Source organism: Lucilia sericata, unplaced genomic scaffold, assembly GCF_015586225.1.
Source record: "Lucilia sericata isolate MDLA Ls3-8-SP2 unplaced genomic scaffold, ASM1558622v1 Contig000288F_arrow, whole genome shotgun sequence".
NCBI classification, from domain to species: domain Eukaryota; kingdom Metazoa; phylum Arthropoda; class Insecta; order Diptera; family Calliphoridae; genus Lucilia; species Lucilia sericata.
In genome coordinates, this window is record NW_023994313.1 from 309,591 (window position 1) to 381,679 (window position 72,089).

A 72,089-nucleotide genomic window follows, 5' to 3' on the forward strand; every position below is an offset into this window, starting at 1 on the left:
CTAACTAACTAACTAACTAACTAACTACTAACTAACTAACTAACTAACTACTAACTAACTAACTAACTAACTAACTAACTAACTAACTAACTAAACTAACTACTAACTAACTACTAACTAACTAACTAACTAACTAACTAACTAACTAACTAACTAACTAACTAACTAACTAACTAACTAACTAATAACTAACTAACTAACTAACTAACTAACTAACTAACTAACTAACTAACTAACTAACTAACTAACTAACTAACTAACTAACTAACTAACTAACTAACTAACTAACTAACTAACACTAACTAACTAACTAACTAATACTACAACTAACTACTAACTAACTAACTAACTAACTAAAACTAACTAACTAACTAACTAATTAACTATTAAGAGATCAATTTGCTTCAAGGCCAAAAAATTCTTAGCTTCAATAATTAATTTCAGATCTATAAGAGCATTATGTTTGTGACTTTTATTCGTCTATTAGTACCACTGTGCCATATTAAGCGGTTACGCCAATCATTTGTAAAAGCGGTTTAAATGATGACATGGTTTAAAACAATACAAACGCAAAATTCTTTACACCATACTGAATGTAAACACACATACAAAAACCCGGATGAGAAAGTCAAGGTGAATATGCGTATGTTTGTATTAATAGCAATAGAATAATATAAACAAAACAACCGTTAGGTCGTGTAAGCCCCTAAAATGTTTATAAACAGAGAATAATGTGTAAATCCTGCGAGAGAGTACAGCTAACTGTAAATATGTATACGTGAGTAAAAGTAGGCAAAAACACTTCCAGTGTAAAATAATGGGTGAGAGAGTTAGACAGAGAAAGCTAGAAAGAGAGTAAATGCCGTTATTTACAGTTTGTTTTCATTTTAGTTGTTGTTTTTTTTCTATAAAAATGTAGGTGGTTGATGTGGTGAAATTTAGTCACTTCCATGGTGAACATGGACAAAATTAACGAAACATTAAATCATACAGATTCCTCAGACACAAGTGCTTTTAGTCGCTTTAGAGACGTTAAAACATGAAAACGTATTTTAGAATAAAAATCATTTTAAAATAAACAAAAAAGAAAAAAAAAAAACGGTAGTGTGAACAAAAATATAAAGCAAAAAGCAACAAATAAAAAAACAACAAAAATTTTAAAAATACATAAATAATATAAAAAACAAAAACAAGAAAATGTTTTAAATATTTTTTTTATAAAAAATTTCTACAAGTGCTAAAAAATTTTTAAAAATTTTTGTAAAATATACCAAATAAAAAAATGGGTCTCACGGACAAATTTCGTAAAATCAAACGCAACAGTCCCTCCAAAGGCATTGAATTAGAAAGGCGTCGTTCTAGTCAAAATTTAGTTGTTCCACCTGATCAAGTTACCGAACAATCGTTACAAGTATGGCGTGCTTTACCCCCCTCAAATAAGACATGATCCTAGTATGGTTTCATTTCAAATGGAAAATGAACGTTTGCATGGTGAGTTTTTTTTTTCTTTTTAAATGACAGCAGCAACAACAACTATTATGACAAAACACATAAAGACTTGACAATAATAATAAAAACAGAATGATAAAAGAAATAAAAGAAAAACACACCAATTTAAGAAGAGATAATGTTTATAAAATGAAATCCTCTTAATGATAACAACAACAATAATAATGTTGATAATGATAATTATGATGATTTTAATGGTTTAGTTATTAAATCGAGCAGGTTTTATTTGCTCCTCGTGTTGTTGTTGTTATTGTTACCTGAAGGTCAAGTATTAAAGTTATTTCTGGGTCAACAGTTGATGTGTTGTGACCCGAATCCATAAAACTAATAAATGTTTCCAGGGAAAATAAAACAAAATAAACAAACAACAAACACACGAAAACACCTAACTAGAGTTTTTGTCTAAATACTTACTTGTTGTGTACAATTTTTAATAATAAAAACAAAAAATAATAATTTAAATATTTTTTGGTTTATTTTTATTTAAATTTTATTTATTAATTTTGGTTGTTTGCCAAAAAAAAAAAAAGAAACCAAAATAAAATACAAGATTTTCGAAAAACATTTGATGGAAATTGTATAAAATAAAAGTAGGTATTTAAAAAAAAATACTAAAAACATGTCTGGCGCAATTTCGTAAAACCATTTAAATTTATCAACATATTAAGAAGTATTGTTTATATAAAAGTGATATTGTTTTGAGTTAGTTAAAGTGTTTTTGGATAAAAGTTTAGATGAATTTGATACCCTACACCAATATGCGTTCATAGGGTATAGAAATATAGATCTTATCTATAATTTAATGTATGTTAAAGGCCCTTCAGACGATCACACTTTACGTACGACAAGTCTAATGAAAAAGTAAGATGAAATTCCATCCGTACGACAAAAAAGAGAATAAAAGTCGTATGATTTATATTTTTCGTGTTTACACGATTGGTATAAAACAATAACAAAGTAAGATGGAAACAGCTGTTTCACTTTTTTTGTATGTATTTACATAAAAATACATCCCTGATCTAATGCGACTTGCTTGTTTTTTGAATCATTTCAAAACTTCATCCGTCCGTATTTTCTCTCAATGTGTGATGGTTTCATTACATATTGCGTTTAGACGATCCCATCCGTTCTCTTCAACACAAAATTTTGACAGATCATATTACTTGTGTGCTCGTATGAAGAGAGCTTTAATAAACACTAGGTAAAACCAGACAACTTTACGAAGTGATCTTATGTTGGGTAAAGGTTCATTAATTTACATACCCCCTATGAGTAGCTGTCGAGTGTATATGATACAGGATGAAAGTTAATTATTAGTTAGTTTAGTTAGTTAGTTAGTTAGTTGTTAGTTAGTTTTTAGTTTTGTTAGTTAGTTATTAGTTAGTTAGTTTTAGTTAGTTAGTTAGTTAGTTCTTGTTGTTAGTTAGTTTTCGTTAGTTCGTTAGTTGTTAGTTTGTTCGTTCGTTCGTTAGTTCGTTCGTTCGTTCGTTCGTTTTCGTTCTCGTTCGTTTCGTTCGTTGTTCGTTCGTTCGTTCGTTCGTTAGTTCGTTCGTTCGTTCGTTCGTTCGTTCGTTCGTTAGTTTCGTTCTTTCGTTCGTTATTCGTTCGTTCGTTCGTTCGTTCGTTAGTTCGTTCGTTCGTTTCGTTCGTTCGTTCGTTCGTTCGTTCGTTCGTTCGTTCGTTCGTTCGTTTCGTTCGTTCGTTCGTTCGTTCGTTCGTTCGTTCGTTCGTTCGTTCGTTTCGTTCGTTCGTTCGTCGTTCGTTCTTGTCGTTCGTTCGTTCGTTCGTTCGTTCGTTCGTTCGTTCGTTCGTTCGTTTCGTTTCGTTCGTTCGTTCGTTCTTTCGTTCGTTCGTTCGTTCGTTTCTTTCGTTCGTTCGTTTCGTTCGTTTCGTTCTTCGTTCGTTCGTTCGTTCGTTCGTTCGTTCGTTCGTTCGTTCGTTCGTTCGTTCGTTTCGTTCGTTCGTTCGTTCGTTCGTTCGTTTTCGTTTCGTTCGTTCGTTCGTTTTTTCGTTCTTCGTTCGTTCGTTCGTTCGTTCGTTCGTTCGTTCGTTCGTTTCGTTAGTTCGTTCGTTCGTTAGTTCGTTCGTTCGTTCGTTCGTTCGTTCGTTCGTTCGTTTCGTTCGTTCGTTCGTTCGTTCGTTCGTTCGTTCGTTTCGTTCGTTCGTTCGTTCGTTCGTTAGTTCGTTCGTTCGTTCGTTCGTTCGTTCAGTTCGTTCGTTCGTTCGTTCGTTCGTTCGTTCGTTCGTTCGTTCGTTCGTTCGTTCGTTCGTTCGTTCGTTCGTTCTTCGTTCGTTCGTTCGTTAGTTCGTTTCGTTCGTTCGTTCGTTCGTTCGCGTTCGTTCGTTTCGTTCGTTCGTTCGTTCGTTCGTTTCGTTCGTTCGTTCGTTCTTCGTTCGTTCGTTCGTTCGTTCGTTCGTTCGTTCGTATCGTTCGTTCGTTCGTTCGTTCGATTCGTTCGTTCGTTCGTTCGTTCGTTCGTTCGTTCGTTCGTTCGTTCGTTCGTTCTTCGTTCGTTCTTCGTTCGTTCGTTCGTTCGTTCGTTCGTTCGTTCGTTCGTTCGTTCGTTCGTTCGTTCGTTCGTTCGTTCGTTCGTTCGTTCGTTGTTCTTTCGTTCGTTCGTTCGTTCGTTCGTTCGTTCTTCGTTCGTTCGTTCGTTCGTTCGTTCGTTGTTCGTTCGTTTCGTCGTTCTTTCGTTTCGTTCGTTCGTTCTTGTTCGTTTCGTTCGTTCGTTGTTCGTTCGTTCGTTCGTTCGTTCGTTCGTTCGTTCTTCGTTCGTTCGTTCGTTCGTTCGTTCGTTCGTTCGTTCGTTCGTTCGTTCGTTCGTTGTTTCGTTCGTTCGTTAGTTCGTTCGTCGTTCGTTCGTTCGTTCGTTCGTTCGTTCGTTCGTTCGTTCGTTCGTTCGTTCGTTCGTTCTTCGTTCGTTCGTTCGTTCGTTCGTTCGTTCGTTCGTTCGTTTCGTTCGTTCGTTCTTCTTCGTTCGTTCTTTCGTTCGTTCGTCGTTCGTTCGTTCGTTCGTTCGTTCGTTCGTTCGTTCGTTCGTTCGTTCGTTCGTTCGTTCGTTCGTTCGTTCGTTCGTTCGTTCGTTCGTTCGTTCGTTTCGTCGTTCGTTCGTTCGTTCGTTCGTTCGTCGTTCGTTCCCTTGTGGCTTGTGTTTCCCTCCCCTTCTCCGCCCTTTCCTCTTTCTTTCCTCTGCCCCCCCCCTGCTCCTCTTTCTCCCTTTTGTCCGAAGTATTCACATTGCTACTACAGTTGCAAAATTTGGGAAATATTCAATATTTTGTTATTTAATTTATACGGGAGATGGCACGCCCTTTATTGACAGTACATCCATTACTGATCCAAATGTTCAGGCATCAATAATTATAGCCGTAGGTTATACATATGAACCGACTATTAATGCTCTAAATTATGTTTTAATTTAATTAAAATATGGCCGAAATATTCATGTTTACATGTGCTAAATAATTAGCCGGTTCTTTTTTGTTCATTTTCGTTTACAACAGCCATAAAATCCTTAAAAAAAATTAAATCGTTTTGGGCAATTTTCGTCGTCTGTCCTATAATAAGTGGTTTGTAATTTCACTTAGAAAATAATTTTGTTAATTTCTTGTAAGAAGAAATTCTTAACAAAAGGTTAGCTTTTGCAACTTATGGAAATGAATGCGTGTTTTACTTTTATGCCGCTTAGTTCAAATGTAAAAATAAAGGAATCGATAAAGAATGACTATGTGATACCCTGCAAAGATGGAAAAAGGCAATAATTTCAACGTCTAACCACCTTGTTGGATGTAATTTCTCTTTCACGAATGTACTTTTTGTAAACAAGAGTAAAGACAGAGTCATGACCAGGGCAACCAAAAATATGCAATATCATATTTTTTGCTGCGCGTCGTGTGGAGACGTGAGTTAGCTATTTATCCTTTTCAGAAAATTTAATGAATTTTGGCATCGGTTTGTTAGAGCATTTTTTTGCATATTTTGTTCTTTACAGCATTTTTTTGCTTATTTTGCATTTTACAGCATATTCCCTCCCGCATATTTTACTCATAATCGCATATTTTTATTGCATATTTCGTTGTTTTCATCTAATTTTTTCATATTTTTTATAATTTTTAAATAAAAATAGATTCAAATTTTTTTTTTGGGAAATTAATAAATAGAAAATGTTTTTAATTTTTTTATTAGATTTTTTTTAGAAAATTTTATTTAGAAAATAAAAGTTTAAATGAAATGTTTTTAATTCCACCAATCATAAATTTTTAAACCCATACGTTTTAATTAAATTCCTTCTAATTGACAAAATTTTGTTTGTCAAATTTTTTTGACCCATTCACTTTGAAAAAGATTGAAATAAAGCTTTATTTTATAATTCAATAACATTTTTATACCCTACACCACTATACTGGGGATGATATTATGCGTTTGTGCTGATGCTTGTAACACCCGAAAATCGGCTCAGAATCACTTTCCCCCAAATAGGGCCCTCGAGCTCATAATTATGTTAAATGTTTCAGGATCTCTACAAAAATCGGCACAACTTAGTTTCGTATTTTAACTTATACGAAACTGCCAATTTTCGTAATGATCGGACCTCATTTCACCCTTGCCCCCATACAAAGTCCCCTTCAGAAAAGGACATCAAAGTCAATAATTCACTTATAAACACTAATATCACGAGAAATTTTGCATTAATATCTTTAATGTAAATCCCTCCACCAACATCTGTAAGGATAGGCCGATATTACCTTTGCCACCGTTGCACAGTGGTATAGGAAAAAAGGAGGGAAATAATTCGGTAACTTCTAAACGGTTTTAATGAAATTTGGTATGCACAAAGAGGAGGTGTTGTCGAGTTTAGGTTTTGAATTTGGACCTTATAGGCCAACCAGGGGCCCGGCGGGGGGTCCTCAAATTATGACACCTCGGCTATGTTAAATTTTTAAAACGATCCTATTTCTTCATTTGAGTTCCGATTTAAAAAAAATTCGTATATAGAATCTCCTCATCGAGCACTATAAAAAATGTCGTAGCAGTAAATTATCTCTTATAGATACTTGGATCTAACTTCGACGAATGCCTGACAGTGGCAAAGAAAGTGCACCAGAGTTTTACTGTCCTCTAGTTAGTTTTAGACTTATTCCGAAACTTTATCGGCTTTGGTGGTGGCCTTAGTATTTTGAATCTTATGTACCGATGATCAGAAAAGGAGTGCTCGTCTGAAACTCTCCAATCCTGAATTTCGTTTATAAGCTCTTCTGAGCACTATAAAAAATGTCGTAGCAGTAAATTATCTCTTATAGTTTAGGAGATATTCGCATTTGAAAATTAAAATTTTAAAATTTTTACCGTCCTTACTTTAGTTTTCTGATAATAGCGGGTCCAAATATTCCCGATTTTCGCATTTTTTTTTATTCGCTTAACAACAAGTTTATATATCAAGCAGTGAAAGAATTATGTAAAAATCATGACTGAGTCCAAAGTTATAGGCATTTTAATTTAAAAAATTAAAAAAAAGGCGATTTTTTGTCATTTTTTTGGGGAAAAAGTATCTTTTTCTTTTTAAGTTATCTAAAAAGTTTCTAAGAAGATGTATATAGAATTTATACTTTTGACTTTACATAAAATACGATAAATGAATCAAAACCTAAAAATTTTTGATACCGAGGGGACCAGGTCCATCCAAAAAAAACCCTATTTTTTATGAAAATTCAATTTTGAGACAAAAATTCTCAAATCGCATAGTCGATATCAAATTATAGTGACCTGTTTTATATGACCCAATATGTTCTTAATCATTTTGTAACGGGTTTCGATAACCCCGCCCCTGGTATGGATATAATAGGCAAAAAACCAAAAAAATCCCATTTTTGGGATTTTTTAAAACTTTTTGGGAATTCCGGGATTTCTAATAAGAAAATTCGTAATTTTTATTTAATTTTGGATTTTGAGTAAAAAAATCTACCTAACTGTAAAATTTCATCATCAAAAAATATTCATAAATAAAATTTTTATTGCAATTTGAAAAATTTGTATCTTCGCAAAAACTGAATAAAAAACATTTTAATTTTTTTTTTAAAAAGTATTCCGCGAATTTTTTAATTTTCAAAAATTATATACAGATTTGAAAAAATAGACAAAATTACTTTTCCATTGATATATAACATGCCTACCTAATGTTTTTTAAGTGACAAATTAATTAGGGAAAACTCAACATCTTTTAGAAAATTTACCTAGCACTATTATTTTCATCCATAAGGTTAACTCTTAAATTTGTTACATATATGGATGAAAATAATAGTGCTAGGTAAATTTTCTAAAAGATGTTGAGTTTTCCGACGACATTTTTTATAGTGCTCGATGAGGAGATTCTAAATACGAAATTTTTTTTAAATCGGAACTCAAATGAAGAAATAGGATCGTTTTAAAAATTTAACATAGCCGAGGTGTCCTAATTTGAGGACCCCCCGCCGGGCCCCTGGTTGGCCTATAAGGTCCAAATTCAAAACCTAAACTCGACAACACCTCCTCTTTGTGCATACCAAATCAAAATCGGATTAACCGTTTAGAAGTTACCGAATTATTTCCCTCTTTTTTTTTTTCCTATACCACTGTGCGTTGTTTTGTCTTTGTTTAAATATTTCGGAATTAAGGCCCCCTACTCACTGGTCGGCCATGCCCGACTATACATTCTTACTTGTTTGTTTTTCAAATATAAAAAAATAAATCAATTTAATGTAAAGCAAAAAAATTAAGCTTATATATCATTTCCTAGAAAATTACATAGGCCAACAAAATTTTAAAAAAAAGTCGAAACCCAGAGACCTAAGTTTACTTTTCTGAATTATTGAGCATCGCTTAATCCGAATCCAATTCTCCATGTTTTGGCCATATTTAAGACCTTATAAATGCGAGAAGACACCTTCATTTATAAAATCCGTTGTGTGGTCCGAAAGTCCAATCTGTCGACTTTAAAATAAAGGTTGAACAAATTGAGGCAAATACGTATGGCATAGAATAAAGGCAAAATTGAGTTTTTGTAATTTTATGGTTGTCCCAAGCTTTAAGTTAAGATATCTCGAAGAAATATAGAGATATGACAAGAGTTAAACCTTTATTTTTAAATCGACAGATTGGACTTTTTTATGTGCTCTCAAATATGGTAAAAAACGAGGATTTCATTTGAAAATGAGAAGTTTTAAGTGCATATTCTGCATATTTTTAGAGCATATTTTTAGTTTTTAAGTGCATTTTTTATGCGCATAAAACACTTTTTTTAGAGCATATTTTTGGTTGCCCTGGTCATGACTCTTTAGTGTCTCCTTTGTAAGCGAGAGTGGAGACAGACGTCACTTTACAGTTCCCAAGTATACTAGAGAGTGGATACTTACAAACTAATGCTGAAAATGCAATGTATTGACTCCTTTGTACCAACTTTCTGAATGTCTCTTTGGAAACTATGGTGATTGACTCATTGTAGGACAAGCACATGATAAAATAGGTAGTCATATAGGTGTAACCCTAAGTGGTAGGTTAAATTGGTAGTTCGAGACTCTCCCGCTGAACTACTGGCATATATATCATATACATATGTATGTGTTACTTCCGAAATTTCTTTAATTCTTTTATGTAGTACCGGGTAGGGTATCATATCATCTTGTTTGCCTGACTATACACACTTTCTTCTTAAAAAACTGATGAATTATTTCAGAAACTAATTTTTAAATAAAATAGCCAATCTTCATAGTGAGAATATTTATTTATTTGTGGATTTTTGTTTGTTATTTAAGAAAAACTAATTAATTTTCATATACTACTTATGCAATATAAAAAAATACATAATTATACTCATTTATTCCTAAAAGATTAATTGATCGTTTTGATCGCCACCTTACAAACTAATTAATGCTGAGTTTTTCATTCAACCATCTGAAAGAATGTGCAGCCATTTGGATTAATTTATTTAAAGATTTTTTTTCTTTAAAATAAATTTAATTGCTGTATTTTGGGGGGTTACGTAAGTAATTTGCAAAATTTTTTATAAATTATATATGGTGGCCAATTAATAAAGAAAATATACATATGTGGAGAAATACGAGCAAAAAACTTTGCTAATTTGGTTTAAACTGCGACTTTCTTCTATATAAAGTTAAAATTTCTCTTATTATAGTTTTCTTCTACTTTTTTGATTTAGGTATCATATATAAATATTTCTATTTTGCTATTAAGTTTCATCCTCTTCAATAATATAGAATTCTTTCACATATTTATGTTAAACATGTGTTACAATTATAAATACTAGCAATACCCTGGGTGCCTTCGCTACCCTAACATAAATTAAATTCATACAAAATTTTGTTTAAGTTTATATAAATTAAAATTGATTAAAATTGTTTTAATGTTTCAGTTTTTTTACGTTCAATATCACGTGAATAAATTCGCACTCAATAATAAAGTACTATAAAATACCTCATTTAATCAAAAAAAAAAATTATGTTTCTGTGTTCAATATTATATATAATTCAAAAAATATAATTTGATGAATGAAAAGTACCAAAAGTCCCTTTCAGTAGATTCTCATTCACTAAGGTCCCAACATTTTAAATTTTATTTTCAATATCTATGTTCAATATCGTAAAATATCAAAAAGTACCATCGGAAAAACGAAAAAGTACAAAATTCTCTCTCAATAAATTCTCATTTTAAGGAGCGTGTGTCATGAGTTCCGTTTAACTATTTGAAGAATGGAAAGTACCAAAGAGTTCCCACTTACAGGATATTATTCAGTCAAGACCATGTATGTTAAAATTTATGTTCCTAGGTTGAATATTTTAGAAAATTCTAAAAGTACCATTAATGAGATAAAAAGTACTAAAAACTTCTCTCTTAAAGAACCTTATTCAATGAGGACCGTGTATGTTTAATAATCAATTGTTTTGAATTAATATTATAGAACATACAAAGAGTATTATTTGAAGAAAGAAAATACCAAAAGTGGAATAAATTCTACCTTAGTGGAAAGTACTAATAAAAAAGTAAAATTTTTCCTCTTTTCGCTTAGAAATATATTTTTTCTAGAATTAAGTTTACAAAATGTTCCTATTTAAATCTATATATCACAGATAAAACTCAGGCGATTCAAATCTGCATTCATTTGTTCCAGAAAAATTGCTTTCAAAAAGTACCAAACAATTTACTCGAATTTGGTCTATATAGGACTTAGTACTCGAATTCCAAAATAATACCAACAGCTTATTTTGTGTGAGTAAATAAACTACTTTTTAAATTTTATAAAAACTGGCTCAATGAGTTTGAATAAAATTAAATTTCCCATTTTTTCCCTTTTTGGTACTTTTTTCCCCTGTGAAATAGCAAAAATTTTATTACATTAAATATTATAGAGTTAGTCCGTAATTTAATAGGAATAATCAATAAACCGAAAAAGTTTTCAATTTGCTAAAAAAAAGTACCATAAATACAGTTTTCTCCCTTTTGACCCGAAAAGGACGGAATTTTAAAAAAGTACGAAACAGATGTCTCCTAATTTTGGGAGATTATTCAAATATTTAAAAATTTATTTTGTTACTAGTTAAAAAGTTATAAAGGGCCAAAAAAGGTACCAAAATCACTTTTGTTACACATTTTTACCCCTTAAAAGTACGAATTTCAAAAAAAGTACCAGAAACCCATCTGCTCATTTTAAGAGTAGATACAGGTGCATTTAGAATTTTTCTTGTATCACTAATATTGTGATAATTAAGAAAACCTGTTTTACCCGTTTTTTCCCCTTTTTACCCATAAATGTACAAATTTCCAAAAATTTATGATTCTAGGTTCAGCCGTTTGGGCTGTGCGATGATGAACCAGTCAGTCAGTAACGCTACTGTTTTATATATAGATTGTGTAAATAATGAATCCTAAGTACTTCTAAAAACAGTAAAAATGTGTAAACAATTGTAATTTTTTGTCAAACTGAACAAAATTTGTCCTTTGTCTGATAAAAAAACAGTTTATTAACCTATTGCATAAATTTCAAACTTAATTTTATTATATCAAATATTTTTTCCCTCAAAGATATAAATTTTGTAAACAAATGTTTCAGATTTCATAGTCATCATCCACTTTCTAACCCAGTGGCAAAAAAGAAAAAAAAAGTAAAAACAGCTTCGCACGCGAGACGAATTTCTTAGAGACTCTCACGTCGATACCACCAATTAGATAATCAAAGCTCATCGGATTTCAAATGTTGTTTACAATCCCGTATACTAGAAGATACAATATGAATAATTTTGAATATATTAAATTAAAAAACGATTAATTTCGTTTGCAAAAATATAAGTTTTGCATAAATTTTTTTTTATTTTAAAAATATATTTAAAATTCTTTAAATAACATAAAATTTTTATTTGTTTTTTAATATTGTGTTTTTTCTCTTTTTGTGACTAATTTGTAATATAGTGTTTATGTATTGTAGATAAATCTAGATTTTTACTATAACTTAATAAAAGAAATTAAACGAACATAAGTTAAGTTAATTAGCATTAGCAGAAAGTGGAGTTAATGGGCCTAAAGCAGTAGTTAGGGTATTTATATACATTAAAAGGAAGAACTAAGCAGAATAGAAAATATAGTCAATAATGACCGTTAATATTATAATTCTGGACAGGTGCCGTTGTCTATATCGTTGATATCAACCCAAAACGGTCCTTTAGACTCCCTGACGAATGAAGTGCTTCTAGCAAACTGGAAAGCGAAAAAACTGATACGGAATCATATCGATCCGGAGTCTATTATGACAATTTATATAGATAGTCAAACTGCTCTCAGAGCATTGGTACTATCGTTGTAGATTGTAGAAATGCATTATGACACTGTTTGACATTCGAATGTGTTGGGTTCCGAGGCACTGTAATGTGTATGGTAATGAGGTTGCGGACAAACTGGCTCGATTATGTTCGAACCGAACGAAAACCTCCCATTTGTCACTACAATAGGCTAATATTCCAAAGAATCCCTGACATCATAAACCAGTCCTGGAATAGTAGATTGGATTGCGAAGTATCAAAGGCCCTATGGCCAACACTTGATATGGAGGCTATCAATACTTAAACGCAGTCTAAGGATTCTGATAGGGATGCTAACCGGGCATTGCTAAGTTAGGGTCTTTGTCAGTAATATACATAGCTGACTATTTCTAACTAAGTTTTGTCAAGGGAATTGGGGGACATAGATTTTCTCACTCATCTCTTTATTCTTTAGGGTACCAACTTGGTATATCTTCTGGGGTGTAATCCCATGGAATAGAACTGTTACCATTCACATATCCTTTTTGCCTATCTTCTTCTTTCTTTCTTGTTTTCTTGTAGTGTTTTTGTTTCTTTGTCTTTGAATTTAACTCTTTGAGGGGAATCATAATGGACATTATAATTTCCGAGTGGATATCCACATCTTTATGGTGCATAACCCTTCTAAACCTAAACTTATTGGCCAAGAAGTTTTATGCATTTTGAGGTTAAAAAATTGAAACAATAAGGAATTGCTATATCATAAAAGTCCTCAATTGGTCGATATCAACTCCGATAATACCCAAGGTCTGAGAATGTGGTTGGGTTGTCCTCTTGCTGAAACTAGGAAAACGAGAGGAATTATACCGACTATCCTGTAACCCATTCCAAAACACTTGAGGTACAACTATTTCCTTAATTACAATAATATCTTTATTTAACAGATCATCAACATGAATTCCGTTTAAAACAGAACACAACAACTGCTTTAATCGCCATTACCACACATAATTTTTAAGGCCTAATCAAGCCTGACCATTAACGTAAGTCCTTCGAACCGATTTATGGAAAGTTTTTAATACGGTCAATAATATCACTCTCTTTAGGTTAATGTATATGTATCATCATCCAATCTCTTCGACAACACTAAGAGATGACATTATATGTGTGGACAATAGTCATTTGTGGATTCAGAGTATAGCTCTTTCGTCAAACTTGTTTAACTTCTACATGTTTAAACACTTAATAAACCCGAACGGCGTCCAAATAATAACTTACGTTACGTTCGATAATGGTATTGATGACCTTTTGATAAACAATTACTTAGGTGATCTTTCGGCAGATTCCATACGAAAAATTTACAATTTACACCCACATACTTCTAGATTTAGCGACAGTTGAAGAAACTCAAAAGCTGTCAAAAAGAAGCCCTTTGATTCGTAACGGGTTGTATACAAAAGACGTAAGAGAAATATCTACATGACACGACGAAGATGCTTTCAGTTAAGAAACATAAAATCATGATTACAAAACTGTTTCTCCTGGGATATTATCGGAGATGTCAACCAAGATCTATGGGAGCTAGAAATAAAAACTAAATTTCATTACAATCAGTCTTTATACCGTTAGTAACGTATCGAAATATTGTTATCATGGACCCACAAAAGTATTATATTGGTCCTTATTACATGCATCTAGCATGAAAATAGGCCCTAAACGGGAGGAGCTCAAATTTTCCTCAAATATTCTCTATCAATGCACTTTATTGGTGTTGTTAATCGGTCTTCATTTTACGCTAACCTCTATATAAGGACTTATTCAGAAAACTTCCTAAAATTTTTTTCCTGAATCCGCGCTAGCTATAAACGATTCAAAGACCACATTAGTAAATAATGGACCGATATTAACCATCTTCAATATGCTTCGTCTCTGGTATAATAGAAGATCATGTGCCAAACTTCGTTGAATTATCTTAAAAATTACGACCAGTAGTTTGATTACAAGGTTTACAAGCCCTATTCGGGTGTTCAGTTGTATGGGGGCTAGGTGAAATAATGAACCGATGTTAAACATTTTCAATAGGCTTCGTGTTTGGTGCAATAGAAGATCATGTACTAAATTTCGACCTGTAGTTTGATTACAAGGACATACAGACGGGCGGACATAGCTAAATCGAGACCGAAAATGATTCTAAGCCGATTGGTAAACTTTAAGTTGGATACAGGACCAATATTATTGTACGTTACAAACATTACAACAAACCCAATACCCTCCCCACTAAAGTGGTGTCGGGTATAATAAAAGATAAATGATCACTAGACTTATTTCCAAGTTACCTACCATTCATTTATCGTGCCCTTGAGGATTTGGTAGATTGATAAATAACTTTGAACAAATCGTTCATTAAGGACTTCATCGGAGAACCTCCATACAATAATTTGATTATTATTATAAATTGATCCTCATAGACAGTATTCCGGCAACACACACATATGTATGTAGGGGCCGGGTGAAGGCATGAATCGCTTTTGAAAGATCAATATATGAATGTATCTCTCATATTTTTTTATCGTAAGTCCAGTAAAATATATGTAGGGCACTATGGTATCATAAGATCAATATATGAAGGTATATATCTCAATATTTTATGATTGCAAGTCTGAGAACCGCTGGGGGCATGTTACCTTGATGAAAGACCCCATCTTCGTGTACCTCTAGTCTGCCAGGACTGTTGATGATCAAATGTATCCACGGCCTTTCCTTGAAATGATTTGACATGGGGTCGAACCACATAATCTGGTACCACGGTTATTGGATGTAGTTTAAACATTATTAATTTGACAAATTTAAGAAAATACTAAATATCATTCAAAAGTCTATCTTTTAATTTAACACACACAACAATGTTAACTAAATTATAGATAATTTTTGAAAATTTAAATAAACATTATTGTATCGTATTGTATTGTTCGAGAAATCAAATTTATTTTGAATCCACTGAAGAAAAGAAAAACATAAATTCATTAAAAACGTCCTATTGTCATATTGTCAAATTTGGATTGTGTTTATCATTCAGAGGGTGTGAGTAGTGTATGGTTTGGTTGTTTACCTTTAACATCAAAACAATTTGAAACACATGATTCCTTTGTTAAGTCATCATCAAATGAAAATCAATAATGGATGATGGTGGAACATCACCACCATTTTGCCTTTTGTCATTAACTGACTAACTAACTACACAAGTTGTAAATTTCTTCAGAAAGCTAATGGAACTATTTACCGCCCCCTAAAGCACACAATTTGACTATTTTCAAAACAACAGTTTTCTATAAATATCATATCTGTTTTTCGAACAAGCACCTATTTACTACTTTACAAGCAACTATCTTGTTCAACGTATGGCTGACTATATATTTACAATAAATGTTTTTGTATTTCTTTTGCGTTCGATTTGTTATTTCTTTATTGTGACACTAATGTTCGAATATTATTTAATTAAGATTAGTATTCAAGATTATAATCTGATCAAATATTGAGTGACGTCTTCTTAGTGAAATAAACACAAGCAACAACTGCATCAAACTTCAAGGTTTTGCATTAAAATTTTGTTTACAGATAAAATGATGTATGGAACCATAAATTATCGGTTGCAGTTTAGTTCAATGTGACATTGACATTTTTATGGTTTATTTAGTTAAAACGAATTTTGTTTTTAGTTTACAACGGCGGGAAAATAAAATATACAATTTTATAGTTTTCTTTTAATGAAAAAAATACCTATAATCTTAACAATTGTATTTTAATTAATTTTTTTTTAAAACCATATTGTAAAATTTACTGTTAAAATACAGGGAAATAAAAACAATTATTTTTCAGTTATAAAACGTTTTTCTCAGGGAATTATGTTAATTTTGTTTTGCAATTTGCCAGTTGAAGAAAGAAAATGTGATATTATCGGTTTGTAATTTATGAGTAGATTTTTATTTTGAAATTAATTTGCATTTCAAATTTTCGTTACTTGGGAACAAACAATTGAAATAGTCTAAGATCAATTTATATATGATGCACTGAGAAAAATATTCTATAAAAACTTTAGATGTTTGTTTTTGATTACCTAGCCGATTACCGGACCCAAAAAAGTCTTGATACCGGAATTACAAATAACACAAATACAAATTTTATCCAAATTGACTCCATGAGTTTGAATAAAATCAAATTACCCAGTTTTACCCCTTTTAGTACTTTTTAATTCACCATTCACGAAATAAAAATAAAAATGTATGAAAAAGGTACCAATAATAGTTAAAATTTTCACATATCTACAGTCGGAATATCCAATTTTTATCACTTTATGAAAAAAAAATTAAGAATTTTATTTCTGTGTTCAGTGGTTAAAAAGATACATGGGACAGATTTCCAAAAGTGGATCTGTCCAATTTCAACTTTCTATCTTCATCTAGCTTATGCTGTGCTATGATGAATCAGTTAGTCAGTCATTGAGTCAGTAACACACAGTGGTTTATAAACTTTTATTTTTGGAAATAATTCTGAATCCCGGGAAAGAAATTTCACAAGGATCTGAGGTGTTTTCCAGATGATAAATATTTGTATGTGGTGGTAGGCAGAATGGAGGCCAGTGGGTAGCCAATCAAAGTCGGTCACCAAGGGGTTTAACATTTTTTTAATCGCCAATTTTGGAAAGGGCACTTTTTTCTGACGTGTTAGTGGTAACGTGGCCTCCGGTAGGTTAGTGTTCTAGTCTGGTAGACCGGAGGTGGTGGGTTCGATTCCCACCTGAGGCACTGGTTAAGGAGCGCACAACAGGCCCGATAGAGGCCTAGGTGTATTTCTTCGGATTTGATGTATATACATCCTCCTTTCAAACTAACTCACTAACTAACTAACTAGTGGTAACGTCCTCGCTTTTAGGATTTGACTCCTCAACGTTACCAGTAGTGGCTACTGATGCTGTAAGCACAGTCTTAGGTATTTTAGTGATTGACTTTAATTTTAGTAATAGAATTTTCAATATACGTTCTTTAGTCAGTTTACTGTTCCATCCTTTTACGTAGTCAGTGCACTTTAAGATCACTGGAAGCTCCCTCATGTTTACCATTCATAGCTTAGCGCCATCCGAGGGAGTAGGGATACTTTCCACCAAGTTCCTTAGGGTACTAACACATTTGTAAGATGCCAACCTCATCAACACCATACCCATGCTGAACTCGCAGCTCTCTATTGGTTGTTTGCCTTTTGAAGCAATTGCGTGGTCTACTATCTGCTGTTGTTGGTCCTCACTCTGCTGTTTTTTTGGAATTTTGCCCGTCGGATTACCGACATCGGAAACTGCTATCTTCTCCTTCCTTGTTTTTAGGGTTTTTTTTGAGATAACCTTATCTTCAAGATTAATTTCGCTGACGTGTTCGTCTTCGGGATATCTGGTTTGGTGTTGTCATCTTTACTCGCAGGATTCTGACTTGAGATTCCTTTGAGTGAGGTATGGCTTGGCTTCGACTGTATGTTAGAAGGTTTATTCTCAGTTGGCAACTCCTCGGGAGACCAAATCCTCTTTCCCTCGGATATTGTGAGAGAATCCAATTTTTCATTTCCGGAGTGTCGTAGGAGTAACGAACTATGATTTCCTGAAGCATATTTTTCAACTTACTCCTCTGTGCTCCAGAAAGCCATGCTATCACCATTTGCTCTACTTCATCCTTTTTGGAATTTGCTCTAATGGTGTTGTTATTATCATCTGAGGATTCAGAGTCGGAACTCTTACCTATATTAAAAGCTCTCTTCGAGTACATGCTTCTCTTTCACCCCAGTATTTGTGGTAATGGAATGCTGTACACTTGACGCATTGTCCGCCACAGAGTCCAAGGTACTCTGCTTACAATTGCAGGATGATGACTATACATGATTCGCAAGTTGATCGACATTTACCGCCGGCACTGGGTTATTTAGGCCCTGTACCGTAACTTTTATCTCAGGTGGGTTCGATTCTCACCTGAGGCACTGGAAAAGGAGCGCATAACAGGCCCGATAGAGACCTAGGTGTATTTCTTAGGATTTGATGTATATCCTTTTTTAAAACTAAGTAACTAACTAACTATTCTGAATAAAGCAGCAGAAATGTTCTTCTGGACTATATATCTACACTTGATCAATTTTGAAAAAATATTTTTATTTTTTGAATTTTATGACCCATATTTAATCCTAGTAAAGTAAAGGTTACAGTCACCAACTAATCTAGATCGTGGACACTTAAAAACAAACTTTAGCAAAAATGTTCATTGTCATACATTGCCTCCTACTATCTTTCTGACTGTCGCTTCGTAATCTTTTGAGTGAGGATTGACTTCCTCTTTCGACAAGCATTGCTAGTCACCTGTGCAGTCGGTGGCAGGTTAAAAATGTAGTTCGCGACTGTCCGGCCGACATGCTGGGAGTCATAGTCAATTTAATAAAGGGTAAATTGGGAATAATGAATGGTTGCGGTTCAATCGAGTAATAACTGATATCGATCAAATAGATGTGAATATTTAAAGTTTTGTTTTATATACATTTAAGTAATCACGTTCTTTGTTTTTCTTCAGGATCTGCTGTACCCACCGATGATGAATCAATCCTTCCCAACGAATTTGAATCCAGCCATGAAGATGAAAAAAGTTTTGCTGGTTCAGAGTTTATAAATATTAAAAATTTACCACGTTCAAATCCAAATGAAAACGATCGAAAAAGGTAAATTGTTAAACTTAAGCATTTAATATTAACACAATTAAAACTCCTTTTCCCCTATAGTACCGACGATGAAGGCACTCATTCGGATCATGAAATGCCCCACTGTAATAGCGTGCAAAAACACATTGATAAAGAAGAAGCCAAAGCGAAAAATAAACAAAAACGTAACCGCATTAAACTGGCAAAACGTTATGGTTTATTGGCATTTTGGATATTTTCGGCTGTAGTATTTATGGTATTCGAGGAAAAACATTTGTTGGAAAAAACTTTGGAAGTGCCACAGGAAAGAGGGAAAAGTGAGAAGAAAGATTAAAAACTAAATTAAAGTTGTTAATTTTATGGTGAACTTTTATTTTCCAGATTTCATTTTACATACAAAACCCACGGGAGATTTTAATTTAAAGATATATGGTACATTTAATGAATCTTTCTATGATGCCAATGAAACGGAAAGTTTTCTAACCATACAGCCACAAATATCTTATACGAATGGTTTTGAAAATCAAACTAGTTTTAAGGTAAATTACTTTAAAAATTACAATATTTTGAATATTATTAAACAATTTTTATTTAAAAGGACATTTTACAACCCTGGATGATACCTTTAGTGAATGAGGAACTTTTCGATTATGCTCCTGTGGTATTGCGTAATTTTACTTACACTATGACCGATGAAGTCCTGCAAGATCTGGACAGTAAGGATACAATAATGCGTTTGAGAATTTTCTCAAATGTTAGGAAAGACATGGCAGTTAAAATTATTTATAATCCCTTGATTATAAATGTGACAACTGGCACTTTATTGGCGGCTTTTATTTTGCTGACATTCTATGCTTTATTGGTGTGGGAGGTGGGTTTCCTAAAGAAATCAACTAAAACTTTCTTATTAATCATATCAAATCACTAGGTCTTTGAAAGAACTTTTGTGGCAATTGTTTGTTCTATTTTGTCGATAGCTGTTTTGGCCTGTTTTGATGATCGTCCCAATATGGAGGAAATTGTACAATGGATGGATATGGAATTATTAACTCTGCTCTTCTGTATGATGATTTTAGTTGGTATTTTAACAGAAACCGGTGTCTTCGATTACTTAGCTGTTGTGGCTTATGAAATCTCCCAGGGCAAAACATGGCCCATGATCTATAGTTTATGTGTTATAACCTGTTTTGTCTCGAGCTTTTTGGATAACATGACCACCGTTATATTAATGACCCCAGTGGCTATACGTTTGTGTGAGGTTATGGGTCTAGATCCTGTGCCAGTTATAATGGGCATTATTGTGCACTCGAACATTGGTGGTTCTCTAACACCTATCGGAGATCCCATTAGTATAATTATTTGTTCAAATCATTTTATAGCGACCAATGTAAGTTTAACATTTATCTGTTTAAATTTTATACAAATACTTATATTTAAAATCCCTTCTCTAGGGCGTTAGTTTTATGAAATTTGTTGAACACACCATACCCGGTGTAATTTTAACTGTCCTACAGAGTTGTCTCTATTTACGTTTGATTTTTAGAGACATTCAGTCTTTGCGTCTTAATGAACCCAAAGAGATTAAAGATTTAAGACGTGAAATTCGCGTTTGGCAAAAGGCTGCCAATTCGATTTCGTCATTTTCAAAAGATGCCGATTTAGTGCGTGAAACTTTGCTGAAGAAGGTTCGTATTTTGAAACATGCCCTGAAACGGAAATTACGAGGTTTGGATAAGACAGATGCTTACGTTCATACACTTGAAGATTTGAAGGCTAAGGTAAGTTTAAAGGATTTTAATTTGATGCAATGTTTTATTTTTAAATATTTAAAACATCATGGGCAATCATGGTCATGGTCCTAGAAGATGAAATATTAAAAAAATATTTTCTTCTTAAGTTTATAAAAGGTCCATTAATCAAATTTTTCTTAAGCTGATAAAAAGTTGCAGATTTAAATATAAAAAAATTGGAGCTTTGAACAAAGTATCTGTTCTAAAAGCAGAAGTTCAATATTTAGAACCGTTAAGGGCCCATTTTATAAGAACGTGCAAGTACTTTCGCCAAGAGAATAAACTACATTCCTGGCATAAATTTCATCATTTGATTAATGAAATTTTTCATTGTTTACAGCCTAACGAATCACTTCATTGCATTAATGGAGAACATTTCATTGGTTGGTTGGTCATCGTGTAAGGTCACAGCTTGCGAACAGTTAAGTATAGTCGAAGGCACTCTATTTTGACAGAACCACTCCACTCTATACTAACTGCCAAGGAAAATGTTTCTCTTAGCGGTTAAAGCAGGGAATTCTCAAATAATATAGAAGATTTTCCTTTTCATTGAATCTGACTTGCATGTCAGCCTAACACTCAGTGTCCTGTTAATTTTGCTTTCAAATATTTCAGCCTGAAAAATACCGCAGTTGAGAGATACTAATCCCAGTTTCTTCGGAGAAGATATTAGAACCAAAACCGCAGTTTATTTTTGAACCATCTGTAAGAGTTCTGGTCGCATATTCGCTGGGTAGGTTACCCCTACACCTTTCGTTCCTGAAAGGAACTCTAACTTTGAAAACTCTATCAAGTCCGTATGGGGAGTAATATAGTTGAATGATCGGTTTAAGATTGGTTTCAATAGGCTTTGAATCTTAGAATCTACATATTTTATTAACCTCCAACTTTTCGATTACTTAAACCTCGCTGGGTTGCAGGTAGATATTGCCATCATCTGAAAGTATTATGTGCAATATAGTGTTCAGAGTTTCTAAAGGACTAGTTCTTAGAGTACATGATTTTCCAATGCATGCTGATCTGTGAACTTTGTAGAGTTGTTCTACAAAAAATTTCTTCTTAGTTGTTGTCCAGGAGTACTACAACTGTAAATATCCATTCAACTAATGTTAGGACTAAGTCCCCATTTCACCCCAAACCTATTACGACAGGAGTAGTAGGCGACCATTGCCTTCTTGACATTATATTGGATATTAAGTTTCCATGGAGTCTAGGATAATTTATAAATATTTAGCATTGTTTGATAAGGGGATTTCGCAGTTCTTTAACCGCGACAAGTTCAAACTTGGAATCTTGCTTTTTGCTCAGTTCTGTCTTGCTTTGATTTACTCCTAGGTCACTGTCTGTGGCGCAGTTATTAAGTAGCTAAAAACTTTGAACATAATATCATTAATTATTTCCGGTACCAGTATCAAAACATGGACCGTTAATCACAATGACCCAAAGTAGTGGAGAGATTTTGTCACCCTGTGGTATCACTCGTTCCATTTGATTGAACTTGGACTTAGACTTTGTTACGAAGACTTACCGTAACTACGCGTTATGGCAGGCATCTTCTACTTCTAAGAAGGCTTCCATAGTATATTGTTTAAATTCAAGGGATCTTTCTATAACTCGAAAAAGTCATTTGGTCTTTTCAATTCTGATTTTAAGAATTGTACTGATCTCAAATTCCGGAATGTGGACTGACTGCAGCAGGGCATTTGAATTATGATATATAATGCTGTAGAGTTTATCATAATCCAATATTTTTGCAGATTGGCTCGTTATTAGGTCTTACAACTTGTTAGAGTTAGAACCAACTCCTGTCGCCTATGGTAGGTTAGTGTTCTAGTCTGTTAGACCGGATGCAGTAGGTTCGATTCCCACCTGAGGCACTTTTTAAGGAGCGCACAACAGGCCCGATAGAGGCCTAGGAGTATTTCTGTGGATTTGATATATATACATCATTCTTTCAAACTAATTAAGTAACTAACTAACTAGAACCAACTCCTCCTCTAATAGAACAAGTCGTCAAATCAATTATATACCAAGTACTTCCATGGAGACTGCATGCCGTAAAATCGGATATATTCTTTGATAAACCAAATTTATTTTAATATTTAATATTATTAAACCATAGGTCTTTGATTAAAAGCGATAACCAACAATTAATTCTACTATAGATTTCATAACGTTAAATTGAATAACGGTCTTAGTTAATCCCAAATTAGATAAACTTTCTTGGTATTTACCATAATAATCTATTAATAAGTTATTACTTAATCATTAGTTATTTATTATTATTTTAATAATAATAGTATTAATAACTTTGATAAACTTTGCACGATAAAATTTTCGGAATTTTATAAACATGTGATTTTCATGTAACATTCATAAGCGTCACTGGAAAAATAACAGATGTTACAGTTCAAATAATATTTATAGATAGTTTGGCCATAAAAAGACTTTATCTAATCCAAAGTAATAACTCAAACTCTAGATACATCGTCAAATTTGTCATATAGGGTTCGTCATTTTTAGAAAAAAATATTAGGAGAGAGATCCTCTGATAATCCCTTGTTATAGAAAATTATGAAAGCAAAAAATTATGAAAAAAAAATACTCCATTCTTTAGAAAATTTATGACTGGGAATATACTATTTATTGTTTAAATTACTATTTTAATAACAGCAAATTGAAATCTTTCTTTCAGTACCCCATCAAAGATAAAAAACTACTCGCCCAAGCTTGTGGCGCTCTAGTATTTGTGATTGTCTGTTTCTTCATACAATCGGTACCTCAACTAAGAACTCTTCCCCTAGGTTGGGTGGCACTACTAGGAGTTATAGCTTTGCTTATAATACTCAATCGTGAAGATATTGAACATTTAATGCATCGCATAGAATGGACCACGCTACTCTTCTTTGCCGCCATGTTTGTAATGATGGAGTGTGTAGAGCGTTTGGGTCTGTTCACCTGGATTGGTGAAGTTACAGAGAAAATAATTTTATGTGTAGATAAAAAGAATCGTTTGGCTATGGCTATATTCATAATTTTATGGATATCAGCTTTGGCTTCAGCTATTTTGGATAGTATACCTGTGACGGCAATGATGGTTAAAGTAGTAGTGTCTTTGGTAGCCAAAGAAACTTTAGGTTTGCCCTTGGAGCCGCTGGTGTGGGCTTTGGCATTTGGTCCCTGTTTGGGTGGTAAGTGATTGGGAAATATACGATAAGTACTTAATGTCTACTTTTATGTTTTTTGTAATTTTCTATTTCTAGGTAATGGCACCTTATATGGCGCCTCTGCCAATGTGCTGTCAGCCGGTATTGCCGAACAACATGGTTATAAAATTTCATTTACCCGTTATTTAAAGTAATTATAAACTATTGCTTTGTTTAATATTAATTAATCATTTAACTATTGATTTCATTGTTTATTTTTTTAGAATTGTTTTCCCCATGATGTTGGGTCAAATTACCATTATCACTGGTTATTTATTTGTCTCTCACATTTTATTTGAATGGCATTAATCGAAAACCTTACTGGGGACTGGGAGTTATGTGGGGGGTTGAAGGATGTACGACAGATTTAGTTTCTTCATCTGCAGCTATGAATCGAGTTGTGTTTATTTTTTAAGAACGTAAAACATAAATGACTTAATTTATTTTACATTTTTTCATAAACATCTATAGATTACAAAAGTAAATTTATTATAAATTATATTATTATACACATGCATATAATATGTATGAATGAAATTTATTAAATAAATAAATGTATTTCTTTTAAATTCATTAACTATTTATGTATGTTTTATAATTATTACTGACGTAATGCGTAGATACAGATGTAGGTAAGTTCTATGGAAGATGTACAATAACAGTCCATAAATAATCCTAAATTAGGCTTGGATCCACATAGAAGTCTTATTATACCCTGGGTATATATAAATTTGTCATTCCGTGTGTAACACCAAGAAATATTCATCTGAGACCCAACAAAGTATATATATTCCGGGTCCTTATCAAATTCTAAGTCCGTCTGTCTGTCTTCCTAAAGCATTATGCGAAATTTTTCCGGGTTCGGTCCATAATTGGTCACATATATGGATTATTTACGACAATAACTTAAATGCAAAATTTCATTGATAACTTGAATATGTTTTGTGTATATATAAATCAGTAAACGGATTTTTTTCCGGATCGGTCCATAATTAGTCATAGCTCCCATATAAGGTTCAATTCTGAAAATCACTTAATACCACATAATTTATTATTAAATGATTATTTCCAGATAAAATTCGACATAATCGTGATCTGTGTAAAGATAAATCATTCTGCTAAAATGTATTCCAATTGGTCACTATGGGTCGTAGCTCCCATATAAGGCCATCAACATTGTTTCGAAAAATACTTAAACGAATATAATTCATTAAAAATATCGACGTCAGAGTAGAACTGGGCAGAAATATGGTTTGTAAATATACAAATCATTATCCTAAATTTGTTTGGCATCAGAAAGATTAGCCCATAATAGGTCATAACACCCGTAAAAAGTCCATATCCCAAAATCACTTAATATGATTTTTTTTCGACCTAATCAAAATAAGTTCCATATATGCATAAAGAAGTTACTAAATGATAGTACCCTCGCTAGGGAAACAAAACGTATGCCGGGCTATCTAAAAACTAGATATCTCTTATTCGAGACATTTATCGTCTAATTGTTTACAACACTTGCTTCTAGGCAGAAGTCCGTGTAATAACGAAAAATTTAAGGTTAATATATACTTATAGGGTTAAATTACTTGGAAAGCTCTGTATTATAAATAGCAAGCCTACTTGAAGTAATGAAACAGTGGTACTGTGGCTCCAAACGAAAATCTAGACAAAATTAAAAAAATTGTACATATATTTTGAATTTAGATAAGTAACGTTTTTTTATCAGTTAACTCCTTCAACGTCTCGAAATGGCTTTAGGTCTTTATGAAATTCTACTTCTTATTAAAATCTAAGACGTTGTGCCTGTTGAAAGCACGATGGGAGCCACATGGGAGAAGCTACAGAGTTGAAATTCTGCACTGTTACTCTCTATTGATAAGGTCTGTTCGGTATTGAAAATGAGCTACAGCGGTCCTCGATTTCACCTGGCCCCATGTATATATAAGTGTCTCTCCGAAATACAGTTTAAAGAGTCATAAACAGGTGTATTAGGCAGCAATCTTGATAAACAAGTTATTTTTACTCACCCATAAATTATATAGTAATGTATGGCGGATATCCAACCTTCTGAAAATGACTTTAACACTCATAACTTTCTTACCAATACCAGTACACTGGCGAAATCATTCATAAACAAGTTTTATAGGAACATAAATATCTCTGAGAAAATTTATGAGGATGGGTCGGATTAATTCTGTACAGATCGTTCTATAATTGAACCCTATTCAGACAACTTGATGGTGGGTCTATACGATTCGGCATTGGAGTTAGAAATTTTGTTAAAAATCATGTTTTTATACCCTACACCTGTAGTTTGATTACAAGGTTTACATGGACGGACAGACGGACGGACATAGCTAAATCGACTCAGAAAATGATTCTAAGCCGATTGGTATACTTTAAGCTGGGTATAGGACCAATATTGTTGAGCGTTACAAGGTACAATTCAACTACAATGCTTTATTATGAAAACTAAATCACATTTTATTTTTGTAACAGGTGTAGGGGAAATATATGGAAATATATGGTCGGCCTCGCCCGACTATAATTTCTTACTTGTTTTTATATGTATATAGTTTCTTGTACATATATAGATCTTATATCCTACTGTATTTTCAAAAATAGCTAATATAGATCTTTTTCAACATTTTCTTCGGATTCAGATATAATAATTCTATAGAAAAAAGACAAATAATATTGTCTCCATAGATTTAAATTTGATTTTTTTCATGAAAATGAGATCTAAATATCTTGGGAGCGATGTTATATCTGATATTAGGAACTCAGATTAAACAATTCTAAGGAATCTTATCCTGGAAACAAAATCGGTCGGTAAAGGAATGTACAGGTACGATAGTGTCCGGGGGAATTACTTCTGATGTCAGAAGACACCTGTATTAATAAAATCTGTTATGTTAACCAAAAATTTGTATATGTTTTTTGAAAATATCGCAACCTTAAGTAGGAAACATAATTACTCCGATATATGGAAAGTGAAGGAATTAGACGAAAAACTGGGAGTAAAACATAAAAAAAATAATGATATAATGCAGCAAAACAAAACGAGACTAGTTGATAGACAAAAGTTTAATCAAAATATGCTCGAAGGCAATAAACTAAGAAATCTATGAAATTCTCAAAATAAAAGGGATAAAAACAACTCTTGCCTTTTGGTGTCACAGAGTTTTGTTTAGAAATTTGTATACCTTTACTTTGGATAAAGGACAAGGAATATAAATACTAATAAATTCTAATTATTTTCTAAGACCAAACTATACCTTTATTGTAGTCAAAGTAATTGAAGCAGTAAAAATAGTCTACAAGGAAAATAAAAGTTTATTTAGTGGAAATAATCTAACTAACCTTCCACATTAGATATTTTTTTTTAGCTTTAATTAATGGAATTTTATGGCTAATTAGGGGAAGGGTAAAGGAACTAACTATTAATGAAACAAAGTATGGCAACTCTATAATTAAACATAAAAAAATTCAAAATGACATTGCTTTATCCTTATAAGTATTTAGTATAAAATAGATATACAAGGTATATATAAAAGTATTTAATAAATATTTCTATATAAAATTTATGAAGGGTCTATTTATTAAAAAGTTGCCTGAGTCATAATATACGCATACAACTTTTTACAGAATTCAATATCAATATCGCGTGTCTTTGTTTTTTAGCCAGTAACTTCTAAATGTTTAGTTTTATCTGATTTTTTATTGGAATTTCCTGAAATATTTTGAATGAAAATATATTTTATGTTTTTGTTTTATTTATTAACTTACATATCTGTAGCGTCTATGCATATAAGTATTTATGTATTATGTACATCTGTGTTTGTATTAAAATTTGTACTTTTTGTTCTTATGTGGGTGTTAATTTTATATATTTTATGTTTTTCTTTTTAGTTTTTTTGTTGTTGTTGTAGAACGCATTTTGAAGGTCGTTGAACTAATATTAGATTTATTATTTTAGTTAATACATACAAATGTACATATGTATGTATTTCATATGTGTGATTGTTAATTTATTAAAGGTATATTCTTGGTTTGACATTGACATACACATGTTTTAAATGTGCCCCAAAAATTTATTATAATATTAATAATTATGTGTTATTTTAACTCGCACTCGTATCTTTTGAAAAAAACTGTGTCAATTGTGTTTTTGTATCAGAAAAAGAATAAACTATTTTAGAATTAAATACAGTATTGTTCGAAACCTCAGTAAATTAAATGTTATCGATATTATTTTTTAACAAAACAAGTGGAGTTCCCCTATTTATTGAACTACAAATCAAATTAATTTAATTTGCTTCGAATAACATTTTAGCAAATATCACTTCTTTGGGGTTTCAGAGAAAAGAAAGAAATTCTTATTTGCATATTTAAAAAGAAAACAAGATAAATTATTACCAATCTCAATGTTAAAAGAGTTATTCTAAAATTCTGTGGTATTCACAAGGAACAAGTTTAACAAACGAATTAAACTGTCTACAAAGATTACTTATCTTTCGAACAATACTGTATATTCGAGGCAGATGTTTAAACAAATTTTAACCACTATATATTTTTTAAAATATTGTATGTATTGTGGGTAGTATTAGTCTAAATTTGATCACAAGTAAATTTTAATCAAATATTGATTAAAATTCAATTTCTAATCACATGAAATTGCATCAAAATCTTTTAAAATTAAGAAAGAGTGGTCGGACTGGGAACTGGACAAGAAATATTAATTGAGGATTGAGATTAAGGACTAGAACTAAGACCTAGACTAGGGCTTGAAATATGACGAAGAGTAGGACTATAAGAATAGAAATATGATTCGGTAAAGAAATACCACTACAGAGAGGGAAAAAGAAATATACACACCTGGTACCAAATTGACACCAAACTGTTTATAATTTTTCAATACTATCCGTTGTCAAAGTACATACATACGTACGACAACACTATGTAATGTTCACAATATTACAACAATTCGTTGTCGAAATCTAAATTTTATACACATCCGTTGTCTAAATGTTAACAAACGTGGTAAGCTCACTATTGACAAACAATCCGTTGTCAATAGAGAGCTTAACACGTTTGCTAACATTTAGACAACGGATGTGTATAACATTTAGATTTCGACAACGAATTGTTGCAATGCTGACAACGTCGCGTTGTCAACATTACATAGTGTTGTCGTACGTATGTATATACTTTGACAACGGATGTTATTGAAAAATTATAAACAGTTTGGTGTCAATTTGGTACCAGGTGTGTATATTTCCTTTTCCCTCTGTGTAGGAATATAACATGGAGTAGGACTAGTGATAGGGCCAGAACTCGGGGTGGTATTAGAAATAGGACAAGGAATATGATTAGGAATAGGATTGGGAATAGAACTAGGAATAGCATTAGGAATATGACTTTTAATAGCATTAGGAATTGAACTTCGAGTGGGAATAGGAATTGGACTATGAATAGTATTAGTAATCGGGCAATGATTGGGAATTTGATGAGGAATAGGACTGGGAATATCAGTAGAATTAAGTCTTGAAATAGTACTACGAATCGCAATAGCATTAGGAATAGAACTTTAAATAAGACGAGGAATAGGACTCGGAATAGCATTAGGAATAGAATAAAGAATAGGACAAGTACAAAGAATATCACGAGGAATAGGAATAAGACTAGGAATACCATCAGGAATATATATAATATATATTATAATATAATATCTAGGAATAAAACTAAGAATATTATTTGGAATAGCACTATGAGTGGGACAACGACTAGAATAGAACTAGGGCTAGAACTAAGAAAATAGCATAACGAATAGGAATATAACTTGAAATAGGACTAAAAAAATAAGTATCGGAAAGTATTAGGACTAGCACTAGAAATATAACTAGGAATATGACTACAAATAGGACTAGGAATAGGACTAGTAATAGGAATGGTATTAGAAATAGAACTAAGAATAGAATTAGGACTAGGAAAAAGAACTAGAAATATGACTAAGAATAAGACTTGGAATATTATTAAGACATGGAATACAACTAGGAATAAGACTGGGGCTAAGAACAGGTCTTGATGGGAAATTTAATTGGAATATGACTAAAGATAATAAATGAAATCATTATGATCGCAATCGGCTATGTCCACATTAAACTGATTACGATCATCAACTACTATTCAATGCGTATTCCAAATTCTGAATAATGTGATGTGAAAATCAGCTCTGATCAGATTAATTTATTATTTTAAAAACAATATCAACATATACAAATACATACATACATATATTTTGTCTACATATCTTTGTTGGTCACTGCCATTTCTTTTTTAGAATGTCTAGAAAATTTAAAATGAACTTTATAATGTGTTATTTTTTTTTAAACTTTTCTGAAAAAAATGCACGAGTTGGAACTGTATTCAAAACAAATTACGCCATAAAAAATATTTCAAAAAACTCACGAAAACAATAAAATAAAATTTATGACGTTATGGGATTTGAACCAAAAAAAAAAAAAGAATTTTATGAAAATCACATTGCTTCTGAAAGCTTATAACATAATCGGCTATATACGACCATATAATACCATACACCCTTGAATTGAGGAAACACTTATATAAAAGGTAATTTCACAACATAATTTATTAGAGTGATATTATAAAAATATTGCATTTTCTAACAAGACTGGTAATAATACGAGGTTAAAGAGGCCCTACGGGGGCTACGTCCAATCGTAGACCGAACTTTACAGAATTTGAAATTGATATATTAAGAAATGTTTAAAGAATACATTTTTAAGGGATATTATTTTGGGGGTTTCAAACATTAGAATAAATGCATAATACCCTCTTCGCTATAGTGTAGGGTATAAAAGGCTAACCAAGAAACATTTTATTTACTTTCGAAGTTCAAATTAGATGTTTAAAAATAAACCCTTTGTTTGGCAAATTATAAACATTTTTAGTGTATGCAGCACTTACTAAACACTTTAACTAAGAAGGAAGTTTTTCATTAAATATAGTGATTAATTTTATAAAAACTAAAATACAGATAGTAGCCAAAGTCCAAATAAATGGAAAATGTTTTAATTAAAATTTGTTAGTTAAAGTTCCATTTTTTCCAAAAGTATATATTCAGGTAATTAGTCATTGATAAAACTAGGTCATTTACTTTAGTAAATGCCACCTGTTTGAGCTGGTTCCCTGCAAATTTTGTCTACAATATACCAATAAACCGGCCTAAATTTTTTGTTTATAAATTACTTGTTTAATCTTCTAATAATTTTTAGAAAAACATTTTTAATTAATCAACAAAAATTAGCATAGTATGTTTGTTACGTGGTCTCAGTTTATATCTATGTTTCTAGGTTCCATCATTCCACGATGACCATACACTTGGCATTGTCGTGTTTATAAACAATAAAAACAAATTCAAGAGAACATAAAAAAAAAAACTGACCAACTGACTGATGTACTGACACATTTCATAAAATACAAGAAAACGAAAAGAAAATTCCAAAATTTCTCACCAACAAAAGAAAATGAGAATATATAGAAAAGAAAATTATAAATGAATAAAAGAAAATGAGGAAATAGAAAAAATGTTTCAGACCAGAAGCAAAAAAAAAAAATCGATGTATTCGAAACAATAAACGTCAGACAACAAACTTTTTGTTAAACTTAAAATTATTTTAATGGCGTCTGCTACAATATACACACACTCCCACCCAAACATACTCACACTTGGGTTAATATTGTTTTAATTTTAAAATAAAGAAAATTTATTTTCAGAACTTTTGTTTTTGAAAATTTTCACAAAAAAATCGTAATATCTGCTTTATATCACCGGCACCATTTCCAAATGTTTTTTTAATTAGAATTGAAATAGACACAATAGTTGAAGATTGTTGGCAATTTTCTGAGTTATAACTTATAGTCTGGATTATAGTCTAGTCTATACTCTGGACTATAATCTTATATATGTATATGTAGATAGTCTGGACTATATATAGACTATAGACTATTATTTTTGGATGTTGTCAGGTGTATTTTATTACGATCTACTTTCATTAAGAATTTACCCATGTTTGAGATCTTGAAATTTTATATTGAAAGAAAGGGCATTCAAGAGTAGTAAAGATACTATTTATCAAAGTTGCTCGACTAATGAAATTGCTCTCAACTTTGCAATTGAATTCAACGCCTTAAACGCATAAAATAGTATCCTTTAGGCTTCATACGAGACGATAAAATTTTCCAATATCACGATTTCTACAGAAGTTAAAAATGAAATGGTTGTTACTTTCTCTGATATTGCCAAAGTATGAAGGAGTATAGACCCATTACGCTTCAATCGTTCGTGCGATTGGTTTGTAACGGATACACAATTTTATTAGAAGTGAACATATTTTTAATGAAGGAATAGTTGGAAGAGACCTTGTTGTTGTTATTGCAATCCCGAAGGGAAAGTGGTGCTACGAATATCTCCAGTCTGACGGCAATAAATATAAACTGGTAGTGTCAAATGTATACTTGGCTTTGGAATTGTTTAACTTGGGATCGAATCAAGGAGCCTTATAATCTGGTACCACGGGATCCGGGCAGAGTTTCGGGCTCTTTCTTGTCCCGGTTATTGGTGAGGTCCCTTCGGGGTGCATGTGGTGGTTGTGGTTTAAAGTCAAACTACCGGGAAAGTAATGTTGGTTGAAAGACACGGTAAATTCTTTAATTCGGGATAAGTTCCGTATCTCGCAACGGAGTGATTGTAGAAGAGTTGGAAATGAGTTGGTGTCAAGTATGTATATATGATACGTAATGGATGTTGGGGTATGCGGTCCTCATCCATACCTATATCTAGAGTAGATGTATCAGATGAATGAGAAGTGTTATTGGTTGAATGGTGATAGATCTAAGATATATTACCGATGAATTTTCCTTCCTTGTCCGGGCATGTTCAGGGTTTACTCTGTTCATACCAGATAATCCACAGTCGGCTTATTTGATGGATTCGTATTTCGATGGAGACCACATAATCTGAGTGGTTTTAAACGGAAGTAATGTTATTGCATCTCGGAAGTTATGCAACGGAGCAACAATGGTCAAAGATTATTATACTTGGACTGGCAGAATAATAAACAAAAATTCCCACCGACGTGTAAGAAGCACAAAGGGGGCGGTGATGAATCATCTAATAAGCTCAACATGTGGTTCTAAAAATACCACCGTAAACAGGCAGGTCAACACGCCAGGTGTAAAGCACTTGGACTTTTACTGACTATGACTAAAGTCAATCGTTGAGATCCAACAAAATGAAGAACATTTTTGGAGTTGGAGTTGCATTACCAACGAGGATTGAAATTAGGTGCTAAAATGAGCGCTACTTCTCATAATACAGATAAGATTTCAAAGTAAAATAGAGAACAATCTACGTGATGAGTAAACAAGGATGCCCCTTATCACCTCAGCTATTAATTATCATGAATATTTTTAGAGAAAATAACATGGAGCTTCTAAGTCCAACTCGAATTAATAACGTTGGAACGCATTACATCACGCTTCAAAGCCAACCAGTTGAACGAATGGCGACAGGACGACTCCATTCGTCAGATGCAGCATTGTACATTATTAGATCCAGAAATCTCTCGAGGTCATTAAGTTTAGATTCAGATATCTCATCAAGGTTGGATATGAGGTAATTACCAAGAAATCTGATCTAGAGCAGGACATTCACAGAGAAGATTCAAGACCTTTTCTCCCCTTTCCATGTCTTTGCAACTGCGAGACGGAACAGGAGCCCAAGCAGACTTGCTTTTGATTAAACCTAACGGAGTTGCAACTGAAAAGGCGTTGGATATATCCAGAGCAGATTCCGCTTTGGCTAGCTCATCTGCCTGTTCAGGGAGAGAAACTTATCCCAGCTTCTTTGCAGAGGACACCATATCCAACACCACAGTTCTATTTGGAGCCATATGTATGTTACCCATACACCACTCATGTTGTAGTTTCCAGATTTTGTCTGACTTTAAAAAAATCTATCAAAGTCTATGTGAGGAGTAATATGGTCGGTTGGTTGTTTCAAGATTAGGAGCAGTAGACTTAAAATCTTGGCATGTCCATATGTTCTTGATTTCTGACATTCGCTTGGCTGCTATATAAAGAACTATAGGTAGTATATGCAATATATACTGTTCAGAGCTTCTGAAAGACTAGTTCTTAGAGCAGCTATTACAAATGGCAATGCCTATACATATGCCATTTGCCATTTTTCAGGTAAAAAATTTGATTGTGAGACCTCTATTCACTCCGAACCGATATAAATCTGTTATGCAGTCTTCTTAAATGCACAGAAAAAAATAATACATAACTAGAATGAATTTTGTAATAAATTGTATGAATCGAACATGACTTTTTTTTCCCAAACCATTTTCATTCGGAATATTAAAAGTTCATAAAATGTATGAATTTGTACATGAATGAACTTTTTGGTTTTTTTTTACTTATTTTCTTTGATTTTCATAAAAAATTGCAATAAATATACACATTGCAATAAATATACAATGTTCCATTTTTTTAGAAAATAAAATAATAATAATTAGCGAATTTTTATGAAAAATAAATAAAAATATTGGAAAACAAAATATGAAATAAAACAAGTTAGAGTGCTATATTCGGCTGAGCCGAATCTTAAATACCCTCCACCAGCAACTTTTGTATTAATACATTTCTAATTAATAAAATATTTGTAGAAATAAGTTTTCTCATGTCTTAAATAGAAAAATCCCAAGATTTAAATAGCTTAAATCTACTACAATTCCAAGATTTATTGAACATTAGAAACGCCACTTTCTTTTAAATTTTTATAGCGCCCTAAGATATGCTTTAGCGATATCTCGTATTTGCATGTATGCATGTGTGTGAAAGATTTAAGGATTTTAAAAATACATACATATATATAATTTTGTTCTACACAAATTGATAATGCAAATAGTTAAATACGGTTAAAGCGCTTTTAGGGGCAGGGCCTAGTATGAGAGATATGACCAAATATAGACCGATCGTGAAAAATTTTTGAAATAGCATTAAGTGCTTTTTGCATTACAAAATAGTATTTATGAACAAAAATAGTATTTATTTATATCATTATTTGATAATGAGTTATGCACCTTTTTTTCTGAAAGGGACCTTGTATGGGAGCTATGATCAATTATGGATCGATAGGAAAACAATTTCACAGTAATATTTCTCTGTATATGAGCAATATTTTTGCCAAACTTTATATGGATATCTTAATTTAGTAATGAGTTATGTGCGTTTAAGTGATTTTCGGGAGGGGACCTTGTATGGGAGCTATGACCAGTTATGGACCGATCGGAAAAAAATTATCTGTAATATTTCTGTGCATATGAGTAATATTTGTACCATATGGGTATCTTAATTACGTAATGAGTTATGCGCGTTTAAGTGATTTTCGGGAGGGGACCTTGTATGGGAGCTATGACCAATTATGGACCGATCGAAAAAAAATTTCACAGTAATATTTCTGTGCATATGAGTAATGCTTGTACCAAACCTTATATGGATATCTTAATTTAGTAATGTGTTATGCGCGTTTAAGTCATTTTCGAGAGGGGACCTTGTATGGGAGCTATGACCAATTATGGACCGATCGGAAAAAAATTTCACAGTAATATTTCTATGCATATGGGCAATACTTGTACCAAATTTTATATGGATATCTGAATTTAGTAATGAGTTATGCGCGTTTAAGTGATTTTCGGGAGGGGACCTTGTATGGGAGCTATGATCAATTATGGTCCGATCGGAAAAAAATTTCACAACAAAATTTCTGTGCCTATGAGTAATATTTGTACCAAATTTTATATGGATATCTTAATTTTGTAATGAGTAATGTGCGTTTAAGTGATTTTCGGGAGGGGACCTTGTATGGGAGCTATGACCAATTATGGACCGATCGGAAAAAAATTTCACAGCAATATTTCTATACATATGGGCAATACTTATACCAAAGTTATTAACAAAAAACCCATTTTCCGGGAATATGTACTTTTGTATGGGAGGTATATGAAATTGTGGACCTATTCTGGCAATTTTCAGTAGGGATCAAGATCTTACGCAGAAACGAATGTATGGTGATTTCCATGGAATTATCTTGCATAGTTTTCGAGAAAACTACATCAGAATGTGTAAAAAATGCTTATTTTTTTCCGAGGTTGTTTTAAATTTTGATTCATAACTTTTCCCGGTGTGAACCGATTTTGCCCATTTGCAATACCAAACAACTTAGGAAAATGAAGAATATTTTGGGTGAATTTGGTTAAGCTCTATTGCTTCGTTTTATCGTGAGCGTGTTTTACACAGACAGACGGACAGACGGACATAGCTAAATCGACTCAGAATTTGATAAGGACCCAGAATATATATACTTTGTTGGGTCTCAGGTGAATATTTCTTGGTGTTACACACGGAATGATAAAGTTATATATACCCTCTATCACCACTGATGGTGGTGGAGGGTATAAAAACATCAGCAATATAGCAAAACATCCATTCTTCAGACAATCCTGCAAGTTACGCGCATTTTCATTGTTTTCAATCTAAAAATCATAAAGTAAAAAAAAATTTCCAAAGAAAATTTCAAACATTTTTTAACAAATAGAAAAATAGAAAGAAAATTTTTAATTTTTCTAGATTATTTTTAAAAAATAAAAATGAAAAAATTCATACAATTTAGGAACTTATTCTTAAATACTATTAACTTTAGTCAATGAAAGCTGTTCATAATATTTATGCTCAAACTTTTTTCTGTGTGTAACATTTTTCAGGTTTATAGATAAATAGATTTATAGTAACTGTATAAGGACGATTTCTGCTAGAAATTAGATTGAAAGACCTCTATTCCCTATCTGTTATGCAATCTTCCTAAACTATTGACAAAGCTTACAACGTTTGTTAACATTTAGACAACGGATGTGTATAAAATTTAGATTTCGACAACGAATTGTTGCAATATTGACAAAGTTGCGTTGTCAACATTACATAGTGTTGTATGTATATACTTTGACAACGGATGTTATTGAAAAATTATAAACTCTTTGGTGTCAATTTGGTACCAGGCGTGTATATTGCCTTTTCCCTCATTGTAAACATAACAGATTTTGTTAAACAAAATATATTGTGTCCCGTTAACCTAACACATTTTCTAACACCTCTTCCAAAATGGAAATAGTGTAAACAATTTGAAATGTATGGAAACAGAAAAAAGAATAAAATATTATGAGTGAAATAAAAACGTTACGGAATTTTTATTGGAACAAAAAAAAAAAAAAAAAAGAAAAGAAGGAACAAGCAGCACACATAATATGTATGAGCTTTAGAACAGTTTTGTTTCTATATTTTTTCGGCTTTTTGGTTTGTTGTTTTTGGACAACGAGACAATTTGTCGTTGGTTTTTGTGTATTGTTTTTTTTGTGTGTTTTTTTTTTTAGGGTGGCATTTGTATTTTCTGTTTTCGACACCAACAGTTTTCAATTCAAAGCATTTTGAAACACATACTCTAGTGGAAAAAGCGAATAAAATACGGATGACGGCGGTTTGTTTGGAAATTCTAAACGAAAGAAAAAGCACGAAATTTTCAACAAATACTACAATAGAAAATGTATATACAACTAGTAAATTAAATAAATATGTGCAAAAATATTCATTTATATGTGTTGTTTAATGAGCAAATTAAGTGTACATAATTCAATCAAAAGTGCTCAATAATTGTCGAAATAATTATTTCATAAATTCACATACTACGTGCAGTATAAATTTAAACGAATATAAAATCAAATCATCTATATTAAGTGCGGTGAAAAAATTTTATATTTAAAAATTGTGTTTATAAATAATAAAAATTGTTAATAATTGAAAAAAAATATATATTGAAAATTTTCAAAATTATAAAAAATTATGCATTCTTAAGTTTCCAACAAGTTTTTTTTTAATATCTTAAAAAAAAGTGCCTTAATTTTGAAAGCCCAGTGTTAAGAAAACATATATTTCTATATTTGAAAACATAAATTAGAAAAATATGTCAAAAAATTACAAGAAACCAAAATTTGTCATTAGTGATGATTTCAATCACAATGACAGCACCACTTCTTTTCAAGAAGATGTCGGCCAAACCTACGACTTCGATATGGAAGAGGAACCTGAACGTAATTCAAAAATCCTAGATGTTATTAATTGGCTGCATCAACGTCATCATCATAATTGGTAAGTTGATGAAAATTTTTTTCAATTATTTTCAACATTTGTTGATTTTAATATAATTTCTTTGTGTGTGTGTGTGTGTGTGTGTTTTCCCCCGTTGTGTAAAAATGTATGGAAGGCCATGATCGTCACATTCACACCCACCTTTGTGTGCTGACTTTCGTTTTTTTTTTTTCTTGTAGATTTAATCAAATATTTTGTGTGCTAAATCCAAAATTTTGTATCCAAATCTAAAGTGTTCTTAATAAGAGTAAGCAAGAGGGAAAATGTTTTCAACAAAAAAAGTGTGGCAGTGGCATTTGAAATAATTTTCATGTTTCCGTAAAAAAAAAACAAAAAAACACACCAAATAAAAATAGCAAGGAGGACAAACATGTAAATCAATTAAAAATTTGTTTAAATACATTAAAAGTGATAATTTAGTAGTTTTTATTTCGTTTCTGTTTAATGTTGTAAGCAAGTAAATTATGTGGAAATATTATTGTTTTACATTTTAAGAGACAAAAATATATAATTGTTTTAAGGGTTTAGTTTTATAATGTACAAAACGTGTTTAATATAAACTGTTATACTTATGCATATAACAGTTTTATACTGTTATATATATAGAACAAAAACTTAAAGTTATTCTAGGGGTAAAATAGTTTTTCCTCTTTTTGTTTGCTTTTAGTAACTAAATATTTACTTACCTGCGTTACTTCCTTTAAAGGTCACATTACAAACCCAAATCATTACGCTTGTCTATTTTTACCACGCAATTACTGGCGGAAATTATATGTGTAATATCCAGCTGTTTAAAATAATGTTAACTTTATTATGACTTCTTTTAATTATTCATAGTTGTAAAAGAATCAACTGCAATTTCGTAGGCAAAATTTGAGCAAAAACAATACTGCCAGATGGACAATACTAAACCTTTAGTAATAAGATATGGTCATTATTAATGCTTCAGAAATAGTTTTACATATGTATGTATATCTACTTTAATATATACCAATTTAAAGTTTCCCTTCTGAAGTTCTACACTTAAATAATTTGATTTATTTTTGGCCCAGAATTTTTATACCCTCCACCACCATCAGTGGTGATAGAGGGTATATATAACTTTGTCATTTCGTGTGTAACACCAAGAAATATTCATCTGAGACCCAACAAAGTATATATATTCTGGGTCCTTATCAAATTTTGAGTCGATTTAGCTATGTCCGTCTGTCCGTCTGTCTGTGTAAAACACGCTCACGATAAAACGAAGCAATAGAGTTTAACCAAATTCACCCAAAATGTTCTTCATTTTCCTAAGTTGTTTGGTATTGCAAATGGGCAAAATCGGTTCACACCGGGAAAAGTTTTGAATCAAAATTTAAAACAACCTCGAAAAAAATAATCATTTTTTACACATTGTGATGTAATTTTCTCGAAAACTATGCAAGATAATTCCATGAAAATTACCATACATTTGTTTCTACACAAGAGCTTGATCCCTGCTGAAAATTGCCAGAATCGGTTTACAATTTCATATACCTCCCACACAAAAGTACATATTCCCGGAAAATGGGTTTTTTGTTAATAACTTCCGCCATAATGTCGATATCTTCACAAAATTTTACAAATTAAAATCTTATGTCAATAGAATTCTTTCAGAGGAAAAATTTTATGGATCGGTCCATAATTGGTAATAGCTCCCATACAAAGTCCCCTCCCAAAAATCACTTAAACGCGCATAACTCATTACTTAATTAAGATACCCATATAAAATTTGGTACAAATATTACTCATATGTACAGAAATATTACAGATAAATTTACTGTGAAATTGTTTTCCTATCGATCCATAATTGATCATAGATCCCATACAAGGTCCGTTTCAGAAAAACACTTAAAGGCACATAACTCATTACCAAATAATGATATAAATAAATACTATTTTTGTTTATAAATACTATTTTGTAATGCAAAAAACACTTAATGTTATTTCAACATTTTTTCACGATCGGTCCATCCTTGGTCATAGCTCCCATACAAGGTTCCTTCCCAAAAATCATTTAAACGCACATAACTCATTACCAAATCTTGATATCCATACATTTAGCAAAAATGTTGCTCTTATAAACATAAATTACACTATGAAATTGTTTTACGATCGGTCCATATTTGGTCCCCTCCAGAAAATCACTTAAATGCACAATATTCATTACCAAATAATGATATAAATACAACATTTTGAAATTTTGTCTTTATATACATAATTGGTCATAGCTCCGAACAAGGTCCTTTTACGAAAATCTCCTAAAAGCACATTTCTCATTACCAAATAAAGCCATTGATACAACATTTGGCACAAATAATAGTTTTGTATACAAAAATTATATTTCAAGATTTTTTCTCGATAGGTTCATAACATGGATGCGGTGGTTCCCATACAAGGTTCCCTTTAGAAAATGACTAAAACGCACATTACTTATTACTAAATTACGATATAGATACAAAATTTGACTGAAATATAGTTTTTATGTACAGAAATTTTGCTTAAAGAATTTTTTACGATCGGTCTATATTTGGTCATATCTCTCATACTAGGTCCTGCCCCTAAAAGCGCTTTAACCGTATTTAACTATTTGCATTATCAATTTGTGTATAACAAAATTATATACACATATGTATGTATTTTGAAAATCCTTAAATCTTTCACACACATGCATACATGCAAATACTAAATATCGCTAAAGCATATCTTAGGGCGCTATAAAAATTTAAAAGAAAGTGGGGTTTCTAATGTTCAATAAATCTTGGAATTGTAGTAGATTTAAGCTATTTAAATCTTGGGATTTTTCTATTTAAGACATGAGAAAACTTATTTCTACAAATATTTTATTAATTAGAAATGTATTAATACAAAAGTAGCTGGTGGAGGGTATTTAAGATTCGGCTCAGCCGAATATAGCACTCTAACTTGTTAATTCTATTATTTTTGAACAGTTCAAACAGTATTCAATTTCGACTTAATTTGGAAAAGAACAAACCCTATATAAACTAGTTTAATTTGATATTTCTGTTGACCGGAGGACTATCTTTTAAAGTATTTTTATTTTGAAAGTTCGACTTTAGTTCATTTGTAAACATTTTTGACTTACTTTGAAAAAGAACAAGCTTTTCCGAAACTAGCTTGATTTGATCTTTCTATATGTTAGCAAAGCTCCCACATACACCATGATCCTAAACAAATCTTATTCATATACACAATATTCCGCTTAAAAAATGTCAGCGAGTCAGTCTATAACTGGTCATGATTCTTGCCCTTACTAATAATTCCTAAATACTCGAAAATTTTGACGAATAATTTTATCCGCCATTTAAAATAAACTTTCGAAAATCAACTAACAATGTAAATTTATATAAGACTAGTCTCTATATAAGACCAATCCCACAGAAAATCTGTTTAGGCATTTCGATTTACTTAGGATTACGGCTATCGTGATACCGAATTCTAATTAATGATTTAAACAAACTACTACTTATACAGTTCTGGATCCATCAATATCTACCATTAGATTTGTTAAGAGTTTACTCTCCCATTAGATTATTGTAGATTACCTAGTATGTTCTAATATATCTATGTTCTAGTATGTTCTATATATCTATCTATATGTTCTAATATATATATTTCCCCACTTTTATGGAATGATCTTCTTGTTAAAGGGTTATCTCTAGTCATTAGTTCGTGAAACATAAATTGTGGTTTTAGTGTTAATACTGGAAAAAAGGACCTTGTGCTTTTCTCTAAGAAATACAAGATTCCACAATTTTCTCTTCCCTGACTAAACGGTCTTATCCCTACATTCTTTGAAGATAAACGGCCTTATCACTGCATTCTCTAAAGATATTCACAATCCAAGGGCCATTTTTTCCGTACTGGGGCAATAATCCTGGTAACGTTAAGTGTCTTTTTTTGGGGCTGGGATCAAGTCAATCGTGATGTATATATGGGATAATTGTTTGATCTATGGAGCTTTGAGAACAAATCCAACTAAGGCAATATTGGTTACGCTTATCATTAAAGTAAGCAAATGGCAATTTATACGACGTCTACTGATAAATGGATCTTATATTAAAGGGGTTATTCTAGGATTGTTGAAATTCTACCCAAGCCCTATTGTATTATTAAATATTGCATACTGGAACCTTCTATTAGAATAAATTTACGCTTTCTTATCTCTTTCGGAATCTCGAAATCTAGGGCAGTAGATGGGGTGGAAGGTGGCATCTTCATTAAAGAATTTGGTATATTATCTCTTTTATACTCAAATGATGATTGAAAAGTGGACGCCTTTAAATGTGATGGTGATTGATTCGAATATAACTTTCGTATGGGTTAGAAGGCTGGAACCATGTTGAGTTTATAGATCAATTCTCGATGAACTAAACTAACATTTCTAGAAATTATTATGATATACTATATACTTACTTGATCACCACGACTTCTCCAAAAGATGTCATAATGAAGATGAGGAGGAAACACTGTCCCATCTTCTTTACAATTGCCCAACCTACTCTTCTAGATACTGGAAAGGGCATATTCTTAAACTTTTTGTTGTTCTTCAACATGTCATAATTTCCTGACAAGGGAATTTGGATGATCCAGTAGTTTTGAATGTTTTAAACTGGAAAGTTTGATCTACTTATTTATTCTATAGACATTAGGATCCCTATGGATATGACTATTGCATTTATTTCACATACGTACAGTGCGGATAAAGAACAACGTTTGCCTCCAAAGCATTGTGCGATCTACTGGCTAGTCGATCAGAAATGGGTGTTTACTTGAAGAGATACTAGGGTTGCTTATAAATCTGTGAATATCGGGAACATGTTCCCTCATATCAGAAGATCTCATTCCGTTGTAATAATAAGTTAATAGTGAAGCTCAAGCCACATTTTGATATACACTACTCTTAACGATAAGTACCTTTTCTAGTATGTAGTCCCGTAGCCCCAAACTAGATTTTGAAACACCGGCCCATATATCAGAGTTGAAGTATCTTTTTGTATTCGTAGTTTAAACTTTAGCTAGTAGTTACTTTGAAGGGAGGGTGCATGTTACATCAGATCGGAAGAAATCTATCAATGACACTATGGCTCTTTATCGGAATCTATGAATCTTTATCGTGATCTTAGGACAGACACACTAGAACACTATCAACTAAGCTAATTATCGGAGGAACCCATTTTAAACTTTAGATTAAGATATTTAGATAACAAACTTTGGGCTAAGTTATGTGTCTCGAAAAACTAATGTGATTATTAGGTTAGATTCCTTAAAGTATATTCTGGTCTATGAGTAAACAATTTGTCGGCCTGGGTAATTGTAACGAGATATGAGTCTTCGCATTTGATAAGCAGGCAATCACATATGTTTAACGTCTGGCCTAGGATAACTATATATTTGTCGCAAATGTAGAAAAATACTTGATAAAACCAAAAATTATCCATTTCTTTGGAAATATCACTTCTAGTTCTAACACTTTGGATGTGCTATATCGCGATAAATTAAAAATTTGTGAATATTCTGTGATAGGTCACTGAACTAACTTAAACGAACTTGTCTGTGGACATCTGGCAACCTTAGTAATGTCTCTATTGTTCTCTTATGTATTTCGGCAATTATAATCTTATCTACCCCAATGTCTGCTTAACTTTGATTTTTATTATGACATTAAAACAAATTGTTTTGCTGTGTTATATAATGAATATTGAATTGACATATTGCGGCCCATATGGTTGCAACTACAGAGAAGGTAGTACATATAACAAGAAAACACGTGTCGAAATTTTAGTCAGAAAAGAGCTAAATAATTATTTACTATGCCATGTTACATCATAGTAATTAGTTTTATTTCTGTTGGCGTTTTTTCTCCTCTACCCCGCTTCGAAACTCAAAACTAATTATTCATTAAAAGGCACATTACACACTTAATTGATGCCTAAAGCTAGTGTAGAAATAAAATATTTCTATACGATATATGTATGTATATAAAAACAGAATATGAAGTAAATATACAAGTTTTGATTGATATATGATTCCTTCACTATCGTCATAAAATCATTTCCATACAGTTGGATTTACATGTAAGATTTATTTATGTCCATTTTGTAAATTGCATTTTCTAGACTCGTTAAGAGTTATATGCACGATTTATTAATTAATTATATAGTGACAGTGAGTATTAGTAGACTAGAGATATGGGTTGAAGAGCAAATAGGACAAAGATAAGTTAAATTAGCTTTAGAACTGTGGGATGGGTAAAAAATAGTTTGTCTATATTCCAGATATCAAAATTTTGAAATGATCTGTAGGTAGGGTATCTCAGGTTCCAGTTAGGCTGCTAGTATTACTATTTTTTTAACTCATTATAGCTTATTTGTTGCAAACGAAATTAAACAATATAATCACGTGCCATTTATCCAGAATATCTATAGTACATATTTAAAAAATGCATAAATTAATTAAGAACTTAAATGTTTAAAAAGCTTAAACAGTACAAAAAAACTCATAGAAATTATAATTAAAGAAAATTTAACTGTAATCGTTTAATGGTGTTTTTTCTGTTTTTTGTAAAAATAATATAATTACTTACATATGTACATACATAAATAGCAGTTTTGTAATTGTTACTAATTTTAAATTACAAGTTCCTGTTAAGTCATTTCCATGCAAAAATTAACTAAACAAATAAATAACAGAAATAAATGAATAAAAACGAAAAAAAAACTAAACATACGTAGTTAATTCAATTTAATTTGAATTAATTAAACGTAAAAGTTTACTAAAGTAGAATCTTTTTTAATTTATGATCACTAAAGTACTCACAGTATCATTTACAATACAATAATGCATACTACTCTATTCATTTAACATTCTACAAACAAGTTGTGCTTAAACAATAGAATAAATTGTTCAATAGTGTTTCAACTAGAAATTTGAAGTTTTCCAAGCCCCCGTTTAGGTCTCACCTCATTTTTGTTTTTAGGCGAGGGCAGACAAAGTCTAAAAATCAGTAAAAACAATTCTCAAATTTATATTGAATTTTGATCTCTGTGATCTGTTATTTGCTATCACAATATCCTCAGTTATTAGATTTTACTATCACATATCGTTAGTATTATAAGAGGTTGGTTCATGAGCCGAGCAAGTAATTTTTATCGAATTTTATTATCTATATATATAAAAATGAAAGTGTGTTTGTATGAATGTATGTTTGTTTGTTTGTTTGTGCTTTATAGACTGCTAAACGGCTGGACTGATTTTCCTGAAATTTTCACAGTTTCTTCCTGTATATCGGGAAGGAACTATAGGCTAATTTTTATTTTGAAATTTCATGTGGGCGACGTACCACGCCCATATTAAGAAAATATTAAATAAGTATATCTGAGATAATATAATAGTTAGAGTCTTCAAACTTTAGTATCAATATAATTATTTAAGACAAAAAGTGGGCGGATTAGCATTAGGGGGCGTGGCACCTCCCACATAAATTAAATACAAAAATTCGTTTATCTTGGAAACTATTATAGTTAGAATATTAAAAATTTGCACGAGTAACTTTAACATCCATGTAAACATTTTGGGAAATAAATTGGCGGACTACCCACGAGGGGAGCAGCACCTCCCATATTAATAAAATACAAAAATTGGTTTATCTGGTAAACTAATAGAACTAAATTCTTCAAATTTTGCACTAAGAACTTAAATATTCATCTGAACATTTTGGAGAAAAAAGAGCGGACTTTCGTCATGGGGAGCTTGGAGCCCCCATATAAATTAAATAGGAAAATTATTATATCTGAGAAACTATTAGAGCTACAATCTTCAAATATTAATTGAAGAACTTTGACATTAATGTGAACATTTAGAGAATAACGGGCGGACTTTCAATGGGGTCTTGGCACCCGCTATATGAATTAAATACAAAATTTCGTATAAATGGGAAAATATTAGTTTTTTTTTTAAATCGATTACATTTTTTTTAAATCGATTACATTAAAATCTTCATTAACGTTCGGAAAAAATGTATCTCTGCAAAACATTACAGTTAGAATCTTCAAAATTATTAAGAAGATTTTTTATTTATATTGCTTTTAGGGTAGCAAAGCACACTGGGTATAGATAGTACTTAATAAAAACAAACAGGAAGGTATAATCGTTCATGGCCGACAACATAATACCCTATACCAGCTATGGGTATATTTTAAAAATGACTTATTTTTACAAAAGACATTTTTATATTGGATCTTACCTTAATTCCGATGTATTTTAGGGATTTATTGTTGAAAAACAAATCTTTATATGAGCTGATCTTCATAAAATTTGGAGGAGTGATGTATTGCAAAAGCTAGTTATGCTGAATTTCATCGCGATACTAATAATATATAACATAAATATAAGTAAATTTTAAACATTTTAAGGGGAGTTTGTATGCTACCTAGGGTTAAATAAGATCGTTACAAAATCGGTAGTATTATTTATGTTTTTAAAAAACTCTACAGTCTAGTCTATAGTGCAGTCTATAGTCTAATATATAGTCTAGTGAAGTCTATGGTCTAATATATAGTCTAGTCTATAGTCCAGTCTATAGTCTAGTCTGTAGTCTAGTATATAGTCTAGTCCATAGTCCAGTCTATAGTCTAGTCTATAGTATAGTCCATAGTCTAGTCTCTAGTGTAATATATTGTCTAGTCTATAGTGAAGTCCATAGTGTAGGCTATACCCAGCAAAAAAAGACCTTTCAAAGAAGCGAGAAAGAAGTACAATTTATATAGTCTAGTCTAACCTAGTCTATAGTCTAGTCTATAGTCTGGTCTAGTCTAGTCTATAGTCTAGTCTATAGTCTAGTCTATAGTCTAGTCTATAGTCTAGTCTATAGTCTAGTCTATAGTCTAGTCTATAGTCTAGTCTATAGTCTAGTCTATAGTCTAGTCTATAGTCTAGTCTATAGTCTAGTCTATAGTCTAGTCTATAGTCTAGTCTATAGTCTAGTCTATAGTCTAGTCTATAGTCTAGTCTATAGTCTAGTCTATAGTCTAGTCTATAGTCTAGTCTATAGTCTAGTCTATAGTCTAGTCTATAGTCTAGTCTATAGTCTAGTCTATAGTCTAGTCTATAGTCTAGTCTATAGTCTAGTCTATAGTCTAGTCTATAGTCTAGTCTATAGTCTAGTCTATAGTCTAGTCTATAGTCTAGTCTATAGTCTAGTCTATAGTCTAGTCTATAGTCTAGTCTATAGTCTAGTCTATAGTCTAGTCTATAGTCTAGTCTATAGTCTAGTCTATAGTCTAGTCTATAGTCTAGTCTATAGTCTAGTCTATAGTCTAGTCTATAGTCTAGTCTATAGTCTAGTCTATAGTCTAGTCTAGTCTAGTCTAGTCTAGTCTATAGTCTAGTCTATTAGTCTATAGTCTAGTCTATAGTCTAGTCTATAGTCTAGTCTATAGTCTAGTCTAGTTAGTCTATCTCTAGTCTATAGTCTAGGTCATAGTCTAGTCTATAGTCTAGTCTAGTCTAGTCTATAGTCTAGTCTATAGTCTAGTCCTATAGTCTAGTCTATAGTCTAGCTATAGTTCTATTTAGTCTATAGTCCTAGTCTATAGTCTAGTCTATAGTCTAGTCTATAGTCTAGTCTACTAGTCTAGTCTAGGTCTTCTATGTCTAGAATTTTTAACACTGTATTTGGGGACCCCCTGGTTTTAGTGAAACTGTGGACCAATTTTTTTCATAATTATTGAATTAGAACACTCTTAAAGTAAATGAACAAATTGTGTCGAGTATTCATTACTACAAGTTCTTACTACGATGCACTATGACGATTTGTATTAATTTTTTATTTGATTTTTTTTTCATTTAGTATTTTTTTCGATAATTTAACAATGTCATTAACAATATGATGATATTAAATTATAATAAGTTTTAAATTTTAATGCATTATTTCTGAGAAATCACAGATAAATAGTTATCATAAAATCTGAACATTTTTATTAAATGGTGATTAACCCTTTCACGTACAAAACTTTTTATGAATATGACTTTACCACACAATTTATTTCGACATATATCGATCATTTTTGATGAAAAAAGGAAAATATGATTTTGAAGGATATCGCAGGATATTATCCTTTTTATTGATATTAAATTTTAAAAAATAACGTATTTTTCTTGGAAAATGACAATTTTCTGTAGGTGTGAACTAAAAATTACACTCTAAATCGAGAAAAATGTAAAAAAAGTTTTGGGACATCGCTGTCCCGTATACGTGAAAGAGTTTAAGAAAGTCCCCTACGGTATGTATATGACAGTTAGAAGGTAGAATTGGAAACCATTCCGATGAATTGCTTCCAATGTTATTTTCTTAAAATTATTTAATATCAATCGGTATTTCTACCAAATTAAAACAATTACACACTAATTTATATGGATCTCGTGACCAGAATCCAAGTGTTGTCGGTTCTGAAAAAGTATAGGGGTTAATAAGACATTTCGACCTTATTAAATTGAGATTTTTAAATATTCGCGTTCGTTCTTCTGGCTACTGTTTAAATGGAGTAAATCTGATTATCTGCATATTTGATAACTTTCTGTGGGTTTCAGAACTATGTATTTAACATTTATTAAGATATCTTTACATAGTTCCAATAATAATAGTTCCAATTCCTGGGACTAAATGTCAGTTAGACATTTTTGGAAGTGCCTCACATCGTAGAAACAACCAACAAAATAACTGCATAGTTCAATTATTTTTCCAAAATACAATTTAAACGATAAATTTATTTTCAATATTACTTACTTATTCGGTCATTTACATTTGTATGCATTTCATTTGAAAGGTTTTATTAGCTGTTACGAATCCATATAATAATTCATTTATTTATAAACTATTGTTCAAATAGTTTATATCATTTTTCTTCAAATAGAGAACCCAGAGGGCTTTGTAAATCTAATAAACATTCAGAAAAGTAAAAAAAAACGTGCAAATTTTTCATTAAAACTTGAATAACGGGTTGTTTTGTTGTAAATAAAAAAGTGACGTTTACTTGTAAATTCCCAAACTTATTTAAATATTGTATAAATTAAGAATAGTTTGTAATTTATACCCTTTGGTGGGTATTACACAATAAATCAGATATATTATATAAAATTGATTTGTGTAATCTAGAAAATAGTATAATGAACTAGAGATGCTTATTCTACTTACATAAATTATTCTACTTACATATACATATGTACATGTACGTACATATGAGTCATTTAAATTGAAAACAACCGGTTTATTGTATATATAAAGTACGGGCCTTTATAATTTACATGTATTATAACCCTTTCATAATAATACGACTATATTTCAGGCTGCTTAATAAATTCAATAACCGAGTGCCAAAGAGGCACAGTTGCCTGGCAGAGTTACTGAAGGATGGATTGCTTATATCGACAGATTACCACTTATTATCAACAGTTTCACTCTAACGTCTAAAACTAATTTTCGCGTTTGTTGAGTTTTTAGACGGAGTTCCTTGGAATTATAGATGTCTGCTCAGACTAGACATGGAATGGAAAATTGAAATGGTAAAACAGTACAAACTTTTAACAAAAAGAATACTACAAAACTAAGGACTAGCCCATAACCTAGACTATAGACTGGACTTTAGACTAGTCTATAGACTAGGATACAGACGTGACTAGACTATAGAACAGACTATAGTCTAAACTATGGACTAGTTTATAGACTAGACTATAGATTAGACAATAGACTTGACTAGACTATACAATAGACTATACACTAGTCTATAGATTAGACTATAGACTAGACTATTGACTAGATTATAGACTATAGACTAGACTATAGACTAGACTATAGACTAGACTATAGACTAGACTATAGACTAGACTAGATTAGACTATAGACTAGACTATAGACTAGACTATAGACTAGACTATAGACTAGACTATAGACTAGACTATAGACTAGACTATAGACTAGACTATAGACTAGACTATAGACTAGACTATAGACTAGACTATAGACTAGACTATAGACTAGACTATAGACTAGACTATAGACTAGACTATAGACTAGACTATAGACTAGACTATAGACTAGACTATAGACTAGACTATAGACTAGACTATAGACTAGACTATAGACTAGACTATAGACTAGACTATAGACTAGACTATAGACTAGACTATAGACTAGACTATAGACTAGACTATAGACTAGACTATAGACTAGACTATAGACTAGACTATAGACTAGACTATAGACTAGACTATAGACTAGACTATAGACTAGACTATAGACTAGACTATAGACTAGACTATAGACTAGACTATAGACTAGACTATAGACTAGACTGTAGACTAGACTATAGACTAGACTATAGACTAGACTATAGACTAGACTATAGACTAGACTATAGACTAGAGTATAGACTAGACTATAGACTAGACTATAGACTAGACTTTAAACTAGACTATAGACTAGACTTTAGATTAGACTATAGACTAGACTATAGACTAGACTTTAGACTAGACTATAGACTAGACTTTAGATTAGACTATAGACTAGACTATAGACTAGACTATAGACTAGACTATAGACTAGACTATAGACTAGACTATAGACTAGACTATAGACTTGACTATAGACTAGACTATAGACTTGACTATAGACTAGACTATAGACTAGACTTTAGATTAGACTTTAGACTAGACTATAGACTAGACTATAGACTAGACTATAGACTAGACTATAGACTAGAATATAGACTAGACTATAGACTAGACTATAGACTAGACTATAGACTAGACTTTAGACTAGACTATAGACTAGACTTTAAACTAGACTATAGACTAGACTTTAGATTAGACTATAGACTAGACTATAGACTAGACTTTAGACTAGACTATAGACTAGACTTTAGATTAGACTATAGACTAGACTATAGACTAGACTATAGACTAGACTATAGACTAGACTATAGACTAGACTATAGACTAGACTATAGACTAGACTAGACTAGACTATACTATAGACTAGACTATACTATAGACTAGACTATAGACTAGACTATAGACTAGACTATAGACTAGACTATAGACTAGACTAGACTAGACTATAGACTAGACTATACACTAGACTATACACTAGACTATAGACTAGACTATAGACTAGACTATAGACTAGACTATAGACTAGACTATAGACTAGACTATAGACTAGACTATAGACTAGACTATAGACTAGACTATAGACTAGACTATAGACTAGACTATAGACTAGACTATAGACTAGACTATAGACTAGACTATAGACTAGACTATAGACTAGACTATAGACTAGACTATAGACTAGACTATAGACTAGACTATAGACTAGACTATAGACTAGACTATAGACTAGACTATAGACTAGACTAGACTAGACTAGACTAGACTATAGACTAGACTATAGACTAGACTATAGACTAGACTACTAGACTAGACTATACTAGACTAGACTATAGACTAGACTATAGACTAGACTATAGACTAGACTATAGACTAGACTAGACTATAGACTAGACTAGACTATAGACTAGACTAGACTATAGACTAGACTATAGACTAGACTTTGGACTAGACTATAGACTAGACTTTGGACTAGACTATATACTAGACTTTAGATTAGACTATAGACTAGACTATAGACTAGAATATAGACTAGACTAGTTATCGAGTTACCGTCCGTTTACGGTTATGCAAAGGCCAGTCTATGGACCATAGATAGGCTTCTATAATGGTCGTCTGCCGGTAAAGCCTAATTGTACTTTCTTTGCTGAATTTCTTTTATTTTTTTTTTTTTATTTTCAAATCATTGATCCTTCATTACTAGAGACCTTGTCTGTTAGAGAGTACTAGACTAGGCGACCTTAATCTATCATAACTAGACAACCAATGGCTACAAAGTTATTTCAATTTACCACAAAAACATGCATGCATACATATTTATATGTATGTATGTTTTTTTATTCGATGTCATATAAAATTATTAATTACTTCTTAATCGTCTACATACTATGGAGGAGTGGTCAATATGACAACATTAGCAACACACGGTTTAATATAATTTTTTTTTTTTGTTATTACAGCGCCAGTACTAAACTAAATGTTAACTCATTCGCACATACTATATAGAGACATTCTCATGTATCCATAAGTACTTAGAACTCATAAAAACGTACTTGACTTATAGCCATGGCCAACTGTTGTTATATTAGACGTCTGTCTGTTATACACATGCATGGTACGACTATGAGTTATAGTGGGAAAAAAAGGTGTTTTTATTATTGTTAGAAATTATTTGCAATTATAATGTGAAATGTGGTGTTATAAACAGTTTTTTTTCTTTTTTTTCAATTAGATTTTATTGCATTCAAGAATTGTGTTTGCATATTCATATGTATTTGTATATTGGAACAATATTTGTCAATATTTTATTAAGTGATAAAGTTTTGCAAAATTGTTGAAAATTAAGTGGAGAGATATGAAAAGTTGGCATATGTAATCAATGAAATTGTTGAAAAATGTTATTACTATATGCTGCTTTAGTTTTAATTTACTTAACCAAAGGAAAATATTCGTAACGGAATTAAAATTGCTTATATAGAGCATACTTTAAGGCTGTTGATTTTGAAATATAAATATCTTTAATGTGGATTAAAATAAAATACATTTTGTAAATTATGTTCTTATGTGCTTTGAAAAATCTTAGTAAATATGAATATGTATGTAATTGAAGATTTTACTAAAATCGAACATTTATTTATCTTTATCATTTACGGCTTTAATTATATCAGGAACAAACTTTATTGAAATGGTTCGTGATCTCCCGAAATTTTTGCTGATACTAACCAACGATAGGGAGAAATAATAGAATTAAGGAAAATATTGTTTAAGCAATATTTAGGAATCATTTTGTTTATAATACATTATGTAGTTTAGCCTAAAGTCTCGACTATACACTCAACTGTTGTCGATTCTATATATTCTATGATATTCTAGTTTATAGTATCGATTACATTCCTTTATATATATAGTTCTGATATAATATCCCCTATATTTCGGACTTCAGTCTTAACTAGAGCTACTCTTTAAAAAAAATGTTTTTTAGTTCAGTTATTTTAGAAATTTTATATGACTTACTATATACAATGCGCCTCATTTGATTGATTTCAGTCCCCAATCTTAAAGCACAATACAATAACATATTAGATATTTATATGGTAGATAAACTTATTTATCTTCAGGTTGTGTTTCTTCATGCGTTAATAAAAAGGAGATATTAAACATCTTTAGAGACATTCAAAGATGTATTTATGTATGTTCACGCAAAAATAAAGAGCAAATAAAACATCCTTAGGATAAAGATGAAAAAAAAAAATAGTAGACATAACAACATGAAAACAATAAATTAACAATAAGTGTTTACAAAAGACCATAAGTAGATTAGCATTGTAGTATGTATGTATGTCTCTGTAAATGTGTATTAATTTTTGTTCTAAAGATTCACAAAACAAAATTGTAACACGAACATCAATGAAATTTTAACAAATTACCATTGTTGTTGATTTACTAGTTGATCCTGATACCAAAAGAAAACCTCATTCTAATACATATGTAAGTACATATCTTGTAAAATTGATGATTTCAATCATTGCCAATCTATCACACAGTCATATGTATGTACAAAATCTGGTTATGCTATTAATTATAATGTTTGAAATTGCTTAAGCTGCTTTTCAAAATGTTGTTTCAATCAATTTTAAGGATTGATTTGAAATATAAATTTGTATTTATGAGGATTGGGTTAAAAAATAGTATGCATGTATGTATGTATACTGTTTGTGTATTGGATATTCCCAAAATATACATATGTATGTATCTGTATTAAAATCCATCCTTATTCATAAACAGTTATCAAAGGTTTATAAGACAAATGTTCATACAAAATTTGTTCAATAAGCCTTCAATAAATTATTATGAATAAGGCGGTTAATTTTGTATGAAAATTTGTTTTATAAACCCTTGATAAATGTTTATGGATTAGAGCCATATTATATAGTTTGGTAGATATACATATTTGTCTATAGATTCGACTACAGCCTCGATTATAAGCCGAGATTATAAGTCAGTCTATAATATAGTATTTTCTCTTTTCTTGACTAAAGTATTTCCATAGCTTGGTTTATAGTCTCGATCATAGTTTGATATTTAGTCACGAATACAGTCTAATCATAGTATTGAATATATTATAGTCTCAACTATTGTTCAATCTATAATCATGACTACAGTTTGTTCTATAATCCCTACTATAGTTTCATTATAAAAAGGTCTATAGTCTCGATTATAGACAGGTCTATAGTTTCGATTATAGTCCGGTCTTTAATCATGACTATAGTTCTTATTATAGTCTTATCAAAATTATTGAATTATTGTATAGACTGTTCCATAATCTTGACTATAGACTGTTCTATAGACTGTTCTATAGTCTTGACTGTAGACTGTTCTAAAGTCTTGACTGTAGAATGTTCTATAGTCTTGACTATAGACTGTTCTATAGTATTGACTATAAACTGTTCTATAGTCTTGACTATAGGCTTTTCTATAATCTTAACTATAGACTGTTCTATAGTCTTGACTATAACTTTACTACAGACTGTTCTATAGTCTTGACTGTAGACTGTTCTATAGTCTTGAATATAGATTGTTCTATAGTCTTGAATATAGACCGTTCTATATTCTTGACTATAGACTGTTCTATAGTCTTGATTATAGACTGTTCTATAGTCTTGACTATAGACTGTTCTATAGGCTTGACTATAGACTGTTCTATAGTCTTGACTATAGACTGTTCTATAGTCTTGACTATAGACTGTTCTATAGTCTTGACTATAGACTGTTCTATAGTCTTGACTATAGACTGTTCTATAGTCTTGACTATAGACTGTTCTATAGTCTTGACTATAGACTGTTCTATAGTCTTGACTATAGACTGTTCTATAGTCTTGACTATAGACTGTTCTATAGTCTTGACTATAGACTGTTCTATAGTCTTGACTATAGACTGTTCTATAGTCTTGACTATAGACTGTTCTATAGTCTTGACTATAGACTGTTAGTCTTGACTAGACTGTTCTATAGTCTTGACTATAGACTGTTCTATAGTCTTGACTATAGACTGTTCTATAGTCTTGACTATAGACTGTTCTATAGTCTTGACTATAGACTGTACTATAGTCTTGACTATAGACTGTTCTATAGTCTTGACTATAGACTGTTCTATAGTCTTGACTATAGACTGTTCTATAGTCTTGACTATAGACTGTTCTATAGTCTTGACTATAGACTGTTCTATAGTCTTGACTATAGACTGTTCTATAGTCGTGACTATAGACTGTTCTATAGTCTTGACTATAGACTGTTCTATAGTCTTGACTATAGACTGTTCTGTATTCTTGACTACAGATTGTTCTATAGTCTTGACTATAGACTGTTCTATAGTCTTGACTATAGACTATTCTATAATCTTAACTTCTATAGTCTTGACTATAGACAGTTCTATAGTCTTGACTATAGACAGTTCTATAGTCTTGACTATAGACAGTTCTATAGTCTTGACTATAGACTGTTCTATAGTCTTGACTATAGACTATTCTATAGTCTTGACTATAGACTATTCTATAATCTCAACTTCTATAGTCTTGACTATAGACTGTTCTATAGTCTTGACTATAGACAGTTCTATAGTCTTGACTATAGACAGTTCTATAGTCTTGACTATAGACAGTTCTATAGTCTTGACTATAGACAGTTCTATAGTCTTGACTATAGACTGTTGTATAGTCTTGACTATAGACTGTTCTATAGTCTTGACTATAGACTGTTCTATAGTCTTGACTATAGAGTGTTCTATAGTCTTGACTATAGAGTGTTCTATAGTCTTGACTATAGACTATTCTATAGTCTTGACTATAGACTATTCTATAATCTTAACTATAGACTGTTCTGTAGTCTTGACTATAGACTGTTCTATAGTCTTGACTATAGACTGTTCTATAGTCTTGACTATAGACTGTTCTATAGACTTGACTATAGATTGTTCTATAGCCTTATCTGTAGACTGTTTTATAGTCTTGACTGAAGACTGTTCTACAATCTTGACTATTGACTGTTCTATAGTTTTGACTATAGCCTGTTCTATTGTTTAGACTATAGAAAGTTCCATAGAACATATTGCATATAGTCTGATCCTGTCTCATGCGCCATAATCTCATCTATACGAAATTCCGCTCTATAGTCCCGTATAATGTCTGGTCTATAGTATCGACTAAAGTTTGGTTTATAATAAGGTCTATTCCTCTTCTTCCAATGCTTAACCAGCAGTAGAAGTCAAATCGGAAAATGATAATCTAAATTGTTTTTCAATCGTACATCTTAGTAAATAGAGTGGGATCAAGTAAATGCTTAGTTTGCCAAATTTAGTCGAACCAAGTCTACAAACTAAAAAATTAGTCCTAAACTTCCTGGAGTTTCTAATAAATGTTAAATCAATTTACTTTAAAAAGTTTATTATTGCACAAATATTTATCTATATTTGGTTTATTTGTATTTAATTTTCTGATATTATTTACCAAAATATGTACATTTTACTAATTAAAATTTGAATAAATAGTTTGAAACTTTGATTGAAATTTATTATTTTGTTGTACATTTACTTATCTTAACACAACAATGGCAAAACCACAACCTCTGTTAGTTACCTTTTTTAAAATTATTAAAATAGTTTTTTTGCTTAAAAATAAAAAAAAAAAAAACTTTTCTGTGTTTAAAATAAATTAAATGCTACAAATTGATTTGAATTACAATTTCATACTACTATAGTACTAAAATTATGATTAAGAGTCTTTCAACTTGTAGAATTTGCGAGATGTGCGTCTTAATTTAATATTTGTTGGATTTGAATTTGGAATTCGTGCTACAATAACTGTAGCAACAATATGTATATAAAAAAATACTAAATAATACCTACAATACGAATAATAAATAATAGAATAAGAATGCTCTTTTGTACGTACATATTTCATTATTATTATAATTTTTTTCGTCTCTTTATTTTGATGAAGTAATATTTTCTTCATACATTTACTTAATACGAGTACAAATAAAGATTATATGCCACAGATACAGATCCATATGTAGCGAGATACAACGCATGGTTATTGTTGTAGTTTTGATTTAATTCAAGTTTATACGGATTTTACTTTCATGGAATTTGTACTTAATTTTGCGCTATGGTGATGTATTGTTGTATTTTTTTTGCTTTAGAAATTTTTCTTTTAAATCTTTAATAATACAAATATTATGGATTTTTTTTATTTTAATAAATCCTTGTTAAACGCTTTCACTGATTTTGTCAGAATTGAGATTTTCTTTACAAATACGTTTTAAAAATTTTATTAAAAATGTTTAAAGAAAGTAAATCTTACAGGATTTCGTTACAAAATTCATCATAAATGGATTATGCTTCCCATTATGTTAGTGTAGGGTTATATAAATATCTTAATTATGTTGTAAACAGGATACCTAATAGTTGTTTACCTAAGTTTTAACAATTGTCAAAACATAGAGAAAAATAACTTAATCAAATGACATTTATAATTCCCATGGAAAAAACTTCTCTCAGTGCCCTTGTTTTTTTTAATGAAAAACTTGTATCCAACATGCAAGTACTTAAATATTACTAGTCGAACTTGTATTTGCATTCGAATTCATTCATATGACTTTTTATTTACAAAAAAAGTTCACATTTTTTTGTACTTCTGTGTTTTCGATTTAATGAAATTGTTATTTATTAAGATAAGATATTTATTCTAAATAAAACAAACTAAGAATAAACAAAAAAACAATTGCAACAATATAATATTGAAATTAAATTAAATCAAATCTTGTTATATACAGTTTTTTTCCCCCAATTAAACTCAAAAGAACAATTTCAATTTCCGTTTGCTGTTTAACGTCTGTATCTGCTCATATCTCTCGATTCACTATTGATTTTCACGTGATTTATGGACAAATATGTAAAAAACAATTACACTTGATTCGTTATGGAAAACACAAATTAGATAAATATCACTCGACACTGTAAATCGATAGAATCAAATAATTATGTACATTTGTATGTGTGGAACAAGGGGATGTGAGTTGGGTTAGGTTGAAATTGCTGAAGCAATTATAGAAAAAAATTATATCTTTAGGCGGTTTACAGTCGAGGTTGAAAGTTGTGTTATATTTGTATTAAAGTTAAATCGGTTAATATTAATATTTGCTTTGACAATTTGGTCCTTTCAATAACTTTTTAAAACAGTTGAAATGAGGACATTACAAAAGTTTCTGTTTTGATTAAATCCGTGAAATTTTGAAGTATCTGAGTCACTTTCTCCTTTACTTATTATGACAAATTCAACAATAGTCATTGTATAAAAGAACCTTTTGTAATGCTTGACTATGACTGATGTAAAATCAACTGAAAGTGCAACCCTGATAAGAATTGGTTGGTACGTTGGTTGGTTAACGTGGTAGTTCACTGCGCGCGAACAGTCAAGTATAGTCGAAGAGACCCCGTTTTGAACGGACCACTCCACTCGTCAGATGTTTTATGGTATAGTGAGAAATTTCAGGATTTCATTAAGTATAAACCCAGATATCTCCTCAAGGTAAGATATGAAAGCATTTTCTCGTAACAGCTAGAGCAGAGCATTAGCAAAGAAGATGAAAGACCGTTTCTTCCTTTTCCCTGCCGACTTGCATATCTGCCTAGCTGCCAGTGTCTGTTATTACTGCTATCAACTTCGATATATCCCATCTGCTCCAGTTTATAAGGTGTCTTGGGCGTTTTTTATTGAAGGAGAGCCATATTAACTTGGCCCCTTTACATGTGTCCATATTATTGCGCCTATTTTCAGTCTTCCGAAGAAAGAATCTGAAGATACTACACTTGATAAAACCTAACGGAGTTGCTACTGAAACGGCGTTGGAGATATCAACAGCAGATCCAGTTTTGGCAAGATCATCTGCCTTTTCATTTCTATAATAGTCCCTATGCGCAGGAACCCAAACGACCCAGCCTTGACAGATCCTTCTTGCATTGTCTGACTAATAGGGAAGTGGTAGTATAAGAATTTAGTGAGAGAAGTGCCGCTTGACTATCGACAAAAGTTGCTATTTTGCCTCGAATATTGAGATCATGTAGTACCCTACAGGCTGACATAATCGCAAATATTTCAGCCTGAAAGACACTACAATTGTTTGGAAAACGGTGAGATATGCTTACCCCAGTTTCTTCAGAAGACACCAGAACCGACACCGCAGTTCATTTTAAAAACATCTGTAAAAATTCTGGTGGTATATTCGCTCGGTAAGTTACCTCCACACAACTCGCTCCTGGAATGAACTCTGATTTTGAAAACTCTATCAAAAGCCCGGAGTCTAGAATAATTCCTAGATATTTAGCATTGTTCGATAAGGGAATTTCAGAGTTCTTTAACCACGGCAAATTGAAGCTTGGAATCTTGGTCATTGTTGTGAATAGTACCAGTTCTGTCTTGCTTGAGTTTAATCTTAGACAACTGTGTCTATGGCCCAGTTATTGAGTAGTACCAAAGCATTAGACATAATATCGCTAATGACATCTGGGAATATTCCTGATACCAGTAACACAACATCGACCGCATAAGTAACGGCTTTTTTCCTTTTGTTGTCCAGTTCAATAAGGATCGAGAAAAATATGGAACACTTCACGATTTTGCGTGCCATCCTTGTGCAGGGCCATGCTAATCTTCTCTGTATCGTTCCAATTTTAGTATATGTTCTGCCGAATCAAGAACAAATCCTGATAAGAGTATTTTAAAACATAAGTTATTTCAAACAAGTTCTCCGTTTTGTTTCCCTGTACTGGCGACACTCTTTAGTCGATTAAAATAGTTGTGATATAATACAAAAGAGAATCAGTATTTTATTACGTTGTGAACAAACTGTATAATTAACTGATTTTCTATATTCAGTATTAAAAAACAATAATACTATTCGAATTGTGGTTTTAACAATTTCTAAATCAATAATTTGAACTGAATTGTATCGGTTATTAAATTCATTTGTGAATTCAGTAAATGCAGCCGACTTTTATTTAGGATTAAAACGTAAGAACATCAAATATTAGCCGCTACAACCGAAAAACAGTAGAAAGTAAAAAATATTGAGCACTGCAACCAATTATCAATTGAAAAAATTATTTAAAATTTAATTACGGTTAAAGGAACCAAATTCGATGTTCACAACCGATTAATTGGTAATTATAGTTGACGTATACAAAAATAAATAAAATAAAACGAATTTATAATATAAAAAAACCTAATTACATTTGAGGATAAATTAATGCAGAAATTTGGATGAAAAAGGTAATGTTTGGTATATTGTATATCTTATAATCTATTTTGTGTTATTTTTCTATAATTTTTAATCATTTTACAGCAGCGGAAAGGCATAGAAAGATAGTGTTCCTTTGAAAATGTTGAGCAGAATCAAAAGCGAAATCCCTGGTACATAAATGCTATGTTTATTACCATGAAAATCTCAAAACAAAAGGGGAGAAGTTATTTTATATTTATGCGTTTTGTAAGTTTATACATATTTATATTTTATTGTAAATTCTTTACACAAAATAAATATATTTTCAAATACACATAATCCACAAATTGTTTTTCTATAAATAATATTTCAGTTGCTAAAACCAATAATTTCAATCCAGATTACGGAATAATAAATAAAAATAGTTGTGTACACCATATATTCAGTAATACTAACCGAATTATACAATAATTACAATCGAATTTTGGGATAGTTGTTAGAACCGACTGAATTCGATTGGAAACAAATTCGGTTATCACAACGAATCTGTTTTCTCTGTGTATATTTGAATAATAACCCCGTAAACTTGATAAACTCTGAGCCAAGGTTGAATGACGTTTGTTGATTCGGTAATCGGTAGACCGAAACCATCAAATAAGCCCAGGACTTTGTTCTTACTCACAGAGAACACACTTTGGTAAATCTGGTATGAAAATTTAATGGTATCACTTCTATAAGATACCATAGATCCATCACCATTCAACCCCGCACACTTCTCATTCATTCGACACACTCATTGAGAAAAACTTTAGACAAACACATACCAGGTATACGGATTTGTGAAGCCCGCTATATACTCCTACATCCATTCCATATCATATACACAACTCATTTTCAATGCTTAGTCCCACAGTCACTTCTCTGTTTGATATCTGTTGTCTCGGCAACAGCACCGAACTTATCTCGAATTATAGACTTTACCTTGTATCAGTCTTTTAACCAACATTCTCTTCCCGCGAATTTGGGTTTAAACCACAGCCACTACGTGCACCCCGAAGGCACCTCTCCAATAACCGGGACACACACAGTCCGAAACTCTGCCCTGTGGGCTACCGGTTCCCGTGGTACCAGATTATGTGGTTCTCTGTTTCGACACAATGTCAAATCATTCCATGGAATGACCGAGGATAAATTTGATCATCACCAGTTTATAGTCCCCGCAGACTAGAGTTATTAGTAGCATCTATAGCCATCACGTGCACCCCGAAGACACCTCTCCAATAACCTGGTAACACACAGTCCAAACTCTGCCCTGTTGGATACCGGTTCCCGTGGTACCATATTATGTGGTTCTCTGGTTCGACACAATGTCAAATCATTCCAAGGAAAGACCGATGATAAATTTGATCATCACCAGTTTATAGTCCCCGCAGACTAGAGTTATTAGTAGCATCTATAGCCATCACGTGCACCCCGAAGGTACCTCTCCAATAACCTGGTAACACACAGTCCGAAACTCTGCCCTGTGGGCTACCGGTTCCCGTGTCAAATCATTCGAAGGAAAAACCGAGGATACATTTGATCATTACCAGTTTATAGTCCCGGCAGACTAGAGGTATTAGTAGCACCTATTATCCCTGGGATTGCAATAAGACTAAGATGAGGGAAGATCATCAAGGTAACATTTCCTCGGGAGGAAAGGTCAGCGACAAGTAATTATTGATATTACGTTCTGAAGCTGAGCTTGTGAGATGTTTACAAGGACAGATGATCGTATTACGAAATTTTAAGGTCCGATTGGATGTCTTAAAATCCCACTTAAAAACTGCACTTTACAGCCCATACAATTTACGATATTTTAGTCTGTAGAACACTACCTTGGAGTTTTAAGGAAACTCTAGCAATATAAAAGCCACTCCTTACTTTAATCTTCGTTTTGTGGCCATCAAAGGGTTATAAAGGACCTTTTATATGGAACTTGATTGATATTTTTGGTTCATTCGATGCAGAGAAATCTTTGGGAAACTAATTCAGAGAATTTTCTTTTAAATTAATAGGTAGCCGGTTTGTCATTGCGAGGAATGTCATTAGTGGCGTACATTCGTATGGTATATTTATTACCCTACATATCTTCAGATTTCATAACATTTTGAAGTCTAGGATAACTGTACTATCATACAATATGAATTCCGCTTAAGCATGGAAGGGATCTTGTGTTTTCTCGTAAAGAATAGAAGGTTTGTTTTTATTATTTTCATGCTTATCATATTTCAGGTCCGCATATTTCACGTATAACTTGAAAGCTATAGAATATAGTTCTAAAAGTAAGATAAAGTTTTTAGTGCTAAATTTTAAGATTCTAACTCTAATAGTCTATAAATTTTGCACGAAAATCTTTAACATACATCTGAACATTTTGGTTAAAAAATAGGCTGACTTTCACTAGGCCAAGCCTGTGATATGAATTTAATCCATAAATTACCAGATAAACGAATTTTTGTATTTAATATGGAAAGTGCCACGCCCCCTATTTCTAGTCCGACAATTTACTACCATAATGTCCACATGGATGTTAAAGTTGTTGGTGCAGAATTTGAAGATTTTATCTCTTATAGTTTCTCAGATATAAGAATTTTTGTATTTACATAGTTTATATGGGAAGTTCCATGCACCCCCAATGAAGGTCGGCCCATTTTTTCTCCAACAGTTCACATGGTCGTTAAAGTTCTTCGTGCAAAATTTGAAATTTGTTTCTAGCTCTAATAGTTTCCTAGATAAATGTTTGTATTTCATTCATATAGGAGATGCCACGCCTCCTTTTGATGTGTAAATGTGTATTTAGGTCAAACTGAAAAATGCCATCTGAGTTAGTTGCTAACATTTGTTTAGTGCCAAAATGTTAGTACATATGTTACATATCAGTATAAAACCCATATAACCTTATCTATATCAAAGGTATAGGGCATAACTAGTACACTTTCAGTAACGTAAACTTTCTCACAACGAAAGTGCTGTAAAAGTCAAATATTTAGTTGTCAATAGATATTCTTCCAATAAAAATAAACATTCAATTAAAACCCTACTCTGATCATGCCAACAAAAATGTTGACTGAATTACTTATGTATGTACATTTAAATGTCATTTATGTAAATTTAGCTATACCGGCTTTGTTCACTAAGCCAATGTGTAGTTATAGCCGGCTTTTTATGTGATTGACTGTAAATAGCTCATTAATTTTAATTCAATATTATTAATTCTTTCACATTTTAACACCGTTTTAAACTGTTCAAGAAGTGAACTGAAATAAAACGAAGAAAAAAATTGTAAAACTGGCTTGCAAATTCATAAAACCATAACAACACGATTTCTGTAATATCAAAAAAACCAGTTGTTGCTGTTGCCAACAATCGTTGCAAACTAAACATATTTTCACACATTGTTGACCATTTTAACCAAGAGAGTTATTAAAATGTGTATGTGAAACCCACTTACATAGACAGAGCCAAAAAAAGAGGCAGATAAAGAGAGAGAGAGACAAAATAATTGATTAGCTGAAATAAAAAACATTGATTGGAAATAGGTACTTGTTCTGGAAATTTGAGTAAGCTAAAAAAACCATAACAGAGAAAATTTCTTAGGAAAATTGTGAAAAGGAAACCGCTATTTTGTTTTGTTATTGTTTTAGAGGCCATATTACAAGAAAAACAATAACAATAGATGAAAAAATGTAAACAAAAACAAATGTTTTTGAAGTGCGTGGGTCTCTCTAACAATATTTTTACTCTCCCCTGATACACCATGGTACAATTTTGAACCTATTTAAGCCAAAACACTTACACTGACAAACATTTGTAATTAAAGGTAAATGAAACTCTTCATTACACTGAGAGATATTTTGTGACAACGACTGTTGTTGCTTGTCGTCTGTTGCTGCTAAACTTGATGTGTGTTGTTGATGTTTTAGTGCGCAGCTTACCACAGTGAGGTGGTGGTCATATGTGTGTGTTTGTGTGTGTATCTCACACACAACCACTACGGTATAGAGATATTTTTGTGTGTTATGGGAAAAACTTTACGAGGTTTTTGCCTGAGATTTATTTAGTTTGCAACTTTCATTGAAAACGGTAGTCTTTTGAAAAATCCTCTACAGTTAAGTTGACGTTTGTAAAGTAACGCTTCTTCTTAGTTTGAAAGAAAAACAACAACAACAATAAATATAATAATAATAATAATAAGAAAATCGAAAGAAAAAACAAATCTTTTTTCTGCCAGAGAGATTTTTCATAATAGTGTGTGTTTTTGTGTAATTTTTTCTTTTTTTTTTTGCAAAAAATTGTTTAAGGCGGTTGCAATAAAAAATAGCAAACTACTGCAGCAGCAACTGCAACTATTTACAACAGCAATTTGCCATGAAAACTTAAGAAAACGTGTTGAAAAAGAAAATTTGTTAACGGTATTCAAGAAATAAAAGTATGTGTGAAATTGTTAAAATATAAAAAAATATATAAAAATATTTTAAAAGAAATTCTCCTCTCTATTACCAACAAATCAAATTGTTTATAGTGTTTAATAAAAATTAAAAAAAAATATATATTATAAAAAACCCTTAATTTATAATGAAAATGTGTATTAAATTTTTTAAGGCTAAAAGTTTGTGTTATGAAAAAAATATTCTTATGGTTCATTACATTTTTAATTTGCCACTTATTATCCCTTTTCTAGCTTTAAGCAATTTTCCTTTGATAATTTCCTCAACATTTTTCATTAAATTTTTGTTTGTAAAAATTGTTTATGTGAAAATGGTAATTTTTGTAAACAGCATCATTTAAATAAAAAAAAGTTTATGTAAGTAATTATAAAAAATTTCAGTTAAGGATTAAGTCAAATAAAATTTTAAAAGCTTTTAGAATTTAGGGAAATTTTTTACAACCCTTAACACTTAAAACACTAAATAACTCCTAAAATAATTATACTTAAGGTAAAAAGTATAATAATTATTCGTTCCCAAGACTTTTCGATTTTTGCTTCGAACGACCCTAATCAAGCCCTACCAACTTCAGTCGAAACAACTCTCTTTAGCAGTCTAATTTTTTTTCTACTCAACATTTGTTTACTTTATTTGAACCGGTTACCTTCTTACACCTTAATCTCTTTTCATTTCTATAATTTACCTTTAATTGTATCCAATTTTGTCTACTCGGTCATGTTAAAAAAAAAGCTGTTAATATGTTTAAAAATGTAGCTTTTTTTTAATAATTTTTGTCTGCTATTTCAAATTTATTAATCAAATAAAAATGCAAATTTTTGGTTTAATTTGCTAAGTTTCTCAAAATGTGTGTTTACTTCTCACTTTTGTTAGGAATTTCTATTGTTTTTTTTTTTTATAAATATTTATATTCTAGAGAATTTCATGAATATTTAAATAATAAGTGTAATCAAAACTATTTTTTTAATCTTTTGGACAAATTATCATAAAATAGTACTTTTTAATAGCAAAGCCCAATGACCATTAAGGGCCGGACTTAGAAACTAGTTTTACTTGAAAATCATTAAAATATTTTAAAAGGAGGCATGGTTTGAAAATGAGTATGAAGAATAAATATACATATGCATACATATGTATAAAAAAAGAGTGTTCCGAGAAGCAGACTTTTTGGGCTAACCTTTCAAAAGAATACAAAGAAAATATTGTTTCTAATTGTTCTCTATACAAATTGTCCTAAAAAGTTTCTTTACTTTTTACGAAATAGGTCTCAAAAATGTCACTATCGTAATAAGCTAATATGTAATGAAGAAAATTTTGACAGCTATTTGCAAATAAGTCAAAATTCATACATCCTGTAATAATCCTGAATTATGGAAGTTTTGAGAACTATTTGGATAAAATTAGAAAAACATTTTTTACATTATAGCTAGATCAGAATCTTTAATCGCTGATAGTTCTCTATCATTCCAATCGTTTTATTTTTCCCGTATTCAGGAGTGCGTGCAAAAAATTTGTCCACGGTACACTCAAATGTACATGTTACCTTAAACTTTAATAGATAAGAATTAGATAAAGAACATATCGGATTATATTGTGAAAACCTTATACAGCAAGTAATTGATCATACGACTATATGTTACTCTACACCTACTATTAGAACAACAAATTTTCTCATACATATATAACGTTTAGACTGGTTCTAGGAAGGGTGTCTTTAACCGGGCTTTGGTGAATTATGTACCCATAAACTTTGTTATAGCATTTTTTTATAAAAATATGATCTTATCTGATTAGATATTCAATATTGACTACAAACTTGAACAGATGAATTAATCGCCAAATTTTAATTCATAAATCGTTGGCACGTAGCGCCATGCTGGTGAAACCTCATCTGACCAGATTACATATTAATTATTTAGTTAGTTAGTTAGTAGTTAGTTAGTTAGTTATTAGTTAGTAGTTAGTAGTTAGTTAATTAGTTAGTTAGTTAGTTAGTTAGTTAGTTAGTTAGTTAGTTTAGTTAGTTAGTTAGTTAGTTAGTTAGTTAGTTAGTTAGTTAGTTAGTTAGTAGTTAGTAGTTAGTTAGTTAGTAGTAGTTAGTTAGTTAGTAGTTAGTTAGTTAGTTAGTTAGTTAGTTAGTTAGTTAGTTAGTTAGTTAGTTAGTAGTAGTTAGTTAGTTAGTTAGTTAGTTAGTTAGTTAGTTAGTTAGTTGTTAGTTCGTTAGTTAGTTAGTTAGTTAGTTAGTGGTTAGTTTTAGTTAGTTCGTTCGTTCGTTCGTTCTTTTGTTTCGTTCTTTGTTCGTTGTTCTTTCGTTCGTTTCGTTGTTCGTTAGTTCGTTCGTTCGTTCGTTCGTTCGTTGTTCGTTCGTTCGTTCGTTCGTTCGTTCGTTCTGTTCGTTCGTTCTTCGTTCGTTTCTTTCGTTCGTTTCGTTCGTTCGTTCGTTTGTTCGTTCGTTTCGTTCTTCTTCTTTTGTTTCTTTTCGTTCTTCGTTTCTTTTCGTTCGTTTCGTTTCGTTCGTTTGTTCGTTTTGTTCGTTCGTTCGTTCGTTCGTTCGTTCGTTCGTTCGTTCGTTCGTTCGTTCGTTCGTTCTTCGTTCGTTCGTTCGTTCGTTCGTTCGTTAGTTCGTTCGTTCGTTCGTTCGTTCTATTTTCTTTCTTTTTTTCTTTTTTCGTTCGTTGTTTGTTCGTTTCGTTCGTTCGTTCGTTCGTTCGTTCGTTCGTTCGTTCGTTCGTTCGTTTCGTTCGTTCGTTCGTTCGTTCGTTGTTCGTTCGTTCGTTTCGTTCGTTCGTTCGTTCGTTCGTTCGTTCGTTCGTTCGTTCGTTCGTTCGTTCGTTCTTCGTTCGTTCGTTCGTTCGTTCGTTCTTCGTTCGTTCGTTAGTTCGTTCGTTCGTTTTCGTTCGTTCGTTTCGTTCGTTCGTTCGTTCGTTCGTTCGTTCGTTCGTTCGTTCGTTCGTTGTTCGTTCGTTCGTTTCGTTCGTTCGTTTCGTTCGTTCGTTCGTTCTTCGTTCGTTCGTTTGTTCGTTCGTTCGTTCGTTCGTTCGTTCGTTCGTTCGTCGTTCGTTCTTCGTTTCGTTTTCGTTCTTCGTTCGTTCGTTCGTGTTCGTTCGTTCGTTCGTTCGTTCGTTTCGTTTCGTTCGTTCGTTCGTTCGTTAGTTCGTTCGTTCGTTCGTTCGTTCGTTCGTTCGTTCGTTCGTTCGTTCTTTCGTTCTTTCGTTTCGTTCGTTCGTTCGTTCGTTCGTTCGTTTCGTTCGTTCGTTCGTTCGTTCGTTCGTTCGTTCGTTTCGTTTTCGTTCGTTTCGTTCGTTCGTTCGTTCGTTCGTTCGTTCGTTCGTTCGTGTTCGTTCGTTCGTTCGTTCGTTCGTTCGTTCGTTCGTTCGTTCGTTCGTTCGTTCGTTCTTCGTTCGTTCGTTCGTTCGTTCGTTCGTTTTCGTTCGTTCGTTCGTTCGTTCGTTCTTCGTTCGTTTTCGTTCGTTCGTTTCGTTCGTTCGTTCGTTCGTTTTCGTTCGTTCGTTTCTTTCGTTCGTTCGTTCGTTCGTTCGTTCGTTCGTTCGTTCGTTCGTTCTTCGTTCGTTCGTTCGTTCGTTCGTTTTCGTTCGTTTCGTTCGTTTCGTTCGTTCTTCGTTCGTTCGTTCGTTCGTTCGTTCGTTGTTCGTTCGTTCGTTCGTTCGTTTCGTTCGTTCGTTCGTTCGTTTTCGTTCGTTCGTTCGTTCGTTCGTTCGTTCGTTCGTTCGTTCGTTCGTTCGTTCGTTCGTTCGTTCGTTCGTTCGTTCGTTCGTTCGTTCGTTCGTTCGTTCGTTCGTTAGTTCGTTTCGTTCGTTCGTTTCGTTCGTTTGTTCGTTCGTTCGTTTCGTTCGTTCGTTCGTTCGTTCGTTCGTTCTTTTCGTTCGTTCGTTTCGTTCGTTCGTTCGTTCGTTCGTTCGTTCGTTCGTTGTTCGTTTCTTCGTTCGTTCGTTCGTTCTTCGTTCGTTCGTTCGTTTCGTTCGTTAGTTCGTTCGTTCGTTCGTTCGTTCGTTCGTTCGTTCGTTCGTTCGTTCGTTCGTTCGTTCGTTCGTTCGTTCGTTCGTTCGTTCTTCGTTCGTTCGTTCGTTCGTTCTTCTTGTTCGTTGTTCGTTCGTTCGTTCGTTCGTTCGTTCGTTCGTTCGTTCGTTCGTTCGTTCGTTCGTTCGTTCGTCGTTCGTTTCGTTCGTTCGTTCGTTGTTCGTTCGTTCGTTCGTTCGTTCGTTCGTTCGTTCGTTAGTTAGTTCTAGTTCGTTCGTTCGTTAGTTAGTTAGTTAGTTAGTTAGTTAGTTAGTTAGTTAGTTGTTAGTTAGTTAGTTAGTTTTTTATAGAGTATTTCATTCTTATATAAACATTAATATGTGGTATTATCCCATTACCAATATAATCAAGAGATTTTGCGTACAGGCTTGAAGGCCAATTGGCTGGTCCATTTTTCGAAATATATTTACCGTCAAGATTTGATTTCAATATCGTTGGTTTCCTTTGCTTGCCCGAACCATGTTTTATTGTTTGTAAACAAACTATTTGACAGCGTTATTCAAGAGTCAATCTATTACAGAAGAGTTTGAAAAACGCCCTATATAATTTAGTTAATAATTAAATTTCATTAATTTTTTTTTTTATATATATACATACGTATGTATATAATAATTTTGATGTAATAAGTTGATCATTAATCAGTAATTAATATTAAGTCATAATTTCGCAAACATACTGTCAAATAAATGTAGTAAGTAGGTACATTACTGTCAAAATTTTGACATTTATGTTATAGTAGTGTATATAGTGGTATTTGGTCTTAAATCCAACTATTTATACATGTTCAACAAGTTCAAGCTACCCATAGAAATTTGAGCATTTTATTGATTAGAATCTCAAACTTGAAACCATTAAGTTGAATTCACCTAAATCTATACATAGCGCTGCATAGAGACGTGTGTATATTTAATTTCTTTTTAATTACTTTTGGGGGGCGTGTAATAAATAACTAAACTAGTCTAGCTTTTTCAAGATGAATTGCATATCATTTTTCAATTCAAACCATAAAAAGTATCTTAATGCAACTTTCCATTTTCTACATTTTTTTCATCTTAGCCGATGAATGCCAAATACGCAGACACACTTTGGTTCATTACCGTTGTAGAGTGTAGGGTATGGAATTTGGATTTTTCTTCTAGTGTTTCCCAACGAATGTGTGGAATGAAAAGCCGGTTTATGTAAAAATATATTTATTCGTTTGTGTCTCTCTCTCTGTTTGTGAAAAATTCAAATAGATAATTGTTGTTAATGTTGTTGATGAAAATGTGCGGCTTTTTATGTTTATTAACACATCCTCAAAAATGTTAAAAGTTAATCTTGTTAAATTAACGGTTATTGTATATAGGAGAAGATTAGTATACTACTACAATATAGCAACTATATAGTACAATTAGAATTCAATGACAGAGTGGCTGACGAAGTTACTGTGTGAGAGGAATACGTAGATGGAAAGGCTTACGACATACAAACAAATGGTATTTCATTTGTCTTGAAGTTTCTACTTAAGTATATTAGACCTGGGCTTCAAAGTGGGTCTTAAGTTTTAGTCTAGTTAATACATAACATTGTTAAAAATTTAGTTTTTCGAGAACATTTCCATTACAACATTTCCAAATTCAGTATCACTTTTATACATTTGAATACGGTTTGTGCAAAGATTTCTGTAGATTTAATTTATTTACTATAAATAAAATTTTTAAGGGCAGGCTTATTGAAAATAATTTACATAGCTTTATAAATATGTTTTACTAGATTAAATACTACAGGCAATATAAACTTTTTAATTATGCTTTAAAAGTGTGTATAAATATTAGGGAGGATTTTTTATGAAATTTTTATTTTAAACATTGTGAATCGTATTAAAAAAAAAGTTTCTCTAGTCAAATCTCCACATAGCGTTTAAAAACACGTTTAAATGATTAAATAGAATGTATTATCAAAATATGTTCCCTTTTCTGTAATCAGTGAATGTTACGTCAACAAAACAAAATTGCAACAATACAAAATTACTTGAGATTCAAAAGCGTCCTACGATTCCAGGCCACCACTGCCAACAGCGAGAGCCGTCATCTAATTATGATTACAAATTCTTCTAAACTGAATAGCTTGGAACAGGCATGGAAAATTTAAATTTTGAAATAGTACTAAAATAGTAAATGGTAGTAAAGAGGCTTTTAAAGTAATAAATTTACTTTCCGCTTCCGACTACAGACTAGACATTAGACAATAGTGTAGAATATAGGTAAATCTATAGACTAGAGTATAGAATAAACTATATTAAAATTAGGCTGAAGAACATACTATACACTAGACTATAGACTTGGCTATAGACCAGACTATGGACTAAACTTTAGACTAGACAATACTATAAACTAGGCTATATACTGAACCATAGACTTGAATATAGACCAAATCATGGACTAAAATATAGTCTACAGAATAGAATATAGACTAGACTAAATACTAGACTAGACTTTATAATTGAATATAGACACGACTAAAGAATAGACTTTAGAATATATTCTATAGAATAGACTAGACCATAGACTAGATTTTAGACTAGACTGTGGAATAGACTATATACTAGACTATAAACTATAGACTAGAGTATTGACTTGACTATAGACTAGACTATATACTCGACTATAGACTAGACTAAAGACTACACTATTGATTACACTATAGGCTAGATTATTGACTTGACTATAGACTAGACTATAGACTAGACTATAGACTAGACTATAGACTAGACTATAGACTAGACTATAGACTAGACTATAGACTAGACT

At 31.7% G+C, this 72,089-nt stretch overlaps 1 protein-coding gene and 1 non-coding gene across 2 annotated transcripts; one reads left to right on the forward strand and one right to left on the reverse strand.

Moving 5' to 3' along the window:
• Window positions 1–1,087: 1,087 nt before the first annotated feature.
• LOC119603288 (P protein) lies at window positions 1,088–24,581 on the forward strand. The gene is given in 11 exon segments (XM_037955277.1): window positions 1,088–1,426; window positions 1,428–1,491; window positions 18,888–19,032; window positions 19,093–19,328; window positions 19,393–19,550; window positions 19,610–19,882; window positions 19,940–20,398; window positions 20,463–20,789; window positions 23,497–23,992; window positions 24,065–24,158; window positions 24,232–24,581. Coding segments are annotated over 11 exon segments (2,481 nt in total). The 5' UTR covers window positions 1,088–1,282; the 3' UTR covers window positions 24,317–24,581.
• A 35,568-nt stretch (window positions 24,582–60,149) lies between these two features.
• LOC119603293 lies at window positions 60,150–60,255 on the reverse strand. Its single transcript, XR_005231402.1, has one exon. It is a non-coding gene; the product is annotated as a U6 spliceosomal RNA (small nuclear RNA).
• Between the last annotated feature and the right edge of the window lie 11,834 nt (window positions 60,256–72,089).